The following is a 72,089-nucleotide window of genomic DNA, read 5'->3' as shown; positions in this document are numbered from 1 at the left end:
ATATTTAAGAGCAGGAATAAGAATCTCTCATTTTAAAAACTGCACAGCAATAAAGATTGTCAAAAATAGTCAGGTACATCTCAAGAATCACCTTCAGTCACCCTTCTAATAAAATCACCAATAAACACATGTCCTGGTTTAACCAGGATAGGGTTAAGTTTCCCCAGCAGTGGGGGGAGCTCTACCCAGGTTATTCAGATACCATGCGGACGTCACATCCTGGCAGGTCACATTTTCCTGGCGCGGAGCGCGGTGCACTCGTGGTTTTGTACGTCGTGCTTCAAACTGCTGTATTTGGTAGCTATTTTGCTCTGTTCATTGCTATCACTATTACTGTTATTGTTATTGTTGTTGTTGGTTGTGTTGCTGTTGCACGGTTGTATTAAACCTTTCCTTATTTCAGTCTTGGGGCTTTGTATTTCACTCCCTTTGTGGGGGAGGGGCAGCGGCCGCGTGGTCTCAGACCCCATCAGGGACTAAACCACCACAACACAAAATCACCAATACACATTATTTTTATATGTATTTAATATATTTATATTTATTATACATTACGTTTATGTATAATTTATATTTATTTATTATATATTACATTTATATATATTTAATATTTTATAGAATACAGAGAATACATCTTGACATAATAAATGCATTCACATTCAGATTTAAATCTTCAGGCTCAGCTTAACTGTTCTTTCACTCTGATGGAAATATAGGAACAATAAACCAGAAACTCAAAAATAACCTAGATTTTGGCATCTTTTTCATTTGTTTCTGAGAGGGAGATGGGCTTGTTAATGAATCTAAAGCAACTCATTGCATTTATTTTAAGTTGTAAGAGTATTCTAAGACAATTCACTGCTAAAAGTGTAGAAACACTAAGCAAGGGTATTTTCAAAACCTAGAGGTATTATAAGGTCATTTTAGTAATTGGAACCTAAAATACTACAAAATTACAGTCAATTAAAATGGAACAATTACCTTGCAAACCAGGCTCCACGGATACAAGCAGGAAAGACAGAGTTTGCTGCCAATTTTTCCAGCTTCACTGCTCACTTACTAGAAAACAAGAAGAGGAAAATTTATTTAGATTTTTCTGTTGTACTGAGCTTTTTGAAAAGGTGATGTTTTTAGTGAAATTCCTTGAGATGTTTTACAATCATATTTAGCTCCTATCTAAAAAGAAGCAGAAAGGATTGTCAGAGCTGTAAATGTCTCTGCTGAGGTAAACAGGGTTAGAGGCAAGTGAAAGCTCCTAATAAAACCAAATAGTGTGCACTCACTGGCACTCAATTGGAGCAGGCAACTGTGTTGCCTACAGTAGCTTAGAAAGCCATTTACTAAAGGATCTGAAGGTGAAATTGACAAAGCTTTAAACGCAGAATGGAGTCAAAGATAAAAAAATCTTTTCAACAGTAGGATTAACTACTTGTCTCCACTGGCACCTCCACAGATTTCTCCATCTATGTCTCCAACTCTACAGTAAGAAAGGAGGTTTTTAGAACAGTATCCTCTTGCCATATTGAATTGAAATCTGAACTTTCCATTTATTGTAATGGTACATACAAAAAAACAGTGAAGGCAGAGGAGTTAAGAAAAGTTCTGACTCATGTTTGTCAGGACCAGAATAATCCCTGACAGAGCAAAAGAGTTATAGGTTATACAATAACCCAGATCTACACTGATACCAAAGACTGTTATTTCAAAATTAATCTGAAAAAAATATCATGAACTCTTTTGATCAACATGTCCCCTTAAGCTTTTCAGAAAGACAAATCAAACAAACAAAATTCTTTGGCTTCCTGCCATATAGAAATGACTTTTCCAAGAACTTTCACAATGTCTTAAAAAGATTCTGCACCTCTACATAAAGCACTTTATGATCTGACATATTATTCTGAACACTGAAAAACAGCATATAAAAAAGAAACAAAAACACTACTTTAAAATAATTATTCTTAGGTTATTATATAAAAATAACACTGCAGTTATGGGAAAGATCAGGTATTGTAAGTAAATACAAATTTCATGGTGAAATATAATGCTTTATCTAATTCTTATTCAACTACCTTGTTATGTGATATACACAATGTGAGTTAATTCAATCATTTTATATTATACGGTATGCTTGATCATGGACAGGGTAAAGGGATCAACAGCTGAACTGCAGAGGGAATCTGTATCATAAGAATTTATGCAATTTTCAGGAGTCTTGGAAGGCAGCAAAGAGCTGCCAGCACTCTAGGGAGGACTGTCTCCACTAAACAAAGTTGCTTCCCTAAAAGAATTGGGTTGCTCATTCACTAAAGCAGTAGCTTTGGCATAAGATTTGCATCAATTTCTTAGCATATCATTTTCAGCCAGCTTACTTTGTGAAAACAAAAACTTTATATACTATTCATTTATTTTTTTGTAATGCAGGGTCCCAATGGGACCTAGCAGAAAATATTCTCCCCTTGAAATTATTATTTTGAAGGAGTGGAGTGATAAGCAAATTCTCTAGAAATCCACCGCTTTGGCTTCTGGGGCCCCTTTATGCAATTTGCTTGGCTTTCCGTTGTTCTCTATGAGCTGTTAGTATGACAAAAAACCAAATAACACCTCAACACCCCTCCCTTTTCCCCCCACCCCCCTGTTGCTTAGGTGAGAAGATTAACATGTGTGGGCAGAAAGTTTGCCTTGGAATTTTTTTGAACAATTGCCATGGAATAAAAACTTTAACTCTCTAACATTTTGCTGAAATTTGAACACCCCTCTAGACATTTGGAAACTTCAATATTTTCTTCTTGATGGAAACTCATATTCATGCCTAAATCTGATTGTACAGTTCTTATATTTTATCTACCAGAGACAAAGGCTGAGAGAAATATTTTGAAAGTCAAATGCTAGCTTCTATTAATAAAGAGATCAATTTATTATTTGAAGAAATGTAAATAATGAGTAATACAAGAAAGTAGGAAGAAAAAAACACTAGAAGAAAATAACATTGCATTGTCTGGATGTGTAAGAATAACAAAAAAGATATTCTATTAACAGGCAGAATTCATTTCTAGACAGTTTATTTAACTTTTAGCTTATGTTCTTTATTCCTGATCTCTAACTAGATTGAAAATGCTTTATCTTGATGAAATCATATGAAGTGTCAAAACACACATCAACCATAAAACAACTTATTTTTGAATATAACTGAAAGTATAAAAGTTGGGCATGGAGGAGTTTTGTTTTTGTTTCTTACCATATCACTTTATTTTTAATTGTCAATAAATTAAATTAATCTTCTCTAATTTGAGTCTGTTTTGCCTGGTCCTTATCTTGGCCCATGATCTTTTTCATCTTATTTTCTCCCCCTGTCCTGTTGAGGAGAAGAAGTGAGAGAGCAGCTGGGTGGGATTCTGGCAGCCAGCCAAGGTCAACCCACCACAGTTTCTTTACATGGTCCTGGTAATTCTTCACTAAGAAAGACAGAAAGAAGTTTCTACTCCTAATGAGCTATACTGTCACTGGACTAAAGCCAACATTATGAGGTTAAGTCAAAAAAACAATAGTTTTTCAGTGTTCTTCTGTGGTGAAGGTTAAAACAGGACAATTCTGCTTTGGTAAAAGCAAATATCTGGTCATTCAGTGCATATGCTGTTATACTGATTAGGTCAGCTCTAGAGGGTGAAAGGTAAGCAAGTTGTTCCACCATTGCAATATCTTACTTCATTATTACTGGACATTTTTATTTCTTTCAATGACAAGGTATTTTCCTACAAAAGAAAACTGCTATTTTCAGAACGCCTGTCTTTCCATAGTGCTTTTCCACAGAAGCAGCAGTTCTTTCACACCATACTGGAAGAGTGTCTTCAAGTCTAAATATATATTCTACAGTAACGTGAAAGGTTTCTACACTATATTGAATTCCTAAACTTATTATGTAGTATTAAGTTAAATAAAGAGCATGCTTTGCTTTCACTACTGTGTAGGTTAACGTAATAGATTCACAGCTAACTTATCCGGTGATTTTAATGGAGAAGGGGAGAAGCTTTCTTTGAACTCATGGCAATATTTTTTTTTCCCAGGTTTTTCACTTCCTAGGGGGAATTGCAACTATTTTTTTAATCTTGCCTTTTGTTCCCTTGAATTATTTTTAGACTTCACACAGAATGAAATTAGAATTAAAAACACCCCATACAAGTAAGCAAATCCACCATGTCTCTAAAAATTTCTTTCATTTCTCTTATGCTGGAATAGCAGGGAAGTATTTTAAGTGTTGTAGCCATTTCCCTTCACCTTTGGTTGCACACATAGCAGACTTAAAATAAGGATGAGTGTGAGCCTTTGGAGGCTAAGAGAATTTAACTTTGAACTGTGCTCTATATTGTAACTAACCTTCAAAGGACATTTAAATAATCAGAGTTCTGTCCTCCCCAAAATGCAGCAGTACAATAGTGTATTAACATCAAAATCTCCTCCATTGGAGAAGCTCAAGAATCAAACTCCCAAATGTTGATAACTTCTTCATGTTATTATGTCATTATTTCTGAGAGAAAAACCCAAGTGGAGTAGAGGACTAGAGGGGTGTTGTTATGACACATCCCAATGGGAATTCAACAAGGTCCATCACAAAAGGCTATTGGAAAAACTAAGTTTCTCTGGAACAAGGAAGAGGTCTTTATAGAGATAAGTGATTGCCTAAAAGGTGAGAAACAGGAACTAATCAGTTTCCCCAGCAGAAGGATATCATTAGTGCCTCATGTTACAACAAGCTGCCCTTGGCCCAAAGCTGCTCTTCAGGTGGTACCAAGCTGATGCCGGAGAACCTCACAAGCTTATTAACCAGGTGGGGAAATGGTAGAGGAAATTCAGTGTCATTGCATGTACAGTGATACACATGGGAAAAAAGCACTCACATTACATAAAAAGTAGTGTGTTCTGATATCATCACCACCCCTCAGAAGTAAGATTTAGGAGTCTTAGAAAGCAGGCCTGCAAGGACATCAGCTTAATAGCTGTGAAAGCAAACCTGAATGATAAGAATTACTGTGAATGGACAAGGGAAAAAAATGGAAAACACTGAAAGAGAAATGAGAGGGGAGGGCCCACCACAATTTTCTACAAAATCTTTAGTGGTACAGATAGTTGCCACTGCAAGAACCAGTGGGAACTATACAATATTCAGCAGAATAAAAGTACAAAATAAACAAAAAGTTGTATTTCATTCATGGTGCAGGGATAACAGAGAACATGTTGCCCCAGATGCTGATCACCATCAAATTTTTGGAGGAAAAATCATCTTTGGTAACTCTGGAACACTTCATCTAAATTTGTCTATTGCAACAGTGTAAGTGCAATCTTAATCAAGATGTTTTAAGGAAGAGGACAACTGTCACAAAAATAATGCTGAGAGTATCACAATATCAAAACAAGAAGTCACCAGAACACACTACACAGGGACAGCCTGAAGATATTACAGAGATTTCAGTTGGATGTTTGGAGCCACATGCCAGACATGTGAAATGAGTTAATATAGTTTTGCCCTAAAAGCACACAATAAACATGAGCATCATGAAAATAAGTTATGGTATACATATTCTAAAATATTGAAAACATTAGAGGCCACAGAGCTAAAATGTTGAGATGAAACACAACCAAAAAGCTGACTGCCTTAACTGTCAAACAAGAAATATTTCAGACTTTAAAAAGGTTTCAAAATTCTATTAATAATCATGAAGATCCTCCAGATCTATACTTGACACTATAATTAATAGTTTTAAATATGTTACATGGTAGGGTTTCAAGCATAAAATAATGAAATTCTTTAGACAATAGAATTTTGTAAGGCTAGTGGTCATATATTTCCTCAGAATAAATCACCATTTTTTTTCTACAGATTTCCAAAGAGATTTTACCCAAGATGCACTGAGTACAGCAGTAGTTTGTTTTATAAATCTGTCATAGTTCAAAACATTATCTTAAGATGTATGTTTCTTGTCAAGCATTAACAAATTGAGCAAATAAAAATTTCCATATAAACCTAAGGCAGGCAATGTTGGGGGTTTTTTTTGTTTGTTTTTGTTTTTTTGTTTTTTGGTTTTTTTTAACAAATGTGTTAGATTTCTTGCAATACATATTAAGCTTAGAGCCAGATTTTTAAAAACCTAAATGAACTAGCTAAGAAAAAAGTAAATCTTGCTGGACCCAGATATCTTTCCCTGAAAGCATATCTCCAAGACTTGGTATTGAAGAAATTAATTCAAAGTATCTGCTGCCCACTGAGGTCTGCAAACACGGCCTTTGAGATTCAGCTTTACACATATGCAGCAAAACTTTCTAAAAATTTACTGCTTTTAACAGAGTTGCAAAATTGTGCCAGACCACTGTAACATACAGGCACCTATTTCTTCTCTAGACTTCATTCCACTCTCCCCAGCTAAGAGGAGTTTCAGAGTGACACAGTAGAAGTGTAGCTTTGTGAGAGCAGGCATTGCACTGAAATGTCCACTGCTTCTTACTCAGAGTTACAGGGCATGCTCTGTAGACATGTAATCACATTTTAGCATTACAGATCCTGCACAAGAAAACACTGGAAACAGAAGAAACAGATGTTAAAGTTGACACAACTGAAAGTACTGAGTTTAAGCTGCAGAAAAAGAGATTAAACTTCCTCTGGGAAAAAAAAAAAAAGCTTTCTAATTCTAAGGATAGTTTAGCACTCAAATGTAATACTATGGCAGTTGTGGAACTCCAGTAATTCTGTCATTACAAAACTTGGATAAACGTATGTCAGAAATTACATATATGCAGCTAGGGGCAGCACTGGGGGAGGGGAGCAGGTTATATACCCTTGAGGACCCATCTGACCTACCTTCCATGATCCTTTCAATAATTTCTAATATTTTAACAACAGAAATTGGGTATAGGTCTCGGTTCATATTTTATTGTCTGACCTAAAATACACATCTGTCATTGCTTTATTTTAGTTATCACAAGTGATCACAACGTAATGGAGGCAGTATTTTCACATTTAAAACCATGAGAAAGCTGAAAAAAATAGTTCAAATTTCCCTTTTAAAATGTCCTCAAGAGTTATATGATCTTCAATTATTACATCTTCTACTTTAATCATTCTTTATGGGATGTTTGAAAACTAATCAATTTCAGATTTCTGAAGCCAAAGTATGTATTATCTCATTCACTTTCCACAAACCCCATAAAAATTCATTGATGCTTTTGTTGAAAGTCAAAAGCATGGTTACTGAGGCACTCTGCAATAAGAGAATTAAATTCTGTCATTCTTTTCAGTTTTCATCATTATATAACCTCCAAATAGAGTGAATGTTGACTAAGTTTAATGTTTAAGAACGACTATAAACAAAGGTGTTGTGAAGAAGCTTAGGGTCCTTGTAAAATCAGCCCTTCAAAACATTTATTTCCTATGACTCTAAAAATTTTTCAAAAAAGTCACAATAATTGGTCACTTTTTACCAAATATCACAAAACACAAAATTAAAATTGCCAAGAAATGAAAGCAAAAATACTGCAATCCAGGATAAATGTCAAAGTGTTACCCGATGAAATAATAATAATATATCTCTGTCCTTTCAGTGTTTGCTCTCTTTGACACCAACAGGATTCCTCCATAAAGATTACAAAATTGTCAGTTTCATTCCTCTACATACCACTCAAGTGCTACCCAGGTTTACAGCCCTCTACCAAACTCAAATTACATATATCTGGAAAACAAGAGGCAGTGTTGTTTACACCTTGACTATATATACATATCATCTGTAGATTTTTATTTCATGTGTGCCATTCCAAACATAAAGGTAACTAATATTGACATATGCCTCCTAATCAAATCTCTCAAGCCATCCCATCCCACATCCTTGCATGGTGGGTGAAATACTGTTTGGTGTGTTACACACCAACAGAATTACAGCTATTAAGAATTGTTTAATGACAGACAAATGTTCTGAATATTTCTTGCGATGAACTGCATCATCAACTCGCTTATGACAATCTGTGACACCACCACTGCCTCAGATAGGTACTCTCAGAGTTGTGAAAAACCTCATGGAGGACCAGTGTTCTGGGAACCATTCTTGATTTGATTTTGTTTAAAAGTTTGGAGGCATTTAGGAGTAAGTGGTTACAATAGCTGAACTTATGTCAGCCTCTTCTTATGAGAAATAATCTCTTTTTATTATGGATATTGGGAAGACACACAGTCTTTTATGAACCAAAGACTTGACAAAACTACATTAGATATCAATTCAAAATTGCCATTCAGTATAAAACAGAGTTAGGGACACAGCTTAAACATGTCACACTGAACTGGACAAACAAAACATGAATACCTAGAATACCCAATACTCACTTGCAACATTTGACATTAAATCATCACTACTAATTGTAGGTTTCACTCATATAAAGTCTAACAGACAGCTTTATTTTGCTGCATGATAGTTGGTTCAAAGAAATCACTCTTTGACAGAAAAAAAAGGAGTTAATGAAATGATATGATGCAATATCAAATTGTTGCAACAGTCCATTTTATAATCTTTTCTCATCAGCTCAGCAAATAGGATTTGTCACAAGATAAAGGAGTAGGATCTTTGTTCAGGAATGTTTCTCATCTTCGTCAGATACACGCTGAGACAAGAAGAGATGAGAAGGTACAAGAACATGGATTAAGAAAACATTCATTTGTTTGAGCATAAGTTGAATAGTACTTTTGTATTTTCTGCAGCTGCCCACAACCTTTGTTTTTCAGGTGCTTTCCACCCCTGTAATTTGCCTGCCTCTATTATTTACAATAGCTACATTTCTTTCTATGACATAATGCTAATTTATTGCAGAAGAATGAATATTTCGTTTTGTGCCATTCAAAAACAAGGATAAATTACTCTCAGAACTTAAGGGCAAGTTCATGACAAAAAAATGGTATGTGTAATTTAAACAACACCTGAAAGTAGGCCTAGTACATAGTTACAACAATCAACATGAGACAAATCCTACAGTTAAGATATTGTTTGTTAGCTTTTGTGGGTAAGCATGTTTAATCTTTTATTTGTTACTCAGAGTGGTCCTGAGTCTCTTCTAGGTCAGAGAAAGGTAAGAGATATGCTATTTGCTTTAGTCAGGGATACACAGTGCAATTTCAGTGCCATTGGTATGGCTTGACGATATCACACCACGATAAAGTCCATGGGGATTACCAGAGAAAGAAGAAACAATGAAGGAATTACTTTACTTATTGCTTCTCTGGCTTACTCTGAAACAAATCTGAGCTGCCTCTGAGATTTCCTCTTTCTCTTCCACAGCCAGGATTTCTCCCTATTCATAGTCATATACAGAAACAAGTGCCTGAATTAAAAAAGTTACACCTATAAAATAAGGCAGCTCTCCAGCATGCATACATAAGAGGTACTTCATTTTATAGCTATAATCTACCCGTAATGTAATTGATATCTTTTAGCAATATAAAAGAGAATATAGAACCGTCACTACAACTAAATCAACTTTATATGAATGTTCTTATACTAAAGCAAAATGTTGTTTGACCTTGCACTTGTAACTTGATGGATGATTCAAGTGCCAACCTGATGCATTTTAGAGGACTGTGTTTGTAAAACATGTGACATTCGTCTTCAGATTCGGAAACTGAGCTCTTACCCTTAAGGTTTGTAGCAAACTTAGCAGAATTGTAGCCTGGAAAAGAGTACCAATACATTTATGCTTTCCTTACCCTTTGGCAACATTACTTTCAGGGTAAGAGCTCTAGCAGCAAATATTTTGTTATATAGTCAGAGCTTGGTGTAGCTAGTGAAGCAAATCAAAACACTCTAAACTCCAGATGCTTCATTTCATGAATTCACCCCAAAGCAAACAGATTACCATCTGGGCATATGAAACAGAAACATAAAATATACACTTAAAGTAGTCTGTGTTTGCAAGTACAGTCTGTGTAGTTTGAGCTGACATACTGAATTAGAAATGTTTTCTACCTGAATAGTATTTGAGTTATTACTGAGATGCTGAGCTGATATTTTGGATTAAATGTAATATGCTTTAATTCAGCTGATAAATACTGCAAGAACATCAACAATTTTGACCCAACACCATTGATAACATCTGCACTAGTGATTTATTTATCCAATTATTGTTCTTCATTTCAGATATTCAGAAAACATATTGAGGCTATTTAAAGCATATTATTTCAGAGAATTAACTGTAACTGCCCAAACAAATTGAACTAATTTCCCTGAGTGGCTTTTACAAACCCTTTTCTTATCTTCATACAGGTTAAAAGCTCACACTGTAAATATATACAAAACAGATCATAAACTCTTCCCCCATGATTTCTACATATATGCACTTCAACCTTCTTAAAAACCTGAAGTTTTTTCACAGGGTTTTGTATATCTATTATGAAATTTTCAACTCACTGAAGACCATGGAGAATAATTCCCACCAATTCCAGCTTTTAATTTCTTATGTCACAAAAACATACTTTATTGCAGTCAGTAGCCTAAAATGTGTGGAATCATGTAGACTGAAGCCTTTCGTGTAATTTTGCACCATGGATGTGCTTACCATCTGCAGCACAGGGCAAAGGCAGCAACAAGTATCGTCTGAGGAGTGCAGTCATTTTGGGAAACAAGACAGCGACTTTTTTCCTGGACTCAAAAACTTCCAGGAAAGACAATCTGGATGTAGATGTTCTCCACTGTCTTGCCAGATAAAGAAGTCACAGGAATTGTGATGCAGGGGTGGAAAGGCTTCAGGAAGAGTCACTTTCGAGATGACTGACTTATTACTGCAGGTACACTGAGTTTGAGGTAATTCCTTTGGAATCTCTATCACTCACCAGTGCTCCAGGTGCTCTATTAGGAGAGGCACTTTCCCTTTGGGAAATGCAGAAATCCCACTGATATCCCTACTGTGTTTACAATAATATAGTTCCTGCAAATTCCCTGGTGATTATGGTGTGAACACTCCTCACGTTCCTGCAAGAGAGTGCCACAGGTTCAGGTTAATTTTGCTCATCTCTCCAGTTCACACTGTGGATTCCTTGAGTTTATGTCCGTTACCTTTAGTATAAACCAGCATGAACACGTGGCTAATTCTACTGGACTCAGATACTAAAATGGGATGCTAGAATTTCTATTCTATGCTAATATGAGACCTCTTCCTCCAATCTTTTTTAATACTAACATAATTTCTTATTAAGGATTATCTACTTGAGAACTTTTTCATCCCTTATTTTCAACAAGTTCTCAGTAACTATAATCTTTATTATAATTGCTCCAAGTCCTTTTGGCCTTACAAGAAATGGACTCACAGATCAGATCAGGAAAAGACTATAGTTTTCAAGGCCAGAGGAACCAGAATCATTACACCAAATCCACAATTACTTTCCCTGACCTTGGGAAGTCATGTATTTAAGGCTATGAAACTGAGCTCACAATCTGAGACAGATTTGTAGATTTTAATGACACTGACTGGTATAGGAAAAGGTTTGCATGTTATAGATCTTGTGATACTGTAGAGATGATACCCACTATCATTTTTGAGCTGGTTGTTGCAACATGAAGTTTCATGGACTGTAACTCTATAGCTAAACTGTCTACTTTCTTCCAACTGTTACGGAAGACAAGAAAAATGCAGAAGATGAGCATGCCCTGTTGAAAAATTATTAGGAATCAGAGAGTTTTATGCAAATTTATCAGCAATTACAAGAAACTGAATGAACTGTATGGTAGGTTAAGGTTATTATTCTTTAATAGAACCACAGAAATGTCTTTATTTTAACCTCAAACATGGTTTCTCAAAATTAAAAAAAAAAAAAAGTGCCAAAAAAATCTAACAGGAAATTTGATGACTCCTTTGTTGTTTTAACATTTCTAATCAAAACACGAAGATGGAACTTTTACCAAAAACGTATGTTTTCTTTGAGGTCATCAATATCATCTCTCAGTGCTAAATTAAAATGAAATCTTTTTTCATTAAACACTCTACTGTGTTCTTAGCATTGCTTTGATCCTGTCTCGCATTCTTTTCAATGGGCAAAACATTTGACTGTCCTTCATTAGGTGCTCAGAGGTATTTAATTCCTAAAATGAAACAGTTATACAAAGGCAAGTCTAATCCAAAGAGTAGCCTGTTCACTTCTGGAATACAATCAGATCAGAACTGGATTTGCACATTATGGCATTGTCATTTCATGGTGTGAAATACAAACTACTACTTAGGTAAGTCAAAAGAAATACTCATTTTAATTCAGTGAATGAAAACATTCTGATTCCAATTAAAGTGGGTGATTAAGTATTTAAAGTTTTGAATGGAAAGCTTAAGATAATAATGGATTGACATATTTTAATTTTTTCAAGAAAGAATGATTCTGATCTGACAATTGTTGCCTATTTAAAAATTCACAACCATTGCATTTGAGCAAGGATTAACATTTCCAAAGGTTCTCCACAGAAATGCATATTTTACAGTATATAACTGCAAAGGTTGGATTTTGAAAAGAATGTTTAGATTTGATGATGTTTATTAGAAAAAGATCTGGTAATCACCACTGAAATTTTCAAATCTAAAAAAAAAAAGGGTACCAGTACAAATGGATGCCCCTCTTTTCAAACAATTTGTAAATACAAACATATAAACATCTTAGTTTTGCTCATGTGTTCATCCTGTTGGGATTTCAAAGAAAGAGCTGTATACATTATGAATGTGAACATGCAGGGCCCCTACTCTATAGCATTTCACAATTTTAAAAAATCTGTATAGATTTCATTAGAAAAATAGAATTTATAAAAACTTTCTCAGATATATTAACAACCAAAAAGGCATCAGTTAGAATACTGAAATAATTTGTCTTTTTCCTAGTATCTTGTACTCAACAAAGAATTTCTATCATCTCCTGCAAAATTTCGTTTAGTGAAAAGGAGGAAAAACCCTCAGTGAAATACCTAAAGATGACTTGTCTCTGTGCAGAGAAAATGTTTGATCTTTTCTTCATTTATATACATAAAAGACACAATATTTTCCAGAAAACTTTTGTGAAGTTTGACACTGGTTTGATTTTTAGTTTAACCATTATTATAATTTAAGAGATATAACAAAACCAACAGTTTTTCTTAAGAAAGGAAAAAATGGTGTAAGATCCACATTTATTGAGAGCTAAATGTTAATAAGGTCCTGGGAGAATTAAGTCAGTAACTGTGAACTTAAGACTTGACAACCGGGATAAGTAACCTCTGAAATATGTGTCTTCTGCCTATCTGTGCTCTATGGCTTCCAACTGTTTCCTTTCTCTCAATCAGAAAGATTTAACGGAAAAAAAAAATCAAAAATATTTAATGTAGAAAGCTTGAGAGAAAGCTTTAGATCCACAAAAAGAAACAGGACTCTCCCTCTCTCCCCCCAGCTATAGGCATGGCGTTACTGCAATTGCTGGAGAATAGCAGCAGCTATTGAGGTTAGAATTTCTGAAGAAAGATATCTATGTACCATAATTACTTTTTGTCTGTGTTTACTGGAAAAGGCATATGTTCAGCTGAGAGCATCAACCTCTTTCTCACACAATCTTCTACATTGAGTCACAAGTTTAAAGAGCTCAAAATATGCCTGCAAATGCATCACAGCTCATTTTAAAGGCAATAGTAAACTGTAAATGAGTAGAATTGTAGAAAGAAACTATTCTGATCCACTGAATAAACTTTAATTAGGAACATAAAATATGTATTAATCACTTGGTGTCATTAAGAAATTACATGGAAGTCCATCACTACCAACAGCCACAGTCCAAATTTATAACTTTGTAATGGCCTAAGGGAGTAGTTACAGACTACTGTGTAACCTAAAATTAAGAACTACTCCTCTTTAAGTGATATGATTTCCTTGATCTGTACATATACTCATGCCGTTTAGTCTGGCTAATGTTACTTTCAAATCATGTGAATATTTGCTTCCATTGACTTGAACCTTCAGTACATTTTATTTTTTCCTGGAATGAAGTCAGCAGTCTAAGAGTTTGTACCATCAGGCTCAGAATAAGGCATTTTAATGTAAGATACAGCAGATGGTATTCCAAGTTAATGTTCACTTTGAATTTAGCCATTTGATCCTATGAAAGTAGATAAACCAGGCAATATTTAAGACATTTCATGTCTTGGAAGTATAACAACTGGAGTCCGGAATGGATGTGTAAACAAGCTTTTCATTTTAAGACAGTCTAGATGTTATGGCCATATAAGAACTGACTGAAAGAGGGAAAAAGAAGCATTGTCTAAGGAATAGTTTGGTGATCACTGTCAGGATACAGAAAAGGAGTGATTCCCTTTAAAAGTATTAAGTGCATTAGTTTAATTGTTGTAACAAACTCACAGCTGTAACCCTGGAAGAGATTACCTATTACAGCTGTTTTATGTCCAAGAAATTTTGCAAAGCTACCATACTTTCTGCCTCTTTTTCTTGCAAAGAATCAACAAGGTTTCTTGGACACTTGGAACATTTGGGGAGAAACAGGGCCAGTATTCTCCACATCCTTCATATCTGAATATTTAGGGAAAAAATTTCAACCCATGCAAAGATCATACAGAAGACTGACGACCTTTAACGTCCATGATCAACTTGTCTCACAAGCAAAATTTTAAGTAAAGAACTGTTAACGGGTATTCTTTTATACAAATAAATAAGTAGATTTAGTACTTTTCCATAAAACCATTATTTTTGTTTCTTTAGCCTCCTTAAAAACCCTGAGTACAAGAGACTTTTAGTAATGCAGTTATGTTTCTGTGACTAAAGACCAATGCATAACTAAGTATTTTACTAAGAACAGTATCTTTTTAATAGCATTTATGTACAAGTTTCTCTTCATGTAAAGGGTGAAAATAGAGGGTGGTATACCTATGTGCTGTGTATGCTGTACTCTTTATCACTGCACACTGACAAAACCAGAAAAAAAATAGCCATCACAGAGAAGCTAAGCCATCTGTTTAACATTTGTATAAGCAAAAATAAGTGCTGGTTTTATTGTCACTATGTCTGAAAAAGGTAATACTACTGTCAGTATACCTCAAACATCTGTGTTTAAAACAAATAATTAATTTTACCAAATATCATTGTACATTATTTTCCCTGTGACAAATAAATGTGGTTTTATCAACTTGTAATGATTTAGGTAAACCACAGTCATCCTCTTTGTGGTATACGTTTACTTGGTAGCAAGGCTACAAACTGTGATTGGCTTCCCTACATTACCTAGAAGAACCAGAAATGAATTGAGACTCAGACTGACACAACTTCACAGTTAAGGGTATCTTTCCATTGCTAATAAAGTGTAACAAGCAGTGCTGTTGGTGTTCTATTGCTGATTCGTATCAACTGTGATATGAAGCAGAACACTTAAGTAAGGAATGACTAACTTTTCAGTCACGTTATATTTTTCAGTGTCACAATACAACTAGACATTTCACCAGCTTATTTGGCAATATAAGAATGACTCAGATTTTTAGGCACAGAAAAATATACCCCCCTTTTTTAAAGCATATTCATTGAATATAGAAAAAGTTTAAAATATAATAGAACAGAGACTTACTGACTTTTGCCAAATCTTAATTATAGAGTTCCATTATTTCCCATAATTAATTTACAGTTGAATAGTGTCTCTAACAGGACATGCAAATCAGAACTATGATGCTGTGCAGAATTCCAATCATGCTTGAAAGCCCACAATATGCCAAAATAAAGAAACCGTGCTGAAAACATTTTAATGTGAAGCAAAAAAAAAGTTTAAAAAAACCCAGTTAAAATTCTGTGTGCTTGCAAAAAGATCTCAGAGACTCTATTTCTTTTTATAATTTTTAAAACAAGCTTCTTTGGCATCATATTAGACAACAGAACATTGTCTAATATTCTCTACGAAACATGATGGTCTACATAAAATTATTGTCATGTGTTTAACAGATTTTGTATCAGAACTGCAGCATTTATCGAAGTGAACAAATAAATATTCAAAACATGCTGGAGTTAACCTATAGAGATAATTTACTTGTCTATGGGTATTCAAAAATGCATGAAGAATGTAAGATATTTCTTTGTGTATAAAGAACAGTGAGATTCACAGTGACCAAGGTTTTATTCACAGTCCCTTTCTAGAAATCAGTGCCATTTGCACTTTCCAGGTGCAAAGGGACTGTTTTGTGCCATGCGCCCCCCCCCCCCCCTCCCCCCCCCATTTCTTTCCCAGTTTTTCTATCTGTCTTGAGGAGAGAGAAGCTCAAACAAGTATGGGAACTCTGTTAACATCCTATAGAGCAAAGGGAGAAAAATGAAGACCAAGAGGCAGTTCTGATGTATGGTTGTTTTGTGCTATTCTGTTAGAGAGGAATCTCTGTTAAAAAGAGATTTATAGCAAGTAGTACATGGTAAAAACACGAAACTGCATACACAGAAGGAAGTCAACTAACCCTCTTAAGTGTGCCTGGATTGAGCATTAACAATAAGCCAGAATAGTATGAACAGAGAGTGTTCATAGTGTCAGGCTGGCTGCACGTAAATCAGGTCTCAATGTCCAGCCAGATTTAATAATCTCAGAGTGTAAGTAAAGATTACTGCAAGAGAGAAAATAATTTAGCTGCACTACCAGGTTCCTCTCTACAGGAAAGCATCACAGAATGGTTTGTGTTGGAATAGACCTTTAAAGACCATCTAGTTCAACCCCACTGGGCAGGGACACCTTCCACTAGACCAGGTTGCTCAAAGCCTCGTCCAACCTGGCCTTGAACACTGCCAGGTAGGGGGCAGCCACATCTCTGAGCAACCTGTGCCAGTGTCTCACCACCCTCACAGTGAAGAATTTCTTCTTTATGTCCAATCTAAATCTACCCTTTTTCAGTTTAAAAGCATTGCCCCTTGTCCTGTCCCTACAGGCCTTGGTAAAAAGTCCCTCTCCATCTTTCTTACAAGCCCCCTTTAAGTACTGAAAGGCTGCAATTACACCTCCCTGGAGCCTTCTCTTCTCCAGGCTGAACAGTCCCAATTCTCTCAGCCTTTCTTCGTAGGAGAGGTATTGCAGCCCTCTGATCATTATTTTCATGTCCTCCTCTGGACTCGCTCTAACAGACCCACATCTTTCTTGTGCTGGGGACACCAGAGCTGGACACAGTGCTCCAGGTGGAGTCTCACAAGAGTGGAGTAGAGGGGGAGAATCACCTCCTTCACCCCACTGATCATGCTTCTTTTGATGCAGCCCAGGGTACGGCTGGCTTTCTGGGCTGTAAGCACACACTGCTGGCTCATGTTCAATTTTTCATCCACCAGTATCCCTTCTCCGCAGGGCTGCTCTCAATCCACTCATTGCCCAGCCTGTATTTGTACTTTGGATTGCCCTGACCCATGTGTAGACCTTGCACTTGGCCTTGTTGAACTTCAAGAGGTTCATATGGGGTCAATCCTCAAGCCTGTCAGGGTTCCTCTGGATAGTATCCCTTCCCTCTAGTGAATCAAGTGCACCACTCAGCTTGGTGTCATCTTCAAACTTGCTGAGGGTGCACTCAGTCCCACTATGTCACTGAGGAAGATAAAATATAGTATAGGTCCCGGTACAGACCCTTGAGGGACATCACTCATTACTGGTTTCTACTTGGACATTGAGCCATTGACTGCCACTCTTTGGACATGGCCATCCAGCCAATTCCTTATCCATCTAACAGTCCATCCATCAAACCCATATCTCTCCAATTTAACAGCAAGAATGTTGTGGGGGACTATATCAAAAGACTTACAGAAATCTAGGTAGATGACAGCTGTAGCTCTTCCTTTGTCTACTAATGCAGTCACTTCATCACAGAAGGCCACTAGATTAGTCAGACACAATATATTCTTGCTGAAGCCATGTTGGCTGTGTCTAATCACCTCCCTGTGTTTCATATGTTTCAACGTAATTTCCAGGAGGATCTCTTCCATGATCTTACTAGGCATGGAGGTGAGGCTGACTGGTTGATCATGAAATTGCTATTTATATAGTTATGCTTGGAGATTCAGTTACTTCCACCCTGTGTATTGAGCTGTGTTTCAGTGTTTAGTTATTTTGGTGGTTTTTTAGTTTTGCTTTTTTTTTTCTTTCCCCCCTCCCCCCCCTCATTGAAAGGGGTCACAGGAGTTCTCCAGTCCAACCCCTTGTCCAGAGCAGGCTCAACTGTGGGTGAGACCAGGTTCCTCAGGGCCTTATCTAGTCAAGCCTTGAAACACTCAAGGTCTCTTCAGTCACCTCTCCTGTGGTATCTTAGATTAATCCAGCTATCTTCAATGAAGACACACTGGTGTAAAACCTATGCAAAAAACATTTAATTTTTTGATTCCATATATATCTATTCATGCATTCCACATTTGTGGTACTAAGCAAAATCTTCCTAAATCTCTGAATTCTCAGGAACTCTACCTAGCTACACACATTCTGATTTCACAAAGTGTTTTAGCAAGATTAAGATGGCAAAATGGAATGGAATAAAAGCAGCTCTTAGGACTTGTTCACAAAAGTAGCTTAGCAGAACCAGGGGATCAAGTTAATTTTAAACATCTGGCTGAAGGCTTTAATTCACCTGAAGTTATAGAGACACCTTTTGATAAAGATGAGACCTGAAATATGCTTTGTGATGACCAGGCTAGTCTGCCAAAATTCTAACACCCATAATTTATTTTAGCTCTCAAGCAATCCTGTTACACAGTTCCTAAGATAACCACAAGAAGCAAAACTTGTTTTACTTCTGCTCTGAGTTTTATCCTAAGAAGTCTCCAGGAGCTAATTTTTGTCTAATTTAAATTAATAACAAAGTTCACATTATCCTTAGTGCTGTAGGATTAGTTCCTTAGACTTCTAACAATGCCTTCATTTCTTTTTAGTAACTCACTGGATATGGAATAGTGGTCTTTGAAGTGCAGAGATTTTGCCTTATGGGTTTTGTGAAGCGCTTTATGCACTTACCACAGACTATAAATAATGAGAAGAAAAGGTGATTATTTTGAGTAAGAAAAGGTGTTTACAAGAAAAATAAAATATAGTGCTTCTTTATATTCCCTGTGGAACACACAGCAGAGCCATGGTGTTTCCTCACTTTTCAAAACAACACAAACAAAAAGGTCATACAGACAAAGGAGGAACAATGCACAGAAGAACCACGAACAAAACAGAAGAAATGAGATGCACTTGGATTTCAATTCTCCCCTCAGAAAGAATTATCTAGAAGGAAAGTAAAGGCAACATGCTGTCAGCTCTAAATATTTATTACAGCATCTGAAAAATGTGCCTTTTGTGACCACTATCTCCAGCTAATACACCAAGACTGGGGTGACAGAGATATAAATCACAACGTATCCTAATTCTTTTGCTTCAGTCCTCACTGCATGATTATTTTGCAGGAGAATATATAACCTCAGCTAACCCTGGGATGAAATGAGCAAATGCCAGAGGAATATTGGAAATTTTGTCTGACATTTGACGTACACAATGCACACAGCTGTTAAGAGGACATCATGCCGTTCAAGTCTGGCTGACATATTACTAGGTCAAAACACAGGTACTGGGTCCTGGCATAAATTTAAATAATTATTTGTCTGTTGCCATGTAAAGTCACTTTGTAATGAACTCTCTGCTGGAAGAGGTATGGCCTTGGTGCAGCAGGTTGTCCCCCAAGCATGTGCCAGCCAACCCATATTGCTGATCAGCTACTTGCATGGGGAAGTTTTCATTTCATCCCTTTTCTTCTCCTGCTCCCCAGTATCCCTGGCTGTGGGCCCCTGCCACCAACATTACTCCAGCTGCAAAGCCCTGTTAAAAACTTTGGTGAATAAACCAGCTGAGAAGTCCAGCTGGGTTAGTTTACCAGTAGATTAGCAAATTGTGTCAGTTTATGGAAGAGTCTGAGGAGAAGTAGAGCCAGAAAAAAGCTGGCAATAGGAAGATGCAGAAGGTAAGCACACAGAGCAGGTAGCTTTGGAAAGGTGGGAGCAGGGTAGGGGAAACTTGGGAAGGGGATTGCCTCTTTCTGCAATTCTGAGTTACTAAACTGCCTTGCCCCATTTCATGGAACTGCACCATTATGATGTAACATACCATCACGCTATACACTTAGCATGGGCATAATTTTTCTTACAAGTACTCTAGGGCACCTAGATATACTGAGGGCAAAAAGATAAAAGGGAAGGCATAGAAGAAGATGACTGCCATAATTTACAACACTTGTAGAAAGGAATAATTTGGCTAACTCATCTAACAAAATAATAACTATTAGCATTAGCTATTACAGCACTAGCAGACATTACACAAATGAATCCTCACCATTCTTCTGAGATTAAATAAATAAATCTCATTCCACAGGGAGACACAGGGAGCAAAGACTAAAATTATTCAATTATTCAAATTATGATTATCATTCTGTTCTTTTTTTAAAACAAGTACTATTGTTTTCATACTATTTGTATTCATTTTCTCCAGATTTCTGTTGGCACACAGGAATTATCAACAGGAATGACTTCTCTTTTCAGCAAATACAGCAGAAGGAAAGTTCTCAATTCATAATTCACATGGGGATCATGATTCAAGGATCTGCTGTATTCATGCAGCCAAGTAACAGAAATATATCATATTGCCTAGGGGGCCATAAAAACATGTTTGAGAACTGGATACCTGCAGGAATACTTATAGGAAAGAGTGTGGGAGAAATTTATTTTCTGAAATAAGCTACTGCATTCATGAAGCAATTGACAACAAACAGCACACTATTAGAACTGGAAATAATTCTAGCTATTCTTTCAGTTGGTAACAGAACTATATTTGAACTGTTTTGTAGACTTTATTCAGCTTTTAAGAGTGAAAGAATCCACAATCTTGCACAAACTTTAGACATCTTAATTTCGCTCTACCAACGTTGAGCAGGAACTTATAAACAGCCAACTTATGGGCAGGAACACACACTGTCTGTCTTTCTTATATTGTGATTGTTAAACTTTTCAGGTCACAAATGGTTTACAAACAGGTCTTGTCTATAATGGTGAGTGTGCATGAATGTAGGTGAAAGTTCCTGCGTCAGTGAGATGTGTGTGGATGTTGAGCTCAAATGCATGAACTCACAAAAGTGCATTCTTTGCTGAAAAATTATCACTTGGTATGACTTCTTCAACTGGAAGCTGATTCCAGTATTTTGAGTGTAATCTGCACTGTCAGTGATCCAACGTTTCCTGACTTAACTGAAGACATTATGAGTAAAATCTAAAATGGAAGCTAGAAATCTTTCCTCCCAATCCTTTACTGCAACTGTAATGTCAAAGTCAGAAATAAAAGTTTGGGACTATCTGTAAAGCAACTTGGACTTTCATTCAAAACAGAAGATATTTCACACTCTGTTAGTGCCAAAAACTGCTGAGGCTGCACAGGCTTTGATATAGCTGTTATCTAACTAGTGAGAATAACCACCTGACTCAAGTCTGAAATGTTCAAGATTTTCTGAAATGGCTCATCTAAAACAAAAGCATGCAGAACCTGCCAATTTTGTAGGGACAGGTAGGCCACTAGAATGCTTTCCATTGACATTCTTTGAGTACAGTAGGGGATTTAGCAACCAAATTGTCTGACATTCCAAGAAACTGGAATTTTAGTGGCAAGACTTGGCACTGGACTCCTGTCACTTTTAAATTAAAATCCTAAAATTCATACTTGTCAAAGTCTTCAAGATTAAGGATTTAGTAATTACACTTTAGTCTCCAGCTTGGCTGTAAATGGAGAATTAACTCTGTTCATGAAGTTTTCTATGTAGAGAAGGAAGCTCTGTGCATGGCCATATATATATACATATGGAAAAAATGAGAGTATCACAGCAGCGACCACAGTTTAAATTATAAAACCCTTAAGACAATGCATATGAGCTTAAACTCGTTCATGTCACTTAATAAGAATTTACATATATAAATATTCTATTTCAGCAGGGAAAAAAAAAAGAGAAAGAAATTTTAAACTATGAAAGAAATTTAAACTATGAAAGAATCTTCCAGACAAGAGATTATAAATATAAACATCTACATAACCTATTAAAAATTCACACAGCAATGATAGGTTGAGAGCTTCAAGATTATCATCACAAAAATATGGCAGAATCAGAAGGTTATCGGGAAACAATTGTCAGGCTTTATCAGCTATAAACAACTACTCACAGTCCTTAATCCTCTACTGAGTTTACATCTCCTCTAAAATCTATATAATACTGCTGTACGCAGGGTGGCATCATGACTTCAGAAGACATAAGCAAGACTGCAGGTGGGAAACAACATCCCCAGCAGTCTCCCAGTAGGATGGAGGAAACTCATTGGTGTTAATAATGTGGAACATATGATTTCTGCAGAAAGATCAAATCACACTAAGAAAAGCTTTTAAACAGAAACAATGGGGAAGACAGATGACAACCCAGAGCCTAGTAAAGAGATGATGTATGGGGTGGGAAGAAAAGGGTGCTGGGAAACAGGAGCAAAAGAGACCCCAGGAACAGTATTGCAGGATAGCATGGCTCCCACTCCAGGGTAGGCACACAACTGCACACAGATGGGGAAACAAAATCACAGTGGCTAAGATGTGGTGGGACAGCTCACATAACTGGAGTAAACAATGGACAGGTAAAAAATCTCCAGTACAGGTGTATGGGGAAGAGAAGGAGGAGGAGGTGGTCCCCAGTATGATGGTACAGGCTAGACACACAGGGCTACTTTACGGACGTGGATGAGCCTAGCTAAACAGGGAATGCCTTTTGTCTCAGTATTCATTAACAAGCTGTATCTCTGTGCTTAAAGATGGTATTCAAGAACAAGGAGAATGACCAGGGAAGGATGAGTCAGGGATTACTTATGAGCTCTTAACAAGCTCATAGGCTGCACTCAGCTGTGCTGAGAAATCTGGCTGATGTGCTTGCAAGGCTGCTCTCCAACAAGAAAGGTCTTGGGGATCGGGGGAGATCTCTGACAATAGAGAGAAAGTAAATGATGCATCTATCTTCAATAAAATCCAAAAGGATCATCCCGGTCCAATTTACTTTGGTCCCTGGGAAAATCATGGAGTGGGTCCTCTTGAAGCACATTTCTAAACACAAGGGAGAAGAAGGTGATGGGGAACTGTCAGTGGGGTTTTACCAATCACAGAATCATCAAGGTTGGAAAAGACCTTGAAGATCATGTAGTCCAACCATTAACCTAACACTGACAGTTCCCAACTACACCATAGCCCTCAGCGCTAAGTCAACGTGACTCTTAAACACCTCCAGGGATGGGGACTCCACCACCTCCCTGGGCAGCCCATTCCAACTCCTGAAAGGGTGAATCATGCCCAAATCACCTGTTTATCTCCTGTGATAAAGTGACAGGATTTGTGGACAAGTGGAAAACAGGGGATGTAATTTATCTTGAATTTAGCAAAGCTTTCAATACATCTTCCACAACATTCTTATATCCAAGTCATACATTAGGGCCTGTGTGGGTGCTCCACCCAGTGGGTAAATACCTGGTTGGACAGTTAGGCACAGAGGTAGTGGCCACTGATTCATATCTGCCTGCATGCTAGTGCTTCCTGGTGTCCTACAGCGTTTGCCCTGAGGCTTGTCCTGTTTAACATCTTTTTCTGTGACCTGAGGAGATGACCAAGTATACCCAGTCAGGTTTGCAGATAACACCAAACTAGAGTGGGGGACAAGTCCATATGCAGGAGGGCAGAGCTGCTGTCCAGCTGGTGGCTAATGGAGTCCTCATGCAATTGGGGCAGGAGCAAAGGGCAGCCCTATCCTAGGCAGGTGGAGGGTTTCCTGCTGCCATGGAATAAAGCCCTAAGCAACATGGTCTAACCCACAGCTGACCCTGCTCTGGGTGGAGGGTTGGACTAGAGACCTCCAGAGGTCCCTGTCATCCTGAATTGTCCTGCAAAGTATACTGGTCATTTTGAATACATACTATTCATGCCTGCTGATTTACCCTGCATCAGTCTTGGGCCAAATAACAAACTGTGTCTAGCAATGTGCTATAAAGGATGAAGGATAGCAAAGCAACTTGGTGAAAGAAGTAGGAAGTTAAGTTTTTTTAAAAAGACAAATTGAATGTAATTGTAACTAGAGGCTCAACACTGTAGTGTCACAAGCAGCTGCTCAAGACAGAATGGGAAGTGGAGGGCAGTAAAATTTGCTGGGCCTAATCCACAGCTAGACTAACTTATGTTTCCCTCTAAAGGACAGCAACCACAAGGTGAGCTGCTGCTTGATGAGTTGTTGCCTCTGACTATTCCAGTCAAAATGCATTTTGAGGATGAAAAGAAACTGAGAAAGAAGAGTTATATTCATTTTCTCACCTTATGTTTCTCTTCTGGATCTTTACAATTCAAGAACTTCCCAAGAATAAACTAAAATTCTTTCTAGATTACAGCTTGTCTGTTATTAAAACAGAAGATAAAGCTGGCAGTATTGGGACACTGTTTCTTCAAATGCATTGAGTCAGGTGAGGAGGAGTGAGCAGGCTACATGCTATTTAGAAGGGAGTTTGGAAGTTCATGACTCAAACTGTGCCTTGACAGGATGTCCTCTCAGAAGCAGATTAGTAACTTTCTGGCAGGAACATCAGTAACATAGACCATTACTTCTGGCAAAACCCCAGAGTGTTGCAGCACAGTACACACCAATCCTTGACACAAAGTCAAAACAATGTGTTTAGACTACAGAAATCAAACTACAGAAGTATTAATGACACCCTTTCTCAGTGAGACCTGTTGTAATTTGTCAGTATAGTTTGTCATTGGGCTTGCCATATCTGAACACTTGCCTATTGACACCAGTCCAGGAATTACTGGGACAAATATAAAGTATTTGGTTCTGCACTCTGGTTATACTTCATCTCCAAAGTGAAATCTCCAGGTCTTAAAACACAGAATTTGTCTGTTTTGCTTGAATTTACATATTGTGTTTTCTAGTGTGAAGTTGGAAGACAATTTTCTTTTTTAGGGGTGTTTTATGATGGATTCTTTTATGCTCTGCCTTATAACTGATCATGAACTGATTAATGTCTACTGCACATACTGTGAACTGAATCCAAGTTAAGTGCTCCAACAAATTATAATATTGGCAATCCAATTACTGTTATTCAAAGAGTAAGAGATTAGAAAATACATTTTCTATATAAAACCACTAGAAAAAACTGTCTGTATGAATGTAAATTTTGCTCTTAATATCAGACCCACAAATTTGTATATTCATTTCCAGTACTTGCTGTAATGCAAAATTTAATGGCAGCAAAAGGACTAAGTGCAGTAACAGGGTTTTCTCCATGAAGGGGGCATCTCATAGGTGTTGAGCCTTTTTAAGGAAGAATTTCAAACTATAGCCATTATTTCTTACTTGTGAACAATGTTGTAAGTTACTCGAACAAATGGGAGTCCAGAACAAAGAAATGAACATACTGACACCCAGGGAACTCTTCATCAGAGCTGATATTACAGGCTGTAGAGTGAGCTGGTTTGGGACTCCAGGCTTCTGTTAGGATATGTGCTATTCTGACTAATGGCTAGCAAAGCTCACACAGTTCTCACAATGACATGGATGCTCCATTCAGCTCTAGTGAAAATCTAACAAGAAGAAGGAAAAGAAAGAATGGTAGCCCAACATAACTGCATGAAAATACAGCCCTACAGATTTTCTTACAAACAGCAAATGTGGCTTTTGTCCAAAATCTTCAGGTTCAGTTTAGAAAGACAAGGTGACATTGATTCAGATACAAAGAAAAATACAATTCTAAGTCTGACTTACATATAATTAACTATTTGAAACCTCCAGAATAATTGAACTGAAAAATTTCTTAAACAGAAGACACTTCTAATTTAGGAATAAGACCTGAAGAAAAAGAGCCATAATTAAAGAACAAGCAACATTCAGTAAGATAACAGGGTGCATCCACCCATCATTTACAACATCCTAGTTCCATTTTCCATAAAAAATATAATCCAGCACATTACTTATCTCACTTACTACCACTATTTTATGGTTTTACCTTTCATGTTTTATCGTAAACCAAGTTACAGTTAATTTGCTGTCTACAAAGAACAATGGCAATTTCAGTTCTGGCCCATTAAACGTTAAACACATAGATCACTTTGGAAACTAACTAAAACAATGATCCTGATCTTCCAAATGCAACAAGCTTACTAAATATGTGCTTAGCTATAAGCAAGCGATAAGCACATGTTTTATTGAACCACAGCATGAGCATTACAGGAAACCAACCTGAGATCCCGCTTCTCTAAAAAATGATATGTGGGAAAAGGGAAAAGAATTCAGGAGGGAAAATGAATATAAGCACTTGAAGCATTAATACACCTTAATTCTAATATGGAAAAGATGTTAATGAATTTCAGTGAGACAACCCTGCAACTTAGGGCATCAGCCAACCAAGGCACAGTGACAACAAGAAGGCAGCAATTTGCAATTTTGTGTCATAGAAACATAAGGAATAAATATATAATGAAAAGGATGGGTATATCTTTCATACACAGAACTAAAGAACAGATAGACCAAAGAAAGTTAAAGGGTATACCTGAAGACTAAGAAAGACTGCAATGGCAACGGGTGAGTTTTAAAACCTGAATTACTGTACTAAAACTAGTAATAACCAGTAATAGTTTTTGCCAGAAACTGCTCATTGCTAAACAAAAGGAGAAAAAAAAAAAAGTAAAATTAAATGTAGGGTCAGGAATTCTCAGCACTTGAAGCTCTTTAAGCAAAAATGATATACAGAAGCTGAGGAAGCCCATGACAAGGAAAACCCTATGCTGAAACCCAAATTCAAACACAAACCTCAAGGACAATCTTTCACAAATATTTTCACACTGAATTAAGGACAGTTGTCAGTTACAACACAGCAGTCAGGCATTTTATTCTCTCTGCCTTCTCTAATTCAATGTTAATGTATTTCTTATTCCAGCTAGCTCTACTGCATTGGACTATCCTGAATGTAATGAATAAGGTCTATAGATTCTTTGACATGCTATGGAAATGCAGTAACATATTGAATGACTAAGCTTCTGTAAACAAATGTGTTGAAGGTGCTTAACTGTATACTAAGAAGTAACAAAGCAGCTTTGCCTCCACTTGTTTGTCCACCAAGTAATAAAACCCCCTGCTCTCTAACAGTCTCTATACAGTTAACACTGGTTTGGGCTGACAGATTGGGCACAGGACTGCAGTTTGAAATATGCCTCAGAGGGCATCCAAACAGAGGTGAAAGGACAGAAGTGCAGCTGATTTTCATGTCTACTGAACATCATTCAGTGAAGGGTCAGGCACGACCAGACTGCTCAAAGACAAATTACTGCTAGTTTGTAACATAGTATAAATATTTTCCAGCATAAACATATAAATTTGCATAGCATTCCAGTCACTTCCTGGTTTTGCAGTTATATTTGCAAAAGCAAATAAAAAAATCTAACTTCTCCCCCACCCCCAAAATAAAACATTGAAATACTACAAAACAGTGTAATATCTTGTACAAACCAAATCAAAACTTTCAATTCTATTCCTAATCCAGTCTCTGGTTCAGTAGAGAAAAAAAAAATCAATAAATCTTTAAACATATATCTTCATGCTTTCCATTCTAAGCTCCTAAAATGAGATACTGATGCTGTATTTGTCTTTCTCACAATATGTGAAGACTGATCTATACCTGAAAATTACATGGAATCTCTAAACAAGACCAAGAAAAAGGAAAATTGAATCTAATTCTTGATGATACTCAGATTGCACTTTCTCTTCTCACAGTAGGAACATAAAGGATAAAAGTATAATGTTCTGTTTTATATATATTTTCACCTATGTGGTGGTTTGATCTTTGCCCTTTATTCACAACAGACACAAGTGAAGATGAAAGATCCAAATCAGAGTGGTTATGAAGTCGAGGGTAAACTATGGTTTTAGAATATATATATACACACATACAGACTCACAAAGATTCTGCTGGAAGCTTTAGTAGTTTTAGTAACATGTAACACAATTCAGCTCTTTCATGTAACCAGTGCGCATAAATTTCTGTGTTTCCTTTTTGACCTCCCTCATCTGCAAAGCTACTGCAAATAATGAGCTTCCACCAGTGTTTGTGGAGCTCTTAGGATTCCTCTGATAAAAAACCAGTTACCTATATTATGAAACCAGTGTTGAAGAAGATCCATGAATATGCACAGAAGCCTAACCAACACTTAAGTAGTCTATTAAATGAAAATATAATGTATCCACAGCAAGCATTGTACTGGTAGAGTACATAGAGAATCCATGTTCAAAATCCAGAAAACTCTGCTACTGATGAAAAAATAATTCCAGAATGACATTCCTTTAAAAAGGACACATTTGTCTCTTTGTTTTAAAAAATCCTAACTTTGAACAAGAATAACAACCAGCTTCAAGAAAAAGTCTGTGCAGACCTTGTCAGAAATAGAGATATAATATATGGTGTTTACTGTAATTATAATTTCATGACAACATATGTGAATCAGTGGCTAAAAGGAAATATGTCACTGATATCACTTCACTCTTACTATTTGCAATTGCTATTCTAGCTTATATAAACTGTGTAAACTTGTATAAAGCTCTGTAAACTACGTTTGAACTAAATATATATACATGTAAACACATACATAACATATATGTATATATCTGTGTGTATATATATATGTACATACATAAATATAAGGCGATATACAGATTTGATTCAACAAGGGGAACTTTGTAAACATGCATTTTATAGATATAAAAAACCAGATTAAAATTCATTAAGAGAAGGGAACTGTACTGAGTGGCAAGGATGGACCAGATTATAAGAGCAGGGAAACTGCTGTTCTTGGGGTTAGGGGCATTTTAAAGGATTTTGTATGCTTGTATCAGAGAACAGGAAAATGAACGATTTTTTTATAGCAACTGATGGTTTTAAACATGCCTCATACTGAAATGAGAAAACTGTTTGATAAGTCACAACAGAATGGCATTTAAGGGACTGCTCAACCTAGAAACTGCAAACCATTCAAAGGAACAGATACAGTCTAATGACAGATTCATCACTGAGGAAGGTGTTAAATTCAGGTGCAAACTCTACGCTTATGAAACATGTTGCTACTCTTATGCGGTTTGCAGCGTAAAAGCCAGAAAACTGATTCATATGGACCATAACGATCAGTTTAATTAATTTAATTAATTAATATGAGGCTCTACAGAGAGATCTGGACAGGCTGGAGCGATGGGCTAAGGCCAACTGTAGGAGTTTCAATAAGGCCAAATGCTGGGTGCTGCACTTGGGCCACAACAACCCCCAGCAGCGCTACAGGCTTGGGGAGGAGTGGCTGGAGAGCTGTCAGTCAGAGGGGGACCTGGGGGGGTTGATTGACAACTGGCTGAACAGGAGCCAGCAGTGTGCCCAGGTGGCCAAGAAGGTCAATGGCATCCTGACTTGTGTCAGAAATAGCGTGGCCAACAGGGACAGGGAAGAGATCTTACCCCTGTACTCAGCACTGGTGAGGCCACACCTCGATTACTGTGTTCAGTTTTGGGCCCCTCACTACAAAAAGGACATTGAATCACTTGAGCGTGTCCAGAGAAGGGCAACGAAACTGGTGCAGGGTCTGGAGCACATGTCGTACGAGGAGCGGCTGAGGGAACTGGGGTTGTTAGTCTGGAGAAGAGAAGCTGAGGGGAGACCTCATCGCCCTCTACAACTACCTGAAAGGAGGTTGCAGAGAACTGGGGATGAGTCTCTTTAACCAAGTAACAAGCGATAGGACAAGAGGGAATGGCCTCAAGTTGTGCCAGGGAAGGGTTAGACTGGATATTAGGAAACATTTCTTTACAGAACGGGTTGTTAGGCGTTGGAATGGGCTGCCCAGGGAGGTGGTGGAGTCCCCATCCCTGGAGGTGTTTAAGAGTCAGGTTGACTTAGCGCTGAGGGATATGGTGTAGTTGGGAACTGTCAGTGCTAGGTTAATGGTTGGACTACATGATCTTCAAGGTCTTTTCCAACCTTGAGGATTCTGTGATTCTGTGATACTGTGATCCATTTCTTACCTATGATAAGGTAGGAAGTTTCACCTAGCAATTCCCACCACACACCCAAGAGCTGTTGGCTGAAGTGGGATGTGTTTTCTGGGAAGACTGTCAGCCACCCAGCACTTCTTACATCCAATCAGACAGCGCTGAAGCAGTTCAGCAGCAGTTGTGAAATTATACATGAAACCTCACTGTAAGAGCTCTGTTTCCCAGTGTTCTTGGTATTTCAGGGTTGTTCCTTGCCAATAACTGGAAACTTTAAAAAAACCCCAACTATACAGCTCATGGGAATAAGGAAGGTATATATAGGATATTCATTATTTCTACCCCTTTCAAACTCAGGAGGCAAAGTGGACATGAAGAGTAAAATCTGTGAACTTTGGGAAAACTGGTAAGGATAAAAAAATTACTTTGAAACACATTTTTGACTTCCTGCAGTGGACCTGCTGACATCGATTATTTTTTCAACATAAAGCCTGTACCTACATTAGCAAGTGACGCAGTACATAAGGAACAGTTTTGTGGGACAAGACAGGTGGGTCTGAAGACCTCCAGTTCTGTTACAGTCTAGTTCTAGACTGCTTGCAGGGTCTGAAGGCCCATTAATGTCTAGAGGAAGTTGGGTGTGCACCGAAACTCATGTTTTAGCTTCATTTAAGCTGAAATGAATCCAGCTTGTGTGCTCTGACATTTCCATATGATGTGAACCAAAGTGCACACCTGATAGGGAGATTCCTGTCAGAGGGGACTCCCTACATGCTAATGAAGACAATCCCCAAAACAGCTGGTGATTGGTGGCAATTGGGCCCTGCAATACAAAGAAGTAACATACTTTAAAAACTTCAATCTTGTGCTGAGGTTTTAGCAAAAATGGGTGTCCACACCTGGGGCTCAAAGGGAAATTGGAAAAGCAAACAAAAACCCAGCATATTGCTTTTATATGTTTATTTCCCTGTTACCTAACTTTGATCAGTTTCTGCAGACAGGATCCATTAGTCCTGAAAAATGTACATGAATCAAGATCCTGAATCTCCCTCTTTCCCCACCAATTTCCTTCTTATTTGACAGCATGTCCCCAAGCTGCTGCTGGTACCTTAGTAATGTTAGACCTGCTGTCAGGTTGTGCTAGGTACTCGGAGTACCCTTCCCTTCGTCTGCAGCCAGGGCAGGCAGGTCTGATTTGACATGACTGAAGCTGGCACAGAGGCACCCTCTGTGTGAAGATTAATTCTTTGAGTTGCTGCATTTTGCAGGAAGCTTCTCTGCAACTTTCCCATTTGACCACTAATGTACATAAAGTATGAAGCACCATGGCTGTCTGAAGCTCTTCCTCCTTTGGATTTTCCTTCTGAAATTGCCCAAGTAAACTTCTTATGCCTGCTTAAAGGCAGCATGACTAGGACACCAAGAGAAAAAATGATAGGACTATACCTGCTACTGTATAGAGGGAAAAACAAATGTGCATACCTTCTACACTGAAGACATTTGCATGTTACAGAACCACCACAAATTATTTGTTACCTTGACTAGTTTTGTCAGTAGGAAGGAAGCTCCCAGTTTCGGTCAGTGAGCAAACCTACACCAAAAAACCCCCACCAAATTAATACTTATTAACTTTGGTTTATAAGAAATGAGTGCACGTAAGAAATAACTGGGAACCTTAAAGAATCCACATTATTCTTTGAGCAGAAATCCCTACCCCATGCCTGATTTGATCTGAAACACATTCTGAAGGTTATGCTGTTTTCCTGGACTTGCATTCAGTACTGAAACCTGGAACAGAGACTTAGTGAATACTTTAGCCCTTTGTGCAAATATCTGCATCTGGTGCTACAGGCCCATATGCATGGGCAGGGTTAAAACGTAAACAATATTTACTCCCTAATGCTGACTCCATTGTAGACATTTTCTTTTCATGGATCAACACAATTTCTGCCAGCATATTTAGGTCCAGTAAGGACAAATTTTAAGACAGTCATAGCTTATTTTACAATCTGGTACTCCTGTGTCCTAAAATTACTTCAACTCTGCTTTCCCAGAGAGGTATGCACGATACATATACATGAGTAAGCACTTTTGAAGGAGGGCAAGTCTTCCCTTTGTCAAGAGATTCAAATTAAAATATAGTGACTTATACCAAGAGACACAAAAGTTCATCGTGCAGATATCTCTTCGATGGTTTTTCAGCAACAGCTTCAATATTTGCCCACATGATACCTCTGCCAAGTTTACAGTATCACAGAATCGTCTAGGTTGGAAAAGACATTGAAGATCATCTAGTCCAACCATCAACCTAACATTGACCGTTCCCAACTACACCATATCCCTCAGCACTGTGTCAACCCGACTCTTAAACACCTCCAGGGACGGGGACTCCACCACCTCCCTGGGTGGTGTATCCCATCTGGTCCCATAGACTTGTGTATGTCTATGTGATGCAGTAGGTCACTGACTATCTCCTCCTGGATTGCGGGGGGGGTTGTTCTCCCAGTCTCTGTCTTCTGGCTGAGGAGGATGGATTCCTTCAGTACAACTAGTCTTGTTATTAAAGACTGAGGCAAAGAAGGCATTAAGTACCTCAGCCTTTTCCTCATCGCTTGTTACCATGTTACTTCCTGTGTCTAGCTGGGCATGGAGGCTCTCTCTGGTCTTTCTTTTGCTGTTGAAGTACTTACAGAAACATTTCTTGTTATCCTTGATTGCTGAAGCCAGATTAATCTCCAGCTGGGCCTTAGACCTCCTGATTTCCGCCCTGCATAGCCTCACAGCCTCTTTGTAATCACTGTGAGTGGCTAGCCCCTTCTTCCAAAGGCCGTAAACTCTCCTTTTCTCCCTGAGTTGCAGCCAAAGCTCCCTGTTTAGCCAGGGTGGTCTTCTCTGTCGCCATCTTCTCTTACAGCACCTGGGGACCACCTGCTCCTGAGCCATTAACACTTCCTTCTTAAAGAGTGCCCAGCCTTCCTATACCCCTAGATCCTTCTGTCAGGCAGTTGCCTAAACAAGTCAAAGGTAGCCCTTTGGAAGTCCAGGATGTCAGTTTTGCTGCCCCCTCTCCTGGCCTCTCTGAGAATAAAGAACTCTATTTCATGATCGCTGTGCCCTAGTCGGCCTCCAACCACATCACCCACCAGTCCTTCTCTGTTCACAAAGAGGAGATCCAGCAGGGCACCTTCTCTGGCCAGTTCACTCACCAGTTGTGTCAGGAGGTTATCTCCCACACATTCCAGGAATCTCCAGGACTGGTCCCACTCTGCTGTGTTGTATTTCCAGCAGATGTCTGGGAAGTTAAAGTCTCCCACAAGAACAAGTGCAAGCGATCGTGAGATTTCTCCTAAGTGCCTATAGAATATTTCATTCACCTCTCTGTCCTGGTTGGGTGGCCTATAATAGACTCCCACTAGGACATCTGCCCTGTTGGCCTTCACCCTGACTCTAACACAAAGGCACTCCACCCTGTCTTCACAGTACTTGGGTTTGAAGCAATCGTAACAGTGCCTAACATACAGCACCACGCCACCGCCTCTTCTTCCTTGTCCATCCCTTCTAAAGAACTTGTACCAGTAGTACACTGGTAGAAAGCTAGTTATAACACAATAACAAACTCTGTGTTGAAAAATACAAACCAGCTGCAAATACAGAGTGAATATTTTTCAGCAGAAGGAAAAGTAATAGCTTTATTGTAAAAAAAAGCACTAGCAAAGTATTTCTTAATTATTTTAACAGATCATTTAGCACTGGTAACACATGCAGAAGTTGGAGACAGAAAGAGGATGTGATGCTTTGGAAATCTTAGTTGAAGAGATACATGACAGCAAATCTTCCTCCTGCAGTCTTAGAAAAACAAAATTTAAGACAAAATAAGTCGATACAAACTAGTAAACGTTGAAAGAGCCTAATCCTTCCACTAGTTTGTTCAGGCACTTCAAGGATGAATATTAGCCCTATTCTGTCTTAAAAAAAAAAAAATGATATATCAGAATTTTCTTTTCATCTGGACACAGCACTTCTTCTGATTGTCCCATTTGAACCATCACAGGTGTCACAGTCTACAGGCATCATTCACAGGTTGTAAGTTGCTAGCCTTCATTGAAAGTGACTATTAGTGTTAACTGAAAAGGAACAACATCCACAGATTTATTTCAGTCTTAAAAGCTACAGAAAATTATACATCTAATTCATAATAAGTCACAAAATATTTACCATCAAAGACACTAAAAAACCCCAAACCTCAGTACATTGGACAGTCTATCTGAGCTCAGTATTATGTCTGACACTGGACAGTAGTTTATGTACAGGGAATAAGAACAGAGCAGGTACATAACAATAATGGTCTTTCTCAGATTCCAGAGATCTGCAGTTTAGGCAAATCTAGCATTTAAGGTTATAATTGCATCCTGTAATTTAACAGATCTGACTGGTCATCCTTTTTGCTAAACTGTGGACTGCATTTGGCAGCATCTGTTTTCAAGTTTTTTCAAGATCCTTTGCCAATGATTTTCACAGCTTCAGGAAAATGCTATGGAAATAAGTAACTTTCATTCATTCTAAAAACTTGTCCAACAATACCATCTGATGCTTTTTTGTTTCTGTGTTATGGGAAACAGAGAATAATAATCCTCCCCTTGCCTTCACAACATTCAGTTTTACAGTATGGCTGGATCATATCTCATTTGCTTACTTTTTACCAGGCTTATAAATACCTATCTATTTAACCTCTTCATACAAACGATATTCCACATCCCTAATCATCTTTTTTGCCCTTCTCTCTACTCTTGTTTATTTCTATGGTGTACCACTTGAGAAGAAGAGAATAGGAGATATTCAGTACTTAAGGGGTGAAAGTATATTCTGGTTTGTTCCATTTTCTTTCCCAGCAGATCCTATGATTCTGCAGTGTCAGTGTTTCTGGAACACTAGCCAACCCTTTTAACTAGGATAATAAGGAGGTAATTGAAAAAACAGGTTAACCAGGGTCCTAGAGAACACAGCGAGATTCTTGGTACAAGGACACTTCAGTGTCACCACAAAAATCCAGCCTAGTCTGAGTCAGCTCACGTTCAACCAGTTAAACCTTGGTTATTGGGATGAGCTCAAGTCCAGCTTGACTCAGTTTTTTCCAGTTCGTGCGAACCATGTAGAATTTGGACTGACCTGCAGATCAGCCTGGTGCAGCTCCATGTTTCCTAGGGGCTCCAGGAGTATTTATTAGGTGAAGTGCAGAGATAGCCTCAGCTATGGTGACATTTTCATGTGTTGTTAGCTTACATAATAATATCCTGAAATGTGGGATGCTTGGCAACAAGTAAGTAGACAATGGCTCCAAAACAAACCACCTTAGGTAGAAGGCCAGATATAACATGTACAGCTGACTCTGAATAACTTCATGAACAACAGCTGTGCACTGACTTCCCAGTTCTGAAGGGAAAAGGGTGAGCACACATACTATTGCATAGGGTCAGAAGAAATTATTGTTAGCATTTTCTTAAGTGAAAATGGCCTAAATGGCTGAGATGTCACTGGAAATTGTACAGCTACATTCCTGGAAAGGTAAGCCTCTCTGTGACACAATGGTAATCTCTGATCTCTGGCACCTCTCCACTGAACAGAGAAGATACCATCCTCTATTAATGCTATGAGACTAGGCAACTGGTTTCACTTTTGCAGAGAAGAAAAATATATAGAACATAAGCAACTGGAATGCCAAGGAAATATCTAATGACAAAAAGCAATCAAAACCCAGAAAATCTTGTTTCTGTATCACCAGTTATGCAGTTTCTCTCTTCTCCCACTTACAAAATGCAGAATATACTTCTAGCTTGCCTCACCAGCACATCATGAAGCTCACTCATCTTTATATTTATGAGGTAGTTTTCTAGAGGGAAAGTATTACAGTTGAATGTAGCTCTGAAGCCACCAGGAAACACAGATAACCAACTGTTTTTACTGCTCACACTAATCTCTTTAAGTCAGTGAAAACACCAGAATACCTGATAGAGGGCAGATGCTATGTGGTCTTGATTTGGAGTGGCATATACTGCATACAATGGAAAACTACTACGAAAATTCAATCTGCACTGAATTTTAGAAACTATTATGTGCTGGGTTTGTGTGTGTAGCAGGGTTTTTGGTAGCATGGGAAGGGGCTACAGCAGTGGCCCCTGTGAGAAGTTTCTTGAAGCTCCCCAGCATCAAGTCAGACCCGCCTCTGGCCAAGGCTGAGCCAATCAGTAATGGTGGCTGCGCCTCTGTGGTAACGTATTTAAGAAGGGAAACCTGAGAGGAAGAGGAGTTGTGAGGAAGAGTTGCAAGGAAAACACCTCTGCAAACACCAAGGTCAGTGGGAGGAGGAAGGGGCGGAGGTGTGCCAGTGCAGAGACTCCCCTGCATCCTGTGTGAGAGGTCAGGCTGTGCCCCTGCACCCATGAAGGTCATCGGTGGAGCAGATGCCCACCTGCAGCCCATGGAGGACCCCATGCTGGAGGAGGCGGCTGCACCCAAAGAAGGCTGGGACCCTGAGGGAAGGCTGTCCTGTGGTACTTTGGCACTGGGAGAACTGCAACATGTCAGAGGGACTCATGCTGAAGCAGCTCAGGAAGGGCTATGGCCTGTGGGAACTACTCATGTTGAAGAAAGTTTGTGGAGGACTGTCTCCCATGACAGGGATACCACGCTGGAGCAAGGGAAGTGTGTGAGGAGTCCTCCCGCTGAGGAGGAAGGAGCAGCGGGACTGACTGCACTCCCTATTCCCTTCCCCCTGTGCTGCTTAGGTGGAGGAGGTAGAGAAACTGTGAGGAAAGCTGAGCTCAGGAAAAAGGGAGGGGTGGGGTGAAGGTGTTTTTAAGATGTGGTTATACTTCTCACTGTCCTACTCTGTTAAGTGTTGTTCTTGCTAGTGTTTGAATTAAATCTATGTTCTTTTTCTTCCCTAAAGGAGCCTGTCTTTTGACTGTGACCATAATGGGTGAGTTAACCCTCTCTGTTATTATCTCAATTCCCGAGCCTTTTGCTTCATTTTCTCCTTCCCATACCTGAGGGGGAAGGGGTGATTGAGCGACTGAGTGGTGCTGAGTTGCCCTCTGAACAAAAACCAGGACATATTACAATAAAGAATTCTTCTGAAACCTCTCAACTTGCGTAAATAGTATCTTAACATTTTATCTACAAATAATATGCTTTAGTGCATTACACAAGAAGAAGATTAGTGTTAAACAAATTAAGGGAGTGACTTGCTCTCTTGTTATTAGTATTGTTTCAAAGAATCATTATTTTGTATATATTTCTATTATGCCTTCAATTCTCATGTCCACAAGTTCTCTGAACTTACCTATAATACTACAGGGGTTTTCTGAAGTAGATGCTTTATTTTTGTGTGAAATTCAAGCAACAGAAAAAACTGAGACAATCCAAACTCCGCTGGCTAGGTTTGAAAGGTTTCTCCATTTACTTTACTATACTTGTGATATCTATGTACACACAAGCAGAATCACAATTTTATTAAATAATAATGGATTTAATCAAAATGGTGTACCTCTATTAACAAGACACTTTGTTTTTTCCAGTTTGTTTCATGTACTTTTTTAAAACTCAAAACTCAGATGTAAATGTCTGCATCAAATTGAGAGTATTTAGATCTGTTCATATATAAAAAAACTCATCAGGTGTAAACTTCAAAACATAATGACAATATGTCTGTGCCAGCATTTAATTTTTTCCATTGAATCTACCCATCTAGTGGTAGCTATGCATCTGTTAAGTTAACTGAAAAAAGTCTAAATCAGACTTTTACTCTTTTCAATGTAATAAAAAATTCTGCATTCAACTATATGTCCAATCAGTGTTAATAATGGTCACATGGTTGATCACAGAATCATGCAAGAAATTAATGAAAGCAAATAAATTAAGTGGAATTAGGTGGAAATCTGGGAGGATAAGCCAAGCATCCTCAGCAAATACAAACTGTCAACATTAACAGACTGCAGCTTATACCTTATTGAGCCATGATAGTAAACATTTAATCAAATGAAGGACAAGAATAAACCAACAGTAAGAAAACCTCTCCTTCTTAAATTCTGGGTGAATAATCTGGTAAATCTATCCTAATTAACTGTGAATAACAACAGGGCAAGACTACTGACAGTAATATTCAGGCTAGCACTAGGATATTGAATGCATTGAAATACAAATGGCCTTAAAATGCCTGGATAAACAAATATTACATGTACGAACAGATGGACAACTAATAAATCTTACTGAACGGTTGCAAACTGTGCTATATCAGGCCAGACCCTGCTTAATACTGATCCTTCAGTATCCTCACAAAAGAAGCAGTACATCTGAATCTGTTCTGAAGACAGCAGAATTCATTCCTGATCTTCCTGGCAGCTAAAGGATTACATCATTTGGAAAGATAAGCCTTAATATTACAGTATGTATTGTTGAAGTATAATACTATACTATATCTTAGGCCACAACAATGTTGGCTATTATCACAAGCAAAGGTTTGCTGCAGAAGAGTATTATGGAATCAATAAAGCTGCTATAGTGCGTTTGTAACTAGATTCACAGATGTTGTAATGGATAAGCAATTGCCTTTAATGTGGGATGAAAATGACCCCAAATGGCAATTAAAAGGAAGTAGACCTTGACTGCAGAATCTGATTCATCACTGTGGTATCCATGTTACACTGTAGTTACTCTAGCAGTTACTCTAATTTTATGACACTGTATTTCCACAGATTCCATTTGCAACACTGATGATAATAAAACTGGAAGAAACAGGGGAGATGATATGAAATAAAAAAGAAAAATTCCAATGTTAATGAGGAAATATAATGCAAATATTGTTGCCATTTTACTTCTTTCTTACCCTCAATCCATATAAAATTTAATTGTCAAAAAACGACATCACCTGATCATGTGATAATCAGGTAAAACAATGAACATGGATACATTGGAACATGGGAATATGACTTAGTATTCGCTGTATTGAAATATCTTTTTTGAAATTTGGCTCTTGTAAGAAAAGTTAAAAAAGGGAGGCAAATAGGAAACCAAGACCAGGGTGCATTGCTTGACATAATTCCATTCTTTCAAGCACCAGATACATTTACCCTACAGGTTTTATGGCTCTCAGGTCATCTAATTCAACAGAGAAAAATGAAATCAGAGGAGAAATCTTAGTTACCCTGTTGCACAGGTTTGAAGCAAAGTTCTTCCCTTAGTAGACAATACCTCTTTTATGGTTATGCAGAAAAAAAATGTACTGCTTTCATTACAGTCTGATCTACACCCAAGCCATTCCAACTGTAAACTACTGCCTGAAGAGACTACATCTCACCTCCTGTCTTGTAACAACCTCTTGTATGTTGTTAAACAAGGTTCTATAGATACATGTATTTTCAACAATGCTTAAACACATCGTAAAGTTCTTACATTGTCATATACCTACACAGTGGAGATTTTACTGGCTGTCATAGAGCTCACAGATATAGGCACTAGAAAGACAAAATGGAGTGCTAATGAGAAAGATAAAAAGGTAAAGGCCACTTTTTCTGTTTTTCAGTGTGTAAGATTTAAACTTTATCTTGTTTCTGTTTTCCTGATAATAAATAATCTCTATTCTTGATTTTGTATGGTGTAACTCCTTGAAATGAATAAAAAATGAATAAAAAGTTCAGTATTGAAGTAGTTCCACTGAACTTTTAGTTTTAGTTTTTTAGTAGAACTATTAAAAACCAACAATGAGGGAGAAGGACAAAGGAAGCTTTTAGCAAGTTTTATCAAGTTCTGGTGGTTATGGACCCCACAACCGCCAAGGCAAGAGCAACTTCTTTATCTTATCACCATACACCATGACGAGAAGTGAAATAAGTGCAGTTGGTTAAGAAGCACATTTCCTTGTATCAATGTTGATCTAGCAGTAAGCTTCCTGAAAAAAAGATATATAGCTTTATGTACACACAAAGAAGTTATCAAAGAGTTTGTGTTAAAGATCATGAAATGAGAATGTCCTTTAATAGCTTCCCTTGCATCTGAGAAACCTAGAACAGAAATTAATGCATTTCCATTCTTCCTGCGTAAGCCGGGGCTGAACTTATTTTTTCTGAGGAGGAGATTGGGGGATGAGATAACTCATCCACTCATTGGCTAAAAACCATAGGATCAGAAGGTTCTTTGTCAGACCTTTATTATCACAGCAAAGCCACTACCCCTTTTGTTTCATGTCAGACCTCATATACGCTGGAAGACAAGAGAAAGGAGAGGAGATGGAAAGAGAAGGGATGTCAGGACTTAGATTATTGATGTACCATTGTATAATGCAATTTTTAAGGCTGCATCCTGCTATATTTGCAATGTGATGGTTCTTCTGGAGACATCAATTAACAAAAGACTTAATATTCTTCTTGTTTATATTTTAATAATTTCTAGTTGAGATCCCTTCTAGCTGTACGAACCAGTTCCGTTTCTTTTACTGCAATCCATTGCTTGCTAAAACAGAAATAGAAGCTGTCATGTTAATATGACCAGTAAAACTATCTGTCCATAAAAATTCCTGGAAATTTTGCCAAACTATCAGTAAATATACAATTCTCAAGGCAGGACCACTTTAATAAAAATTAACAACAGTGAAAATATTATCTTAATCTTTTATTTTCTTCACAGCAATGTAAGAGCATGACAAGATATTTTAATGTGATGATTCATCATCACATTAAAGTATCCTCAGTGCTTTCCATGGGATAGAGTTCAAGTAAATGGCAAAAATTCATGAAGGAGTACAAAAGGGGAAGCCAGCAGAAAAGAAAACAAAACACAACAAACAACTGAAAAGACAGAATCACAGAATCACAGAATTGTCTAGGTTGGAAAAGACGTCGAAGATCATCTAGTCCAACCATTAACCTAACACTGACAGTTCCCAACTACACCATATCCCTCAGCGCTAAGACAACGTGACTCTTAAACACCTCCAGGGATGGGGACTCCACCACCTCCCTGGGCAGCCCATTCCAACGCCTAACAACCCGTTCTGGAAAGAAATACTTCCTAATATCTAGTCTAAACCTTCCCTGCTGCAACTTGAGGCCATTCCCTCTTGTTCTATTGCTTATTACTTGGTTAAAGAGACTCATCCCCAGCTCTCTGCAACCTCCTTTCAGGTAGTTGTAGAGGGCGATGAGGTCTCCCCTCAGCTTCTCTTCTACAGATTAACAACCCCAGTTCCCTCAGCCGCTCCTCGTACGACATGTGCTCCAGACCCTGCACCAGCTTCGTTGCCCTTCTCTGGATACGCTCGAGTCATTCAATGTCCTTTTCGTAGTGAGGGGCCCAAAACTGAACACAGGAATCAAGGTGCGGCCTCACCAGTGCCGAGTACAGGGGTAAGATCCCTTCCTTGTCCCTGCTGGCCACAATACTTCTGATACAAGCCAGGATGCCATTGGCCTTCTTGGCCACCTGGGCACACTGCTGGCTCCTGTTCAGCCAGCTGTCAATCAACACCCCCAGGTCCCTCTCTGACTGGCAGCTCTCCAGCCACTCCTCCCCAAGCCTGTAGCGCTGCTGGGGGTTGTTGTGACCCAAGTGCAGCACCCGGCATTTGGCCTTATTGAAACTCCTACAGTTGGCCTTAGCCCATCGCTCCAGCCTGTCCAGGTCTCTCTGCAGAGCCTCCCTACCCTCGAGCAGATCAACACTCCCACCCAGCTTGGTGTCATCTGCAAACTTACTGAGGGTGCACTCGATCCCCTCGTCTAGATCATCAATAAAGATGTTAAACAGGAGTGGCCCCAAAACCGAGCCCTGGGGGACACCACTCGTGACCGGCCGCCGACTGGATTTAACTCCGTTCACCACAACTCTTTGGGCCTGGCCATCCAGCCAGTTTTTTACCCAGCAAAGCGTGTGCCCATCCAAGCCACGAGCAGCCAGTTTCACCAGGAGAATGCTGTGGGAAACGGTGTCAAAGGCCTTACTGGAGTCAAGGCAGACAACATCCACAGCCTTTCCCTCATCCAAAAAGCAGGTCACCCTGTCGTAGAAGGAGATCAGGTTTGTCAAGCAGGACCTGCCTTTCATAAACCCCTGCTGACTGGGCCTGAGCATCTGGTTGTCCCGCATGTGTTGTGTGATGGTACTCAGGATGAGCTGCTCCATCAGCTTCCTGGGCACTGAAGTCAAGCTGACAGGCCTGTAATTTCTCGGATTATCCTTCCAACCCTTCTTATATATGGGTGTCACATTGGCTGATTTCCAATCTGTCGGGACCTCCCCAGTCAGCCAGGACTGTTGGTAAATGATGGAAAGCGGCTTTGCAAGCACCCCAGCCAGCTCCTTCAGCACCCTCAGGTGTATCCCATCCAGTGCCATAGACTTGTGTATGTCTATGTGATGCAGTAGGTCACTGACTATCTCCTGCTGGAATGTGGGGGGGGTCATTGTCCCAGTCTGTCTTCTGTCTGAGGAGTCTGGATTCCCTCAATACAACTAGACTTGTTATTAAAGACTGAGGCAAAGAAGGCATTATGCACCTCAACCTTTTCCTCATCACTTGTTACCATGTTTCCTCCTGCGTCTAGCAGGGGATGGAGGCTCTCTCTGGTCTTTCTTTCGCTGCTCACATACTTACAGAAACATTTCTTGTTGTCCTTGATTGCTGAAGCCAGATTAATTTCCAGTTGGGCTTTAGACCTCCTGATTTCCACCCTGCATAGCCTCACAGCCTCTTTGTAATCACTGTGAGTGGCTAGCCCCTTCTTCCAAAGGCCATAAACTCTCCTTTTCTCCCTGAGTTGCAGCCAAAGCTCCCTGTTTAGCCAGGATGGTCTTCTCTGGTGCCATCTTCTCTTACAGCACCTTGGGGCTGCCTACTCCTGAGCCATTAACACTTCCTTCTTAAAGAGTGCCCAGCCTTCCTGGACCCTTATACCCTTTAGGACCATCTCCCAAGGAATCCTGTGAAGCAGGTGCCCAAACAAGACAAAGGTAGCCCTTTGGAAGTCCAGGATGTCAGTTCTGCTGCCCCCTCTCCTGGCCTCTCTAAGAATAGAGAACTCTATTATTTCATGATCGCTGTGCCCTAGTCAGCCTCCAACTGCCACATCGTCCACCAGTCCTTCTCTGTTCACAAAGAGGAGATCCAGCAGGGCACCTTCTCTGGTCAGTTCACTCAGCAGCTGCGACAGGAAGTTGTCTGCCACACATTCCAGGAATCTGGAGGACTGGTCCCACTCCCACAAGAACAAGGGCAAGCGATCGTGACATTTCTCCTAAATGCCTATAGAATATTTCATCCACCTCTCTGTCCTGGGTGGGTGGCCTGTAGTAGACTCCAACATCTGCCCTGTTGGCCTTCCCCCTCATTCTAACGCAAAGACACTCCACCCTGTCTTCACTGCAGTTGTACTCAAAGCAATCATAACAGTCCCTGTCATACAGTGCCACCCCACCACCTCTCCTTCCTCGTCTATCCCTCCTAAAGAGCTTGTAGCCATCAGTTGGCGCACTCCAGTCATGGGAGATATCCCACCATGTTTCTGTAATAGCCACAGACAATATAAATTCCCCTGGGGCTGCAAGTCAGAGAAGAGTTTGAGGAATGATTGGCAGAAGGACAGCTTCCAGTGCTTTGTGACATTTCTTTCAAGGACAAGAACATCAGCTCTGTCAGCTGCAAAATGGACAACTTGTGCCTCTTGGACCTCTTGCTAACTTCCTCTCTGAGTCTAAGGGTTAGGATGTGAATAGGGGTGACATTTCTACCTGTTCCCATGTGCTTCCCTCATCAATTTTCTTTTTCACTTATATACACTTACTATTGTGTCCTCTCTAGGTGGCCTGCAATTGGAGAAGCAGTGATATATGCCAATTCACCCACCATGTCTGCTGACTACTGCACGAAGTCGTTATGTTTGTGTGTGACGCAACACAACTCTACTGCCACAACTGGGCTGGAACAAAACTTAAAGCAATGTCTGTCTCTTGGTGGGCAGAATTCATTCACGTAGCTATAAAAATAGGAAATAAAAAATTGCATAAAAACAGTAACCCTACACTGACAGGAGATTTCCATTAGCTGCAGCTACTTCCATGTACACAAATGTTTTTAATAATTTTCACTCTGTCTTTTGTGGTTACCAGTGTTTTCTTAAGGCTGCCCCTAGATAAGTTAATACTGGAATACTGATGCATAGTTCTCAGTTGATGGAATGCTATTTCCTTATACAATCTGTGATTTTTACTATTAAAACAATATTATGTCTGTATACAAGAACAAGCAATTCTTATATGTCAATCATCTGAGGTACAAGGTGTATGTAGTATCTATGTAAATAATACAAAATTTAAAAAAGCAAATGCCTTATGCTCTTGTTCTAAGAACTCACAAAAATCAGTACAGTTCTTTTGCCATATACTGGCTTCTTCCTAACACATATCACCTCTGTCCCTTACTATGTCTTGTCGCATTATCATACTCTATTCCACTGTCCCTTGGTCACACAGGCAATGATAGACAAAAGTTCGTCATTTTATTTTCAAAATCTTTAGCATGAAAACTAGAAATCTGAGTAACTGAATTCTACCAGGTGAGAATATCCTTCCTCTGACCATTGAAGTGAAGAAGGATATCACCGTTTTCTTAGTTTCGTGCTAACATTCATATATTATTTAAGTGTCTGACAGAGTAGTGTAACTTCTTTACAGTCCAGTAACAAAGCTGGAATGAACTATTTACTCTTAGTATACTGCTGCTAGAGAAAAGAAATATCAAAATGTCTCCAAAATGCACAGTGCCAAATCAGACCAACCTAGTATGAGTAAAAAGACCTTTAATGAGCAGCTCTATGATAGTCAGTATTCATTTAGTCAGCACTTGATCTGATTCACAGGTTTGGGGCAAATACCTCAGGACTCATTAAAAGCAGAAGGTAGTTTTAAATATTCTTTCTCCACAGAACTAACAACATGTCAATTTTGGGAGGCAAAGGCTGGGTTGTTTATGCATTTTTGATATTTAAATTTCTTCTCATTCCTTTTCAGTGCATGGCATTATAAAACATTCAGCTCTTAGATGGCTCCAAACCTGCAGTCTCCTTTCCAAATGAAAAATTAACCACCAGCAGATTATGGTAAATAATGTGTCCAATTTCCATATTGCCAAGCCAGGCAGCAGAACTATTAGTACACTATTTTTGGGAACCCTGCTGTTTTTTAGCTAACATCTGAGGGTAATGTTTCTCTCTCTCCCTCCCCTTCCCACTCTTGCTCTCCCCTCCCTACTTCTCCATCTCTCTTCCTCTTTCTCCATCTCTCATGCACACATGCACACACAGAGTCAACTGCTATTTATACATCCTGAACAACCTTAGCATACACAGCACTGAGTAATAGGACAAAGATGTCAAAACAAAAAGTCCTTGCCCTGGAAATCTAACAATAAAATAGCACGGTAGTTTATGAGTTTACTATGACTACTAACTTGTAGTAAACAAGTACTGAATAGCAATCGGTCATTGTAGCCAAACTGCTTTATGATAGGAATAAAGTTATCCCATACAAAAAAACTGATAAACAATTAATACAGCAGTAAGATAAGTAGACCTACCATTGCTGTATTATATTAACAGTTGAAAAAGAAAATCTGTCGTTTTTCTTCCATTTATTTGCAAGCTGAAATTTTATTTTCATTTCATGCTAGTCTTACTGAACAGACTACTTGTCTGTTTTACTGATTAAACTGGTGTCTCACAAAGCACTGAATGTTGCTATTTCCACAGTACATTCTTACCTGCTTGCTCAGTGGAAATCAAACAAAACAGGTAGTTAGGTACATTGTAGGTGATTTACTGGACAGAAAGAAAATCCAAAAAACTTGCAAGTGAAGTTTTCCTGAGATAACTGCATTGGTCTCATTGCTCACTGACACAGGGACATCCCAAAGCCTTGTGATGCCACATGGGCCAGCTCTGGCACTTCTCTCAGTTCGCAGGTAAGCCAAATGGACTCACAAACCTCAAATAAAGCAATTTGCCTCTCTTGTCAGGTTAACATCCTGACAGTTTAGCAAGATGAATCAATCCACTGAGTAGTCAAATGAGCACCAACATCACTGCAAGGGATAAAAACAGCATGGAGCTTGGTGTCAGAAGGCAGCTGATGGTGTACATGAAAGAGAAATCGGAGGCCACTGACAGCTGCGATTTCTAGACCAGCTTTGCCATCTTGTGAATCCCCACTATTAATTAGGACAAGAAAAATTGCATGAAATAGAGACATGTATCCTTTTATCTTCCCACAGGTCATCTTATAATTTTAGGTTACATGTCATCCTGACAGAGAAAGTATTATATTCCTGGAAGACAAATGTGTCCCCTTCTGTTTAGTTCTTCAAACAGAATTAAAATTTGTTTCCAATGTAAAAACAAAAGGTATTTCCCAAGTTAATTTGATGATAAAATCTGGAACACATAAATATTAAAACAAAAATCCTGAAATGCTGGTTGGAAAAAATGTTAGCATCCCTCTCTGCCTTTTGTTTGTTTTGCTGTCTGACTCCTCCCCAGGTTTGTTTGTGTGCTGCTGCCTGCTTGACTGATGAAAAATGCTGTAGGTAGGAGGACAGTGAGCAATCTCCTTTACTGATCTCAGTTCTAGAAGCTCCAGCAAACGAAGATCCTGCAAGAATCCTGCTCCCAATAAAACTCGTACAGTTTCTTCAACTGCTTTTTGTGGGGTTCATGAAACAAAAGCATTTGTTTGCTTGTTTGTTTGTTTATTGCCTCTACAGCTGAAGTGGTGATATGACTGCTTTTTTAATTATGGCAGTCCCAACATACATGAGCACTACATACCAACCAAGACTAAAACAACGACATCTTCGTAGGTCAGATAAGCTCTTACCCAGCACATCATTAAGCAGAACAGGAAAGATCATGAAACCGTAATTCCAGAAATCTAACCATGATTAGATTTTATTTGGTAAATAGAATATGATATTCCTGACAACACATGTATTTTATAAATAAACTTCACAATCCAAATTTCGATTTACATAAGCCCAATTTCCACACATATTTCCTTTATTCAGATTTCATCATTTCTAGTTGGTTCCAAGGTCTGATTAAGCCTTCAGTAGGAAGGAACACAGTTACTAAAATTGTTGAAAAAAATCTGTGTAAAAGATTTAGATTTTGGAGCCAAACTGAGACAAAATGACTGATCCAAAATCAGTCTGAATTCTGCTGAAAATTCCCAGATTCTATTGCATGTTAGCAAGACTCTATGTCCTTGCATAACTGCAGCTTCCCTCATTCATTTCTTTTTACTTTTTTCCTGTCACTTTCTTATGGCGTTCCTTTTTTTTTTTTTTTTAAATTCTACTCCCTTCTACTTTTGCTTCAAAGCCCAAATCTTTAAGACAAAAAAACCCCCATAAATCTAAGAGCTAAGGAAATAAAAAGTGAGTTCTTCCTTCTGCCCATGCTGCAGGAGATTTTAGGTTGGAAAGGAACTTAAACCACCCATAACAACAGAATTTTACATAATGCCGAAAGCTTGGCTTCCAGAATGAGGATGTTCTGGCATTCTGCCAGAGACACTGTACATCTAATTTCTTCACCTTCTGGAAAGTTAAACAGTGCTTTTTTGCCCCATGTTACTCAGTATACATATGAGGCCAACATACGAGATACATCCTAAGTTCTGAATCCTCTCTGGAGCATGAGTTTTCTTGTACAGACTCATCATTTTCTGAGAAATGCAGAAACTCCTCGCAAACCAGAGTTTTTTAATGTGGTATTAAACAATCCCTTCTCATCTGGCCTAGAGCTGTAGTCTTCTAGAACTCCTTTTCAAAGCAGTTCAAGTGTCCTGAGTCACATGCTCCAGAAAAGCCTGGTTGCGATGCTCATCCATACCCACTCACAGGACTCTTGAGGCTCCTTCTGTGGAACTTTCTATCACTGTCACCTGTGAAGATCTTAGCCTGAAGTCTTCTACCTCTGGGCTTTTTACACTGAGGCATACATTCACAAATGCTGTCCTGATGACAGTATTTCCTGCACCTGCATCACTCGCAGGAGCCAAATTATTACTGAGGTCTGCGCATTGTAGCAGCAGTCATGATTACTCTACATCACTTTTGACCGATTTTTGATCTGTCTCTAGCCATAAACACACAGTTGCAAATTTTTCTCTTTCAGGCAATTTTAAATAGAGAAAAAGAAATGGCATGAATAGGAAAACACTCCCTTTAGCTTTGAAAAGACCCATACAAAAATCACACAAAGGAGAAGAAAAAACCGACATGAGGAAGGTTTCTATTGCCATACCAGTATAGATATATGTAGGATGTTTTGTACACTTAGAAGAGCTGACATTGCAATTTAAAAATATGCATTTAGGATAACAATAATCTTAGAGACTTTCAGGAGTACCTATAATTAAGGTAGAAACAAGATGTTGAAGGGAAGTATTCTTTCAGAGATCACTTCTGGAAAAAATGCTAATACATACAGTAAAGGACAACTTTCAAAGTCAGATGATTTCAAGACTATGCAACCTTGACAGTGTCCCTCTTTACTGAAAATTAAATTAAGTACATCTTCATGCTATTTGGCACAAAAACGGTAGGCAGTGAAATGGTTGATAGAATCACATCTATTCAAAAACAAAAGCTCAGCCATCATAGAGCTGTGAGTGAATGTCTGCAGCAACAGCAAATTGACCATATTAGACAGGCTAAGCTCTCTTTTTGATCATCAAGAGCAATTGTATTATCCCTTATTTAGACACATATAAAGGCATACAGGAATAACACCTGCAGAATTCAAATGCTTGATAAATTTGCAAAATAAAAGTGTTTATTATATTGAAATAGAAAGAAGTAGGCAATACTGCTGGAAAAACTAAAGGTATTCATCATACATTTGAGATTTGTGTATATTATAAAGGAGTTAGAAGCAATGAAGCAGACAAATTTGTTTTAGAACTATACTTGAAAAGTGGTAAAAAATACTACTGCCAAGGTCAAAAGCAAATGAACCATGCAGCTAACAGCTAACACACACCCTTCTCTGCAGCTAGTAGAAAGGAGAGAGAAGTTTATAGCATTCAGAAACCTCTCTCTGATACACATACATACTTTTTCATTTGCCTGTGGACACGGTTTCAGGAGACAGCTTCATAAGGATTAATGGCTCATTGCCACTGAAATGGGGAAAGTCCAGGTACTCTCTTCCTCTCCTCTCTGTGCTTTTGAAAAGTGGTTTTGGAGCATTTTTGTCAAACAGAAAGCTAATCCCTCTCACTGTAACAGAATAAAACTCACCATTTTCTTCTGTTACAGTGCTGGAGGAGGGGAGGGAAGAAGAATGAAACCTTATATTGGGTTAATGTTTAAGATTTGCTTACTGTGCTATCAAATGAGCATATGAGTTCAGATCAGAAGGAGATAAATGGTGAGGAATAGGTAGGGTAGGGAAAGATATTAGCTGCCTCCCTTCCAGTAGCTTGGAAATTGGCCAAACCCTTGGCAAGAGATGCCTTGTTTGGCAAAAAAAAAAAAAAAAAAAAATAAAGTACTTATGGGCAGCTGGCTTTGGTGAGGCCTCCATTGACAAAATGCTGGAGTTGGTCTTGAACTTGGCAGTTAAGCAGTATGCCTTAACCGTTTTGCCTCTAACTATAGTCAATCCATTAGAGACGTTCTTCTGTTCTCAGAGGAAGCTGTAACAAAACTGAGTTTCCTAAAGTTCCTGGAAAGATTACTTCTTCCTCTTGTAAGCATTCTTTTCACTATGCAAGGAGTTAGATATTTGTATTCTTCCTTCTCTAGTTCTTTGCTTGCTTTCCTATTAGTGACAGATAACCCTAAAATTAACTACCTGTTCCTGTTCCTCATCACCTACACCCACCATTAGGCCCCCAAATTCATGACCTTCTCCCCATATAGTCCACCTGCTGGGGCATCTTCTGTTCTCCAAATCCCTTATATGTAGGACCCTCACTTCCTACCAGTCTCATACTCCCTTTCACACCTTGGCTCCTTCATTTGTTCGCATGGCAGATCTTAAACAATCAGTTTTCATATGGCTAAATTTTACCTATATCAATGTCCTGGTTTAACCAGGATAGGGTTAAGTTTCCCCAGCAGTGGGGGGGGAGCTCTACCCAGGTTATTCAGATACCATGGGGACGTCACATCCTGGCAGGTCACATTTTCCTGGCGCGGGAGCGCGGTGCACTCGTGGTTTTGTACATCGTGCTTCTCACTGCTGTATTTGGTAGCTATTTTGCTCTGTTCATTGCTATCACTATTACTGTTATTGTTATTGTTGTTGTTGGTTGTGTTGCTGTTGCACTGTTGTATTAAACCTTTCCTTATTTCAGTCTTGGGGCTTTGTATTTCACTCCCTTTGTGGGGGAGGGGCAGCGGCCGCGTGGTCTCAGACCCCGGCAGGGGCTAAACCACCACAATCAATTATTTTCCAGTTCATCTCCAAGACTCAGAATCCTTCTCAAAGAACTGCATAGGCTGATTTTCCATGTTTTTACTAGACAGTACCGTAGAGCTGCTAGAGGACATCATGACCTCCTGCATTTCTGGAGAAATCATAACCATGTTCTTTAGGTAGAAAATTAGGAAGGGATATTTCTTGGACTGGCTGGGTATGCAATAGTTTTAATGGGCTACTAACTGAAGGGCCACATTTTAAAATAATTATGGTAACTCCTGTCATTAGCATGAACCAGATCTGTTCATCTATGACATCTGAATGCAGATCTCCTTTGTAAATTTAAACTGACTGCAGTCATGCACTGCTGTCTTCAAGGTGCAAAGTAAACTGGTACAGTCAGTTTTCTAGCCTGTGCAAATACATTCACACAGCTAACTAATAAATTCTATTTTAAAACTGGTTTAATTTGAATGTGTTAAATTTGATGTATTTTTAATCTTGAGCTGAGTCAGTCACTTTTTAGTATCAGAATATAAAAAAATCGAATAATTATTTAGCTTTTGAAAAATATTATTTTTCTCTTTACATACAAAAATTCTAACATTTCTCTAGTATTTTTATTTTCTAAATAAAATCAGAAGGGTTTTTTATTTTTAAAAGTACATCTTTTTATCTTTTTATAACATGTTAGAGACAATCCTATTTTAAAAAAATAAATCTGGCCAATTAACAACAACACACAGTGCTTCTAACCCTTTAAATAAACAATAATTTAGCTTCATTTGCTATAATTGTATTACAAGTGGTTTTTTCCCAATGGTAGGTATTACAAGCAATGAGTTAATCACATTTCTATAAACAATCATCGTATTTCTTGAAAATTTAATTTTCATTTAATTGAACGCTGTTTTCTAGATTTAGTAACAGAATCCATACAATATACCTACTTTCCACATCCTCCTGCTTAATACAACAGTTTTACATAAATTATGTTTAATTCACAAATTCGCCATGCTGTAAACAAAACAATTAAAATTTATTATTTCACAATGTAGTACACTGTATTAGTCATCCCTAAGACCATGGGAAGAAGACAGAGCTAACATATGCTTCAAACAGAACAGCTTCCTCCCACCTCTCATGCCCCTGCTCTCTGTTTTGGTACTTATTTAGTAAAGCACATGATTCATTTAAAGCCTAGGAGTCATTTGCATTTAAATTATATGCCTAAAAACTATTAAGCATTTGCTCATGTGTTCTATGAATACAGAATCTAATTTAGTACTTGCATATGAGAAAGTTAACTTCTGCTGTCAAACAACTCAGAAAAAAAAATCTGAATTAAACAATCAAAGGGTAAGAAAAGTATCCCTGTCTATTTGAAATCATGGACAAAATCAGCTTATGATGGAGATTTAACAACTGCTTAATGATGGAGTATATTTGTAGATACTAATTTTCCAGTCTTTCAAAATGGTTGTGCTCTGGGACTGGTTCTAACACATCCATTTGACAGGAACATCCATTTCATGAGAACAACCATCAAAATGAATAGGAAGCTGGAATTAATTTGCTCTTTCCTAGAGGCCACTGTCCCTCAAAAGCCAAATGTATCCTCAGAACAGTGGCTGTCCCTCTATCTATTACAGCTCATTGGCTTTACCCTCTATTCAGTAACATGCTAACTATGAAGTATCCACACACTCAGATGTAAATAAATATCTCTTTTAGAATATTAACTGAAAGAAAAAGTCTCTCAAGATTAATGAAAATGTACACGTAGAGAATGGCCACTTCACAGCTCCTCCTACCACTACTTTCCAGATTCAGAGATATTTCTATGAAGACCCCTGAAGATGATAACACTGAAACATGTGTTAAGCTTTTTTTCCTCACAGAAAAAATTGCTGTTTGTTTGTTGGTTTATGGGTTTTTTTTGTTAACATATTCACTTTTACAATAAAATCTTGTTTAATATTATCAAGAACTGACATATTAACTTTTTAATATTTTTGAACATAGTTAATCAAGACAAAAACACAAAATATTTCTCCAAACCTCCATGTGTATCCCTTTAAGATACTGAATCAACATACAGTTGTTCGGGTTTTTTTTAAATATACCTACAATTAGTGTTAAAATTTTGCTTTAAAACATCCAGAATAAATTTTTGAAATGAGCAATGACTAGAAGTCACAGTATCTGACTGACCAATGAGCTGTTTCAAATGGGTCTTCATCTCAGTCGCATGCACAAATGTTTCAGAAGAATTCACCTGAAGTCTTCTTTTCCTCTTCATAGCACCGCTTTCTGTGAGTCTCTTCCCACTAAGTTTTCATGAACTGTCAACAGCAAAGCACACTTCACGCTATGCCTGGACAAGAACAAAGCGGAGCTGAGGACTGATGCAGCAGTAGTCACTGTTCTCCACATGGGTAAAGCAGTGCTGATTGCCTACCATTCTGCACTGCAGCTGGCATGAGTGAAGACCAGGAAAAGTTTTATAATAAAGCAGAAAACACCTTTCTCTACTCCCATACATTATAACAACAATCTAATTGTGTTTTTACACACTTATTTTTATTTGGTACATCTAGCTGTGAAGTCCATATGACAGCAGTACAGGTGAAATATACCACAATACACACATGTGTATCATGAAGATGACCATAGCTCAGGGGCAGTGATATGAATTCTGCTCATATATACCCTTTGTTAAAAAACATTTTATAACTCAAACTTTGGTTGCACAACCAAAACATGGCAGCTTCTCTACGAACCCATTTTATCTTGCTGTGGGAGTGGATTACTGCCCATCAGCAGCCAGATGATGGGCAGTAGTACAGTTAAGATCAACAGATCACATGCACAGATGCTTGTCAGAAAGTCCATTTGCTTGCTTTCTTCTCATTCATTAGATCTATTAAATCACTGTGTCATCCACCATAATATTTCCTTTTCAGGAAGCAAGTGTATCTGCATTTTTCTGAACCTCATTTCACTGAAAAAGCATTTTTAAGTTTCTGTAAGATTCCCAGCAGTTTTGCAAACAAGAAAAGATGATATAATATAAAAGCACACAGGATGCAAAAAACTATGCATGCACCAAGCATCTATTTTCATTTTAATAATAAATAAGACCATGCAAGATCATATTTTAATATATGAAGAAGGCACGTACTTGTGTTACCAGTTTAGCTGACAGAAGAAAAAAAAAGTATGGAAACTGCTGTCTTAGCAAGGATAACCAATGAGGTGTTGAAATAAATTCTGGGGTTTCTCAGTGTGATTTGTAAAGCTATTAACCACTCACAGTGCTCATGAATTCATTATACTCATAGGCAAAATTTCCAGTAATTCATCTTTTGATGTATTTAGGCAAAATAAGGAAATCACAAATTATCTAACGCAATATAATTAGGTAACACAGAGCATACAAGCAATTAAAAGGTTCAAAATAACTGCAGTTGGAGCAATTTTGAAATACTTTAATCTGGATTTATGAAAACTTTTTTGCTTTAGAATTAGTCTCTGTGAATTCAAACCAGGTTAGAGTTGATCAATCTTTTAAAAAAGGTTTAAAAGTAACTTCTCTAGCATGTACCATGAAGATCTAAGCTAAAGAAAAAAATGCTGTCCAAAGTTTGAAATTAAAGATCATTCCTGTAGTTTTACTATTAACTGAATAGAAGATTATGGTGACTCATTCTCAATATAAAGACTTCTACAAATTCCAGGTGCATAACCATGAGTAACTGACTCATGGCTAAGGGGAGCTACTCATAAAAGCAGACACAGAGATCAGTAACAGAGCTGAAGGTGAGATAAAAATCAGGACCAGATGGTTGGTACAGGGAATGATGAAGCCAGGTACAAAAACAAAAGCAGACCTACTCCTATTGCTGCACTCTGATACTTGTTGTTTCTCCTGGTGTCACCTGCACTACCAACAGTTGGAGCTTTTTGGAAAAAATTGGCAGAATTTGGGAAATCTTGGAATCTAGGTCAGCTGGAATTACTCAAAGCTTCTTCCTGAGAAAGAAAAGGATTTCTTAAAGCTATTCACTTCTGGTTGGTCAGAAGCAAAAATACTTGAATTGCTCTGCTGTTGTACAGAAGACTGCATTATCCCAGTGAATATACTGAAAACAAGTAATGTTTTTCATTTCAGTCTATAGTTTACAGTAACTCTTGACAAAAATTGAATTTGAGACAATAAATCAGCTTGATCTTCGTTTTAACAATAATTGAGCAGATCCACTCTATGTCTAAATTTTTATCTGCATAAAAAGTTGCAAATTACTACGTGAATGGCAAGAATTCCTAAGCAATCCAAAACAGTTATTTCTTCCAGTAGCTGAAAAAAACTTTTAAGTAATTAGGAACCACATTATTGCAATAGCTTATGACCATTAACTAATTTAGCATTGCATTAATTTTAGAATTGTTTAAAAGAAAATAAGCAATCTTATCCAAATCATTAACAAACTGCAATGCTGTCTAGTAACACATATTAAAACCAGTAATGGTTTTACTGAATACCTAAGACATGTAAAAGACTTTGTCTAACTACTTTTTTAACCATTTGCCAATGGCTTTTTTACAAGGTGAAATTACTTCCCTATTTGTTAAAGATTCCTTGATGTAAATCAGCAAAAAATTTTAACACAAGTACCAAAATATGTAAAACTCTGATGCAGCATTCACTAGACTTTTAACTTGACTTTTTAATACACTAAGGTGATTAGAATCTGGGGAAAAAACCCCCACATCTGTGGGCAGCAGAAAAATTTGCTTACATTAAAAAAATTTGCAACAGAGGCCTATTAATTTTTATGAACTCCCAGAATATGGACACATGAATGATACCATTTAAGAAGAGAAAGTAAAGATGTGCAATTATAACATGCAAAGCTAACAGTTATCTTGAACTCTGTAACAGGACTACCTCCTGCCATCCAGAAATTAAGATTAATTAAGTTACCAGCAAGAACCTTGTACTTCTCTGTCACCTCCCAGAAGATCTGAATAGCCATAAGCTATGTCCCTGCACAGCTTTAATTGTAATAATTGCTTGAAATGCAACCAACTCTTTTTTCTCTGCTGCAGTATCATCCAATTACTGTCATAAAATAAAAAAATACAAACTGAATGTTATCATTGAATACAACCCCCTTAATTTTTAATTCTCCATTTGCAAATCCTCAAGATGTCTTTTTTTGTGTCAGCTGTTACTGTTCCAAAGCTGAATCTATCGTTTTTGCCTTCAAATGTAATTCATTTCCCTTGTATTACCACAGCCAAAATAATCAGCTGCATCATATAATTTCCCAGCAGATCTCCCCTTGCAGTCAAATACACATGAAAACTACCAATGATCAAGAAGTATTTGACATGTCATTTCGTTTTAACATCACTCCACAGGCATCTCATTAGGAAGAGAAAATCCAATGTGTGAACTAACTTGTGCTAGTAATGCTTCTACAGTTTTAACTACTTTATACATTGGTTTTAAACTTAGTCATATTTCAAGAGTTCTCTGGGATCCAACATACACACAAAATGGAAAAACAGTTTCATGATCATGACTAGTCACTGCTATCACCAGTACCGAAACCACTCAAATAGATCTCGTGGGACAGCAATTTTCTGTTAATAACCATTAATTATTAAATCTTTATTTTAATTTCACCATGCTTCTTGGGATAAATCTACCATCATTACTGGTAATTATAAAACTTCCCATATTATTGGGCAGTGCAGTTAGGCTTGTGTTGCCCTTTACACTGATCTCTTTATTCTGGAAAAGAGATTTATCTTGCCAGAAAATACATAAATGATTTGTACCATTTCTATCCTTACTCTTAGGACACCAAACAGACATTTCCAGGAGTCAAATGCTGGATGTTTTGGGACTACCATGCTTCTTATTTTTAAGTGAAATGATTAAGATTATTTAGTACTCTAGAGGCATGTCAGGTGAACATTTGGAGATTAAAAAAAAGACGATATACAATCATATGCTGCATAGCAGGTACACAGAACTGACGTGATACAGATTTTACAATGAATATCCATTAACTAAAGCCCTTGCTTGCTTTGTTTAGCCTTTTTACTACTAAAAGCAACTAATAGGTAACATAGTTTAGATTACAGTTTGAGTATATCATAGAGTCTAAAATGCTTGAGGAAAAATAGTTTATATACAACTTAAAAGAAAAGCAAAATCCTAGTAGAAATACATAAATAATAAAAGCAGAGTAGACATGAAAAGACTTTAGCTTAGTTCAAAATATGAAAAAGAACAAAGGAGATTTTTTTTTTTTTCTGAAATATGTAATACTGGTTCTCCACTGAGGCAGCTAACAATGTAGAAGAGATTAATAATCTATTCTTTCTTGATATATTCATTACTCTCCTACCTGGGGCTACCACTTGCCTTCTCACAAAAGAAAGATGATAGTAATTAATGCAAAAAATGTGACTAATCAGTGCAACCTTATACTTTTACAAATTCGATTCTGACCATGGGATTAATTTGTAATTAGCTTCTATGGCCTGATCCAAGGCACATCAACCCACAGTCATCAAGGTTTACAGAAATCCAGGTTAAAGTATTTGTGTAACTGGGAAGCTAGACAGTTGAGCTAGTAAAAATATTTCAACTACAATTCCGTTAAAAGGAAAATAGTTCATAGGCAGACAAAATTAACAACTCAATGCTCAAAAAAACTTCAAAAAAAATTAATAACATCTTTCAAAGTAAAATGAAATTGTTTCAAGTTATCATTTTGTTATTTTGGATTTTGAAAAGACTATTTAGGACCAATATGCAATGCTATAATTACAAATGAAATCGGTATACCTTCTTCCTCAAGACTGAAACTTTTCACACTCTCAAAGAAAATAACAATGGATTTTTCTGTAAATCTGCTAATTCTCTATTCAATTCCCTTCCTTCATAGAAATGTTACACTCCTGCATACATTTGTTGTTAGGGATGATGATGTCATCCTGTCCATTTAAGGTTAATTAACATTGCATGAGTTTAAGTTTGTAACTCTTTCCATAAGCATAATTTTACAACTGTATTTATTGAGGTGGAAGGTGTAGTAAATAAGGAGTGCCTTAGGAGCCAAAAAAATAATTATCAAGCAAAAGCAATAGCTGATTATTCTGCAGGTCTCTCTTTAGCAAATTATTGCAAGTATTTAATTTATCTAACTACCACAATTTATAGAGTACTCTTCAGTACCTTTGCCCTTACTCATTATGCCTGAAAGGCTAGCCTCCAATTTCAGATGCTAAACTCTTAAGTGGAGAATAAACACTGTGAAAAATAATTAATTCAAACAGGAAACTAGGAACTATACTAATACATGTTCAGAGAAGCCTGATAGTCTGAGTTACACTTTATCACCTACATTTTTTAAGGTAACCATTTAACAGAATATTTTGGGTATGGGAGATGGGAGGGTAACGAAGGGAAGGAAGATTTAAGGCCTTAATTGCCTCTTAAAATGAACATGCCATGAACTTCAATAGTCCCCACTTCCTCTGGGGCTAAAATAGGTCTATTATAAGCAAAAACGTTTATTACATTCAGTCATATGTCTTCAGAAATTAGTTATGAGATGAACTGTCTTCATGTGTAATAGTCATGCATTTCCCCCTACTTTATACAGTGGCACCTCTGCAAGAAAAAAATTAATTACAGCAAACAGTTTTAATTCAAGGGGAATAATTAAAGGCAGTGTGGGGGAGTGAAAGGAAGATGATGCCATTTTCTAGTTAACTGGAGCATTTAAAGATCCACTGCCCTATTCTTTGAGCTTAATTAAATGTATTAAAATTGGTTGTGAAGCTAATATATTCAAGCTATGAAAAGTGATTAAGATTTTGTAGCTTTTAAATACAAACACTTTCAGATTTCTTCACTGTCATAAAGTAACTTAAACTTGTGATCAGGGCAAAAAGAAGTAGAATTTGAAGTTCATTCCAAATGCCAGCATTGTCAACATCTCTTCATTGTGCTCAGAATCTAATTATGGTAGAAAGCAAAACTTCAAAGCTACAGGAAACAACGACATCCTTTAATTAGGATATTATCAGTAGTAAAATCTTCAATAGCAACGACAGCACCTGCTAGACCAGTTTTTGACCTGGAATTATTTTCCCACTTTTCTATTGTCTGATTTTACTTTAACTGAATCCAACACTGTATTAATCTGTGACCACATATCGTGATTTGTCAGCAAGACCACTGTGGCCTCAGAAGCTTTGCTCCCTAAACAGAGAAATATTTTCTTAGTTAAGTATAGCTCTGAATCCCACCTGTATGACACCTAAAAAAGGGGCATCTGAGAGGTTATTCCCAGAGGCAGGTATTTGATACATTAGATTATTTAATGCAGAGGCATCCATTATGGATAGACAGTTAAGTGAAATAGATAAATGGTTCATCCATTATGAAGTCATAAAAACATAGCCACCAAAAGAAAGTATAAAGAGACTCTAAATAAAAGTTTTTCTCTTTTCCACTACACTGATATTTCAGAACTACAGATCAACTGAAAACATTTAAAAAAAAAATTAATTAAAAACATTTGATATGAAGTTGACACTCATTTCTGTATCAATTTCCTAGCTGCTATCTGCCAGATACTGACTGACACTAACTAGTAACGTAACTTGTCAAAATGTTGGTGATTTTAGTCTAATGTTAATTAAACATTTTGAATGACTTTTTGGATATGAATATTACAGTAGATTTTTTGAGAACCACCATATACTGTATACCAATTGCTTATTCACAGAGGACCAGACTTAGATCACTCTTGCAAACACCATATTGCTCCAGCAAAAAATGGGGTTTGCCTACGGAGAAAGGTTCATGAGTTATCTTTGGGCTTTTGCAACCTGAGTAGTAGGTGTCTGGCAGAACATGCAGAGATATTTCCTATTATGATCTGACATGTACTCCAGTATGTTGCTTAAAAATACACCTAGATGTAGCTGCTCATGACTTGGACAGGCATAAAGTATCATTTTTGGGGATGACATCACATTTCAATATGGGGAGAATTTTCATTTTTGTGCTAAGGCAAAATCTAAATCCTGGTTTACTTTGCATTACTGATTTTATGCCACTGATGACACTTTAAACTACATCTATTGGTTTTGCTGTTTGAAATTACTTTCAGGATTTAAAATTGTAGTTTGAGACTGTTATCAACACAGATCAATGAAATATTATTGAAAATGAAAGATTATTAACACAATTCAATAATTCATGATTGGTTACTGTATAATTATAGCTCATCAGTATCACAGAATCATCTAGGTTGGAAAAGACCTTGAAGATCACCTAGTCCAACCATTAACCTAACATTGACCGTTCCCAACTACACCATATCCCTAAGTGATATGGCAGTCCGACTCTTAAACACCTCCAGGGATGGGGACTCCACCACAAGTGGAAGTACAAGAACTTCCACCTAAACCAACATCTACATGTCTAACGTTAATCTTAAAGTCCTGTTTCCCTACATGCTACAAACAATTTTCCATCCAGACTTGTCCACTTGGATGAATTATAAACTTAGGTTTATTTTACTAGCATTTGTCATGGGTTATTTCTTTCAGTTTGTAAACTGAAAAGAACATGGAAGCATGCTGTCAACAGTCCAGGATTCTTTTTAAAATGGAAGCGTTGAAATTGAAGGAGAGAGAAACAGTATCTTACGAAGTTTTAGGAACCATAAATAAAGAAACATTTCTGTATTATTGACTGAAATTCAGTATATTCACCTGGCCAGTAGATTTATGTTCTGCAGGAGGCAAAAGAATGGGTCTTTTTTTCCTTCTTCTTCTTTTTAGGTTAATAAATAAGGATGAAATTAATGTCAGTGCATTACAGTCTTCTGCACTCAGCAAATGCAAAAGCCTTTTGTATGTGAAATTCTACATCATCTTCAAAGAAATATGACTTATATGTCAGGCCCTAAAAATCATAGTGGCTTTGCATGGATTTTGTTAATTCTGAGATTTTCTAGGCCATGTGCCTTGAGAGAAAGGATTGAAATACGGGATTTTCTTTCCCTAGGGAGACACAGTGGTGTTTTGTGACAGAAGTCACTAAAACAATCTCCCTAAGATCTGAATTTGGATACTGAGTCCAGGTTTGAATCTGCATTGCTTTTCAAGTTCAGCAAAATGTCCCAAATTTTATTTTTATTTGTATTCTAGTACAACTGTCTATGATGTCTCATAAAACATAAATTGTCTCTATAGCATGAGAATTAAAGAAATCTAATACACCCATGACAAACACTGTCTCTACTCCAAGAGTAGGGAAGAACCTTAATACCTGAACACCAGCTCTTTAAACTTAAGCCTCAAATGCTCCATATTTTATATAAACCATATGATATGGCATAATACTACTTATTGTAGATAATAAGACTATTGTTCACATTCTCCAACTGGTATATGTGAAATCATTCTACCTTTCCACTGTAACTGATTGTCAGAGCCTGACATTTGTCACTGTGGAACCGTTACCTAGAAAGGGTTAGCCAATGCTCCTAAAATGAGATAACGCTTCTGGCAGTGCATGTACAAAAATGGCAACTCTTGGAATATAAAGCTGCTTTTGACCTCAACAGCCAGTATCTTGAAAAGACCCACAACAGTTTGTTTTAAGTATGTATGTTAAAAAGTGTGTTTTAAATCCGCTGAAGGCAGACTGTGACTGGTCAGAAAGATCATGAGTAAGTGACATTTGGTACTTTCTCCATCATCCTCTGTCTCCCTCTTGGACCTTACTCCAGGTCCCTTCCAAGAGGTCTTCACCTGCTAATCAGGTCTGTAAGCAACATCTTGGAAACACATGGGAATAAAAATTAAACCATTCATGTTGCACTTCATTAAATGAAGAAACCCATATTTTCCTGATCATGAATTTCATGCCTTTGGTTGTCTGAGACTGAGTAATCAATGGAATGATCAGGCATACTTACATAATTTGTAAAGCACAGACAGAGCTGACAACTTATTTATACATTAAAGTTAGGGTGTTCTTAGAGCAGAATGATTTGGGCTGTGGAATGACAAATCACAAGATTCAGAGATGATACCAATTCTTTGTGTCTTCACAGTGTATCCTTTTCTAAGCCTACATTAGAACTTGTAGACAGTCCTATAAAGCACTTAAGAAGGTAATGAGGACATACGCTTTATGTTTAATTTACAGTACTGCTGTTCCTGCTGAAAACACAGGTGTGATTAACAGTGACATCATGGAAATTTCTCCTCAATGAAAGATGGACAGACTTCAACACCAGGAAAAAAAAAAAAAAAAAAAAAAAAGGCAGGAACTACTGGCCCTTCAGTCTTGGCACAAATCTGTACTAAACCAAGCTCAGCCAACTGGGAAGTCATAAATATTTATACTGGGGGAAGAGCTATACAGGAGATAGAGAATGCAATAAATACCAGTGCTGTTGTCTGTTTCTGTTTCAGGCTCAGATTTCTATTTCTGTCACCCTGCTTCCACAATGATTTTCTGAGACAACTCCCTTCCTTGCTAGTACACTGTTTTCTTCAAATAATACAGACTGGCAACAACTAAACAAGTTCAATCATGATCAATGTAGATCCTTCGAAACAATAATGATCACCATCATATCCACTCCTACTAGCTCAATATTTTTTCTGATTTCCCTTCCTTTCTGAATGAAAATAGCTATACTCTAGTAGTGTGGAAAAAAACAGTGTATTGCATTTGCCTTTTCAATGATCATGGACCTGATTTCAGAAGACTTCCATTAATTTAAAGAACAGGGTAAACTAGTGGAAATTTGGTTACACTTCTGTGTTTTCTGTTTATTAGAAATCTGGGTAAAACATCTTTGCTTTGCATTTAGCTACAATGCAAAAAGTACCTAGGTGAAAAAAGCCTGATGCTGCCTCTTAGATTTTCAGGCATATAGGCAAAATCCATTCTGGGTGTTAAAGCCTGGCTCTGCATTGCAAGAAAAAGTCACAAGCACCAGTTCTGCAGGGATTGTGACCACATTCTCCTGCCCACATTTTGTCAATAATGGGAAAATTCATAGTATCTGCAGCTAAGCAGGTACTGTGGCATCAATGAAATGAAAGAGAGCTCCTGACTGCCCTGATGAATACTCTGTTTTTTAAAGCAGACTTGATTTGACTGAAATTATACTCAAGTTTTCGTATAAAATGCTTTGTGCAAATCCCAAGTTCATTGTTTTAATGCGGGTTTTTTCTGTATTTTTTTAACATGAGCAAATAAAATCTAACTTCATTCATGGGCCTGGAACAGTCAAGCTCCCTTTTCACAGTGAGAACTCAGAATAATTTCTTAGCTAAAGCATTGTCTTTTTGTCTGTACAATCATTGCTGCCAAGTGTCAGGTCAGATCTGTTGATATGAGACAATGGAGAAGGAGAGTGCACAAGACACACTGCAAAGCTGAGAGAAAAAATACCTCAAACAAGAGAAAATATTATCTGCTGCCTCTGAAATTCAAGGCTGATACATTCTTTCTTAGACTTGGACTATAAATTCCTCCCAACCCAACAAAATGCATGTTTTAGAAATCAAAGCAAATCAGATTTAGTATGATTTAATATAGAATTGTTGGGTGATAGCATTTGCAGAATGCCGCTCACTTTCTGTAACCAAGTAAACTAACCAGAGCAATACAGTTGAGCTAGTAGTAAAAAAAAAAAGTTTAATAACTTCAACACACTCATAATCATTACATTATACAAAAGAGCTGAATGTTCAGCAAAATGCTGTTAATACTAGGTTTAGAACACATAGCAAATAATGGTTTCTGCCAATATTACCTATGTAAACCTAGTCAATCAGTTAATTACTGAGCATGCAGAAGATTCCATAACTTATCCTTCTCTTCAGATACTGATAGACTTACGTCTTTCAGTGAGCAGTCTGCCTTATCACTACATATACTGCAGGTGTTCTGAATAGTTGGCTGATTGCCTAGAGAACAGCCCATTTGAAAAACTGCAGACGACAGGAACAGAGCATAAAATTGTCTCATGGAAGAAAAAGGGCATAAGCAGCTTCCTACCTCAGCTAAAATCATTTAGAACACACTCCAAACCCATTTGTAAAATACAATGAAGTTTTATAATATAAAATTTAGAAAAAAACACTTATAAAAATGTTTGGGACTGCCTGATCATTGCCCAGTGCTACCAAGTCAGCACAGAGGAATGTTGTGACTGAAGAGATTGAACATGACCACTCAGCTCCTATAAATTCACCCCTCTAAAGATCACACTTAAGTGATCATACTTAATAGATGCTTTATGCAAAAGGAGCTTGATGTTTCAGTGGTAAGGGGCAACAGAAAACATGCAACAACTTTTACGATCTTTTTTTTTACCTAAAAAGAAATGATTCTGCATTTTATTAGTTATCTACCATCTTTGATGTATGACAAGAGATAAGCTTGAAAACCAAAATGCTCCAGGGTTTTGGTTTAGGTTCTAGCTAAACTAAATCTCTAATCTCTAGCTGTTTCACATATGTATGTTTTACCTTCATCAGCAATATATTTGTGTAGTTTCCATAAAATGTATGTAAACTGAAATATTCGATATGTTGTAGGGATGCAGATTGTCTCTTGGAGACAATCTTTGTTTACCCATATTTTACCTACAAAATGAAAAAAATAATCCCCTTTCCCTACTCAACTCTCCCCACTATCCAGTGCACAGCCCATATACCTTCCTTGCACTAAGTAAAAACCTTCTGCCCAGCCCAGAGTACTGAAGCCAAATCCCTCTCCCAAGCAAAACAACACAACCAAAACAACCTACCCTGTTCTCTTACTTACATTATTTTAAACATTCAGGTATTCAACATAGAACTTCTCTGTGTTGCAAACTACTTTCCTCTCTAAGGAAATCCTAATACAGATCTTAATACAGATCTCTCTAATCAAATTCATATTTCCAGAAGTTTCATATCAATGAATTTGCTAGCTGGTAGACAAATGAAAGAAATTACTTCAAACGATAACAGAAGCAGCAGTGAGCATAAGGGTATCACAGGGAAGAAACAGTTTCTGACAAACCGTGTCATCCTATAAACCTCATTTCTGTAGGAAACTAAGCTATAAATAAGCCACCATCTTAAGTCATTTTATCAAATGTAATGCCTTCCTCAAGCATCCTCATTATAAATCAGTCTACCCATGAAATGTGAGAAGGTGTTTAGAAATTCCAAAGTAAAATGGTACATATCCTAAACAGGTAATATCCAGTGAAAAAGGAAGAATATAGGAGGACATACTAATACTAGAAAAGACACAGAGAAGAACCTTGAGTTTAAACAGAGGAACTAAACAACTGCTATTTAAGAGGACAATAAATAAGACAGGAACTAGAAGAGAAGGGATAAAGTTCAAATGATATTGTGGAATCCAAAAATATTGGAAGTGAAACTCATACAACTTGTTCTTCGTTAAAAACAGAAGGTTTGAGGCAACCTGCAGCCGAGGATGTCCCTAGAACACAGATTGCCAGAAGCTATACATTATCATTTTTTTTATACTCTTCCTTATTTGATCATGTATGGGCAAAGGACAAGAACCTAAGATGGGACAAAATGCAGAATAACAGATCTCAGCTGATCTCCATGATTGACTCTGAAATCTGAGGGACTGCTGAGTGGTGGGGTTGATACTCTAGAGGGAAGGGATACCATTCAGAGGACCTTGACAGGTTGAGAGGTGGGTCCATGTGAACCTCATCAAGTTCAACAAGGTCAAGTGCAAGGTCCTGTGCATGTGTTGAGGCAATCCCAAACACAGATACAGGCTGGGCGAAGAGTGGATTGAGAGCAGCCCTGCGGAGAAGGACTTCGGGTATTGGTGATGGAAAGCTGATTATGGGCCAACAATGTGGCTCACAGCACAGAAAGCCAACTGTATCCTGGGTTGCATCAAGAGAAGTGTGGCCAGCAGGTGGGGTCTCACAAGTACTCCGCTCTCCTGAGACGCCAAATGCAGTACTGTGTTCAGCTCTGGGGACCCCAACATAAGAAGGACATGAACCTGTTGGAGCAAGTCCAGAGGAGACCACAAAGATGATCAGGGGGCTGGAGCATCTCCCTTATGAGGACAGGCTGGAAGAGTTGGGGTTGTTCAGCCTGGAGAAGAGAAGGCTCCAGGGAGACGTTATAGAGGCCTTCCAGTACTTAAAGGGGGCTACAGGAAAGATGGGGAGGGACTCTTTATCAGGGGGTGTAGGGATAGGACAAAGGGTAACGGTTTTAAACTGAAAGAGGGTAGATTCATAAAAGGCATAAGGAATAAATTCTTTACTGTGAGGGTGGTGAGACACTGGAACAGGTTGCCCAGAGAGGCTGTGGCTGCCCCTCCCTGGCAGTGTTCAAGGCCAGGTTGGACAGGGCTTTGAGTAACCTGATCTATTGGAAGGTGTCCCTGCCCATGGCAGATGATCTGTATGGTCCCTTCCAACCCTAAGCATTCTATGATTCTATGACTCACAAACAATAAGAAGCATCATTAAGGATACAAGAACTTTTTGAAAGATCATCCCTCCTCTCAAATTCTCTATTATTTTGCTTTGAGTTGTCCATGACAAAATGGAGATCGCTTCTTTGACATGCCTCTATGTTACATTTCCAGTAAGGTATGCTGCAGAAGCACTCTAACCTTTTTACAAAACATTAACACATTGAAAAAAACATATTTCTTCAATTGCTAAATATAAAAATAGTATGACATTTTAATTTAAAGAAATTGAAATGTGGGATTTTACTGAGAAGCAGCATAACAGTATTATGTCAGAAAGTGGGAATACACCAGACACTCCTATTCATTCATCTTCTATACACTAAAAATAACCTGAATGCTTTCTATTTTCTTCCAAGAAAAGGTAGGTGTAGTAAACTTTTCCTTATCCCCATGTGTCTCACTCATGTAGCCAGCAAAATGGAGATATGATAATCCAAAATTATAACTCAAATTCAGTCAGAAAATTAGAATTGTAACAATTCAGTATATTTACTGTATCTTTTTAAGACCGAGATTACATTACTTTGACTTTTAGGGCTTCATGTGTCCGAAGACTATGGTACCATGACTGTTCAGACTATGGGTACTGGAATACATACTCACATTATCTCTGAACTAATTGCAAGTTTGCAGACGTGTCAAAATGAAAATACATCAAGCAACAATTATGAGCTGATGATATAGGCAGACAGATGAAGAGACTGAATCAAGTGGAGGCAAGAAATAAAAAATTACTAAAAAAATTTTAAAAATAAAGGTGACCCAAATCTAATAATATTTTTGAGTAGCAGAAAAAAATCAGAAAAGTGTGCATGAAAAACCATTAAGATAATTTGAAGTCATGCAGTCTCTGGGAGTGAACAGCCTTTACCATTTCTCAACACCTGAATACAGCTGCAGTTCTGTACTAAAGAAAAAATGTCGGAGGCTACATTACCATCACCTTTCTCGTGAAAGAAAATAAAGAACACCCAAAGCTCTAGCAGCCATTTGATCCTCTATGTCATCATATACTATCGGCCTGACTTTTTAATATCAGACTTAATTCTGCTCAGACTCTCTCTAGGCTTCAAAAACTGGTCACCAAGTACTGTTTATATTTTAATAGCACGTAAGTATCCAGAGTATCAGGTAAGGTATGTGTGCCCAAAATTTCCCTTCAAAAAGGAAATTTCCACTTAACTGTACAAACCTGACAGAAAGAATTCAACGGATAGAAAATTTAACTGAGATTCAGAAGCAATCAGACAGGAGATATGATGGGAAAATTATTTCATTTAAAAGGAAAGCTCTATATGAAGCCAAAGAGAACGTAGAAAAGAGCTACCCTTAACATTGTTTTCCTGTTCAGCACTTCAACTAGCTCATTAGACTCTTCTGAAGTACTTTTTTTTTGAAATTGTGAATTGCTTTCTAAACTTTTCTGAACTTGATAAAAGATAACGACTTAGCAATATCTGACAAAAAGACCATTCAGAAGATAATGAATTTTATTTGTAAAGTTTGTGGTCCAAGCCTGCAATTGCATATCAGATTAAACTCTGTACACAAGCAGTTCCCTTGATATTACAGGAAACATTCCTAGGTGCAGGGTTAAATATAAACACAAAAGGACTTGAGGTAATAGATCTTCTAGACACTCACAAACTGACTGAAACACCTATTTTTACAAGAAACTCATTCTTCAGAAATAATGGATAATTTGCAAAGGTCTGATAAATCAAATCTGGTATTCAGCATTTCCTGCTTTTGAAGATTATGAGGTTGTATTTTCAATTGGCCATTATTTTTGCAGTAGCAGATCCAAGGCGGACTGAAAAGGCAAGAACAATTTCTATTTGCTTTTCATAGGCTGAACTGAAGAAAATATTAGAAATATTTGACTAAATTTATTATGGTCTTCGACAAATTTTTACAAGTGTATAATCTCAATACTCAGTTTCTAGAAATATGCAAGTATATCTGGACACTTAAGATGAGAACTCTTAAATTTCAGAAAAGCAGTATAGGAAATCTCAAACTGAGATTACTCTTTCTGGACAGGAAATGAGCACCATACTTATTTTAAAAGCAGTTAATTCTTTTCCAGTAGTAAAAAGAGTTGACGTCTGTCCATGAGTTTACATATTATGTCTTTGGTTGAGCACTCATTACATTCCCCTGATTTAGACTAATCAGATGTCTAGTCTGGACTTAAATGAACGGTTCAGAGCGTATAAAACACTTCCATTTCAAACACCTAAATAAATATTGCTAAACCAACACATCAAGAAACACAGGTCAAGCTATTTGTGAAGGTATTGGGTAGACTTACACTCCAGAATCTCCATAGAGTTAATTTCTTCTTTCAGATCTCAGCTGAGAATCTGTCATCTTCTCTGAACTCTCTATGGAAGTCAAAAGTAAAAAGGTATCTGAAGTCCTCAGAAAATGGATCACCTAAATCCCTCAGAGATTCTCTGGTTTCTGAACTGCAAGCACTGAGTAATTTTTGAGATCTAACCTTGGCACTACTGAAATAAATGTAAGAATTTCAAATTATTGTAGCTGTTGTAGTAGGACTGAACTCTTAAATTTTATTCTTCACTATTATGTATTATTATGTACTCTGATACAGTAATTAATTTTTCGTCTATTTACAGCTTTTAGAAATGCAGCATGTATTTTTAATACTTTCTGAGGCCAAACACTTTTGGAAACAAAAAAAAAAGTAATTGAAAACTGTTTATGTTTTTCAGTTTTAAGGGGGAAAAAAATAAACAGTCTAGGCAAATCAGAGGTCAATTTTATAAACCATGATGTATCTCAAAAAAAGTGTTAAACACACTATTGATTTATTTAAATTTTTGTCCTGGAGCCAATGAACACAGCAGCAAAACTCATACTACCTCGCCTCGTACTATGAAGGAAGTTCCAAGTGCTGTGTTTCAATCTTCCTCCATTTAGTTCCTAAGCACAATAAGCATTTTACTAAGTTAATTCCAGACAACCAATATTGAATATGAAGTGCATTTGTCTAGCTCTCTCATAAAATGCCTAAATGGGAATAAATCAATTTACGCAGTCACATTGCTTTTTATTTTGTTTATAAAAGCAAACATAAAATTTAGCCTGATACATGCACAGTCATTTGTTTTCTTACGCAAACAGTACAGCAATTCCTATGCAAATCTCTATCATTTTCCAAAACTGTATTACGTACCAATTTTGAAGTCACTACTGCAGAAGATCAGAAAGTGAGTAGGAATCAGGATCCAATTGCATTAGATATTGTTGATACTGTACAAAGAAGATTCCCATTCTGAGGGGCATACTCCCTGAACTAAAAGAAGATGAGCTTTATTTGTGCAAAGAATAAATTAAACACAAGTTAAACAATTTTTCCAGGACCGTATGTTGATATATGGCAGAGAACTATGGTCTAAAGGTCCATCATAGTTCACCATTCTACTGGTAATTCCCCTGCTATCCCCTTTATTTTGTTAATCCAAGACATCCACTTGCTTATGCTTATGTTTAAAGCTTTATTTAAAAAGTCACACATCACGGCCTTCCAGAGATCTAGACAAAGGCATTTGTCTTTCCAGCTGAAGATTCTTTGCAAGATTTTTTATAGCGCTGCAGATTGTTCAACTTGCATTTTAGTAAGAAAAATGGCAGAGCTGATACACACAAAAGGGCCACTGGTTTATCCTTTCTTTTTCTATAGTTAGTGTTATCATACTTTAAAATCATACAGCTTACGCTCTCACCCCACCTTAAAAATAAAACTATCAAGACACATTCAGTTGACAAAAGGAAAGGGGAAAAGGCAGACATATGCATTAATGAAAATCAGAAAAGTATGTGATTAATTTTAGAGTTTACACCACAATATCATCAGTTTGATACCATTAACATTCACAATGTCTGACTCCAGAAGAAAGTATCTCTAACTCTCAGTGGCTCCTGCAGAATTTGTAGATCTCTCCTTTCTGCAGCCTTAACTTGGCTTATATATAAGCTTGGGATAATCAAACTACTGATACCTAGCAGCACAGCCTACTTCTGTTACTTGTTTCATAGACAACAGATTTTGAGGAATAACAGAAATTATTTATGTGACACAATTCTCTATTGCCTCAGCGGTGATACAGCATGGAAGAAAGACAAGGGTCAGTCATATTGGAGCTGTTTGGGTTGTGTAAGAAACAAAGAAAAAGAATATGCAGCAAAATGCACTCTTCCCCCATTTACATTCTGCAGAGAGGTGGTATTACCAGAAGTGTATCTAAATAAGAAGACTCATGATGGCAAAAAGGAAATTATGGTGCAAGGACAAACACTGTGGAAAGTATGATGGTAAAACCAACAATTTCAGTAGAAAGGCATGGCACCTGAGAGAAAATAAGGAGTAGGAGTAAAGAACAAATGTCAAAAACTGCTTTATCTCCCCGGTATCCAGTGACAGGATGCATGGCAATGGTTCAAAGCTGAGTCAGGGGAGGTTCAGACTTGACATTAGGCAGCATTTCCTTACCAAGAGGGTGGTCAAACACTGAAAGAGGCTTCCTGGAGAGGCTGTTGATGCCCCAAGCCTGTTAGTGTTTAAGACGCATTTGGACAATGCCCTTAACTACATGCTTTAACTTTCGGTGAACCCTGAAGTGGTCAGGGAGTTAGACTAGATGATCATTGTAGGTCCCTTCCAGATGAACTATACTATTCTATTCTATTCTGTTCTATTCTATTCTATTCTATTCTATTCTATTCTATTCTATTCTATTCTATTCTATTCTATTCTATTCTATTCTATTCTATTCTATTCTATTCTATTCTAATTCTAATTCTATTCTATTAACCCCCCCCCCCCAAAAAAAAAACCAAAAAAACCCAAACAAAGAAAACCACCACCAACAAAAAAAACACCAAACAAAAAATAGGGAGTATCTTAATTATGCTTACCTAAAAGATGTATTTATTTTTCATATAATTGTCAATTATCTAAAGAGACACACTACGGCACTCCTAATACTTTTATGGATATGGCATCCCAAGAGTGACATAAGAAATTCTTGACTATCACTTTTCATATAGCAGATAGCTGATTGTTCTGTTCAAGTAAGAGAGGTTTTGACTGCTTAGAAAATATCCCAGTTTTTCCATACATGAGCAAGTAGTAATGTTAAATATATTTAGGCTGAGATTTAGAGTAGACCTAACTAGAGATCATCAGCTATTTTCAAATGTTTTAGGATTGAAATAAAATTCTGCACTGAAATAAAATTCAGATCTTATTAGGGAGGTACAAATGAACAATTTACAATATAATAACCACTGATCTGGAGTATGAGCTTGTGAGGAGACTCCATTCTTAATTTACAGAGAAAGATTAAATTTTAGTGGTGGGGTAAGGAATTGCGCTAGACCACTTATTCATGGAACATCTGCATTATGATTAAGTGAAGCTATCCACATTTTGTTCATGTCTTCTACTTCAGCTACAGATCCACAAAAGTCTAAAGCTGAACTGCTGACACTCAGGTTATCAATCCATGTACTGCTTGGTGGATTCTGCACTGAACCATTTATGAATGAAAATTTACTTAAAAAAAAAAATTTACTTTCCGCTTCTCAGCACCAAAAAAACTGAGATAGGCTGAGGAACCTGAAAATTTTTATGTCGTTTTATGTGTTGAATCTGTTATCTCTCAATTCCTCACAGAATTAAAAAACTGCCAGTGACTCTATAAAGTTCAAATCTTCAAATTTGCCAAGATATTCTGCACTTTTTCTTGATCTAGCTGTTTTTACATAGAAAAATTAGAAGACTTCCATTCAATGCGTCAGCTTTCTAAACTGGCTCTGGAATATCAAATGCTAGAAAATATTCTTCTTCATGTTTAACCATATATTGTCCTCCAAAGAGAAATCTGAAACTTTCTCTTAAAAATTTGAAAGAACTAATTT

This window comes from Strix uralensis, chromosome Z, assembly GCF_047716275.1.
Source record: "Strix uralensis isolate ZFMK-TIS-50842 chromosome Z, bStrUra1, whole genome shotgun sequence".
In the NCBI taxonomy this organism is placed as follows: domain Eukaryota; kingdom Metazoa; phylum Chordata; class Aves; order Strigiformes; family Strigidae; genus Strix; species Strix uralensis.
The sequence above is the reverse complement of the archived record's forward strand: the minus strand, read 5'-3'. Positions refer to the sequence as shown.